A 66253-nucleotide genomic window follows, 5' to 3' on the forward strand; every position below is an offset into this window, starting at 1 on the left:
TATGCAAGTGCTTTACCCACAGCGTCTTTAATCCTTAGTCCCAGGAAGTTTTCATCATCTCTGTTTTTTGTGAAGAAAGGAATGGGCCATGGCTTGCTTAAAACCCTCAGCCAATGGTGAGTGCTGTGAAGTGTGTAAACCTGGCGATTCACAGACCTGTACCCCTGGGGCTAATAATACATTATATGTTAATTTAAAAATTTTTTAATATAAAAAAAAAAAACAAAAAACCTCAGCCAAAGTTACCCAGTGAGCAACTCGGCCGTGTCAGGATTTGAGTACAGAGGCCCCCGACTCCAAACCTTATTTTTAAGAGTGGTGTGACCTTGAGTGATGCAGGTTCCTCATCTGTGACACAGTGGGTAATAATAAAAATTCATGTGGTGGAAAGACTCACAGAACATATAAATCAAAATAAATACAATAACTCCTACCTATCAGGACTGCTGTCGGAATTAAATGAGTTGATATGGGAAAGTGCTTTGTAAACTGCAATACACCATACACATTTTACCATTATTATTATTTCAAAAAAATATGGCTGCTCCCATACAATAAAGCAGTCCACGGCATGTATTTATGACAACATGCCGAAGAAACAATTTCCATTCTGATGGGTTGCCTCCCTATCACGTTATTAAAAGGTTAAGGAAAATGAACAACGGATGATTAAGATTAGATCTTTCACACATGAAACCACAAAATCAATAGAGCCCCGGTAATCCATCCGGTGATAGGAGGAAATATGCCCGAGGCGCCAGGAACGATTACTCAGAGAAATGTCAACAGGTATTGACAAGAAATCTGGCAAGACAGCCTTGGCCTGGGCCTAGCCGCTGCCTCCCTTACTCTAGTGCCCTCCCGGCAACCCGAGCCTCAGACTCGCCTTCCGGAAGGCGGAGCCATGAAGGGTTTGGGGGAGAGGGGGTGCTTTTCCTTCTCCCAAAGTTCTGCAGAGTTGGTTTTTCTGCAACTGGGTCAGAGCCGCTTGGGAAAAATGACAGCCTGAGAAGCCCCGGGGGGACCAAGTGATTACACCTTTTCATGGTCGCTGTGAAGCCCAGTTTTTGAAACCTGCTGTGATTATCCTGACGCTTTCATGGTCATTATCACTATCATTCTTATTCAGTATTTAGAGGATAGCAGCGCTCTTCCCAGACACCTGTGGGATTCGGGTCCATGGCTGGAAACTCAAAGCAGTGAGTTCTCTCCAGAGGGTTTTTTCTTCCTGCCCAGCTGCAAAGGGATGCCTGGAGATCTCAGGAGAAGACAGAGTTCTGGTGAGTGCTGTGGTCAGGTTTTCTGTCTAGTCTGAGATTTGGCTGAGTCGCCGATGGAAGTCTGGCCCCGGGGTACCCTAGGGCAGGGTGACCTGTTGACTGACCTGCGTGGCTGTAGGATTCCGCATCTGCGTGAACCCCCTCGCACCGTCCTGGTCACGGATAGGTCATTGTAGATGGTAATTTAGTAATGATTTCAGTAGGAACAGCAGCAGCGTGTACTGAATGCCTCCTGCGTGTCAATTTCTGCCAAGGAAATTTACACCGATTGCCTCAATCCTTTCAACCCCCGTACAAGTACTGTCCTCTCTGCTTTATGATGGAGAGGGCCAGAGAGGCAAGGAAAGCTGCCCACAGTCACCTAAGCAATGAGTGACAGATCTGAGATTCCAGCTGAGACCGTTGTGCCTCCGACGGCCACCCTTTGCCCACTCTTCGGCACTGCCTCTCAAGAGTCCAGATCGTCAGAACAGAAGCAGGTGCTGTGACTGGGCTTCATACCTGGGCAGAACTGACCTCTCAGCAAAGGGACAGCAAAGCTCACGTGTTCATGGGCAGTGGAAGTAACGGGAACATACGCCAAAAGCAGCAGAGGTCCAGAGCAGATTGGAGAGGCCTGGGATGATTCTCAAGGGCTTCGTAAGGAGCCCTGCTACCGAGGACTGCATGGAAAGGACAGGGCAGACTTGGGGGCCCGCTTACTAACCCTTAGAACCCACTTGCCAGCTGTCCTCCCAGCCTCTGGGAACACAGGCTGTTGGATGTAGGTATACAAGACAACCGAGGCTCTTGCTCTGCAAACCTGTGAGCACAAGACAGCTGGTGGCCAGTCTCTTTATGGCTTTGTGTCGCCTGGGCCCCTTATCTAGTAGCTGGGCTCCAGGCTTCACCTACTTTCAAGTTTCTAAGGGAATCCAGGGGATTCTGGCTCAAATGCGCGGACAGGTTTGCCCCACCTTGGTGAGTCTGCCTAGATCTGCAAAACCCAGGTGTCCTGTCCATAGGACGTGTCATACATACTGTGCAGCTGAGAACCTGAGACTCAGAAGGGACATGCACGGGGGCATGCAGGTGGCAGGAATGAGTCCTGAGCCCTGTCCCCTAGTGCAAATCCCAGGACTTTCCCTCCCCCTCTGCTCTGCCTCATAGAAGAATCTCAAAGCTGGGGCTGGCCTCTAGGCATTGAATGGAACTCCACATCTGGAAAGGGCCCCCTTGCTGTCCCTTTCAGACATCTCCAGGGAAGTCCTTGGAGTTCAACATCAGGGTCTAGAGAGGGGAGGACTGGGGACTGGGGTAAACCCCTACGCTTGATGTAGAAGCTGAATAATAATAATAATGACTAATACATATAAAAGGTACTCATCACGTGCCACGAATTGTTCTAAATGTTCTACATGATGTTAACTCATTCACCTTCAGAAGGGCCCTATGAGGGAGACACAATTAGCCCCATTTTCCAGACAGGAAAACTGAAGGGAAGAAGCATAGCTAGTAGGTGCCGAAGCCCACTGCCATAGACTGAAGGTCCGTGCCCCCGTCCCCGCAAAAAAGTAATGTGCTGAAAGCTAATCCTCAGTGTGTTGGTACTTGGAGCTGAAGCCTTTGGGGCATGATGAGGTCATGAAGGCTGAGCCTTCTGGAATGCGATTAGTGCCCTTACAAGGGAGACCCCAGAGTGTTCCCTCATCCTTCCATCATGTGAGGACCCATGAAGCTGGAAAAGGGCAGCATGTGATGCAAGAAGGAGGCCCCCATCAGACGCTGAGCCTGCTGACACTTGATCTCAGACTTCCAGCCTCCAGAACCAGGAGAAAGAAATTTCTGTTTTTTCTTAGCCTCCCAGCCTGTGGTAGCTTGGTTTGAGCAGCCCAAGTAGACCAAGACACCCGATGCCCCATGAGCTGCCCCAGGCAGCTCTCTTGCAGAGTCTGTGCCTCCCACTGCCCCACGGGGCCCTTCTCAGGAGACGGGGAATGCCTCCACCCCGGGCCCACGTGTCGGGACTGTGACGTCAACGGCCGGGGTCCTGGGAGCGTCTGAGGAGGGACAGTCGCACACCTCAGTGAATGTAGCTATTCAAATGTGGGTCCGGAGCTAACAGACTCATGTACTCAGGATGCATAGAAACTTGCAAAGCAGTATCTGGAATTATAATCAAAGCCGTCTATCTACATTCACATAGGATTCCTAAAATATCTTGTTTGTACATCAAACCAACATTAAAAAAAAAAAATGTTGGGTTAGTGAGCCAGTATGACTTAGATACCTGGATGATTCAGCCTTGACATCGACCCTGGTGTTTATCAGCCCCGTGCAGGCAGCCGAGCTCGTGAGGCCAGGCTTTTCCTGTTCCGTAAACGCTGCAAGGTTGCATGCCAGCTGTACACTGACAGGTATTCCTGGTCCCTTCTGAAAAGGGGGCTGCTATTCTGCTTTTGCCTGTCTGGGTGCAACATCTTCACATTGATGGGCAGATACAGTGGCCCATCCAAGTCAAATATCTAGCTGGGAAGATGTATAAATTGGAAATTATGAATTTAACAATATGAATGCTAGAGTAATGATAGTAAGAGTTAACATTTATCAAAATCCTGTTCTGTGTGGCGCTGTGCTAATAAGCACCTTGGCAGAAAAGGGAGGTAACTTGACACAAGGCCACTTATCCAGTGAGGAGAAGAGGCAGACTTTCCACAGTCTCTGCTCTTAACATGGATAGAACGGGAGCCTAGGATCCCATGTCTTGTCTACTACACAGTTCAGCAAAAATATGTAGAAATGACTATGGGGATGCTATGCTGAGATTCTGGTGTTGGAACAGACATCTTCCTCAGCTAGGGGTCCAGTCTCTGTTCAGGGAGGACCAGGTCTCCTGCTTTGATTTGCTTTTAATCTGTTGATCCATTTCTGAATGTCCCTGCTCTTCTCCCCCATGCTCTGTCTCAGGATTGGCATCATTTCCATGGATTTGGGGTCCTTAAACCCTTTGAAGGGGTATCTTGGCTGTTAACACCTGCTGATTCTCAAAAGCCAACGTAAGTCCTGATCCCAAATGAGGCTTCAGACTGTGTTTTCCTGTGGAAACACAGTGCTATTACACTGGTGTATTTAGATATTGGTTCCAAAAACTCTGCCTATCTCTAGGAGCTGTATTTTTTTTTTTCAGCAGCAGTAGTTAAAGAAAGGTACTTCCAGGCTCTTGCGGGAGAAAGAGGCTCTTCCTGATTAAGACTTTTGTTTAAAAAAAAAAAAAAAACCAAAAACCTCATTTTTTAAAGATTTTGTTTATTTGATAGAGATGGGGAGAGAGAGAGAAGCAGAGGGAGAGGGAGAAGCAGACTCTGTGCTGGGCAGGGAGCCCAATGCAGGACTTGATCTTGGGACCCTGGGATCCTGACTTGAGCTGAAAGCAGGTGCTTAACTGACTGACCCATCCAGATGCCCCCCAAACCCACCTCATTAAACAATGTCATTTCCTGAATATGGTAGCTGGTCTCCAAAATGGTTCCCAATGAATCACCCCTCCCTGTATTCATACCCGTGTACAGCTCCCCACGCCGAATCTGGGCTAGCCCTGTGGCTCACGTTAACTGGTAGAATGTGATGGAAGCAGCGTCGCACAGCGCCACACCCAGCTCCAGGCTAAAGCCTCAAGAAGGTCTGGCAGCTTCTGCTTTTATGCCCTTGGGAGCCCTGAGCTGCCATGGAAGTGGCCCAGCCAGGTGGTGGAGAGGCCTTGCCGAGTAGCCGCCTGGGTAGGCAGAGGCTCTGAGGAGGACCAAGGGCACAGTCACCCTGACCCAGCCAGCCCTGAGCCGTCCAGCTTCCCAGCTGAGTCACCAAACATCTGAGTGGTCATCGCCACCACCCCTGTTGTGCCGCCTTCAACTTCTTGCCCTCGAGTCACAGTAGAGTAATTGATCCTTTCAGTCACAAGTGTTGGGGTTGTTTTGTGTGGCGATACCAGAGAGCAGAAATGCCCTGTGACCCTGGGTCACTTCAGCAACTCCAAAGTCTGACGGTGCCATCACTTCCCCCGTGGGTTTAGAGCTTCCAAGCGCAAGGGAATTTCCCAGAGTTCCTTCCCTCCACCCCCAGCCCCCACCCCCATGATGTCATCAGGAAAGTCTCCTTTACAGCTTCAAGTTACTCAAGTCATCATTACAGGTGGAGGCGTGACTCCTTGTGTGTGTTTCCTCGATGAAACCGGAAGCTGCACGAGAGCCGGGAGCCAACAGTTGTGCGTACCTCTGCGTCTCCCACTTGGGCACGGTCGGCAGTGAAAATCTAGACATCCGAGTGAATACCGGTATTGGTGTGAAGTCCAGAGTAGCCGAGGCATAGAGATTGAGAAGTCATTCATTCACCGGGCTGAGGAGTTTGTGCGTGACCCACTAGGGAGTGAATGAACAGATGAGCGGGGTGGCTGAAGTGTCCTATTTGCCACAGTTAATCCATAATATCAATGCAACTACATAATCCATCAGGTTGTCCAAAATCCCCCAGGTAATTAGTTGCTTGGCACATTGCCAGGTGGAATCCCATTTCCCCGCCTCACGTGTTTCTAGTATTCCTGGAAACATCTGATGCAGAGAATGAGCACTCAACATTTTATTTTTAAAGGCTCGCCTGCACTGGAATATCACGACATTGACCACAACGGACTGCTCTGAGTTGAACTTGAGATGTTTCCTTGCCTGTGCCAATGAGAGCAACGCGTGACGTGAGGTCAGTAAAAGATTCTAAGACGGCGGGAACCAAAAAAGGTGTTTAAGAGAAAACACGATGTGCTGTGCTCCAATAATAAACAGGTAATGATGGATAGACCCTGGGAACCACAGGTGACCTGTCATTCACCCACCCTGCCCACTGTGGCTTCATGGTCCATGCCTGAAAGCTTTCCCCGGTTTGGGAACTCTACTAAGAGCATGATTTTCACCCCTGTCATGGCTCCCCTGTCTTCTGCGGTGTCTTCTTTACTCGTCTCCTCACGCAGACTGTGGGTTCCTCTCTGATCAGCTCTCTGGGCAGTGACCGGGAGCCAAGGGACATGCCCACTCTAGGCCCTCAGTCACCAGCACCAAATCAAATGGCACCTAAAGGGCTCTCTCCCTGGTCTTCCCAGTTTTATTTGGCAACAGCATCCCAAATGACAGAGGCGAAGCCTGCAAAATCACTTCTCACAGCATGCTGGCCATCCCTCATCTAGGAGCACACAGCCGGCCTCTTCTGCCGACCTCTCTTTACAGTGCTGGCCATCGTCCTCGGTGCTGCTCAGCTCTTCTTGGTACACTTTCTTCCTTGTCATGAACTACGTGCTGCGTACTTAGTGTCCTGTATCTGTGCCTCCCGACTTACAGCCAGAGAGAAGTCTGTATCTGCACTTGAGACCGTATGCTATATGCATATGCCTGTACGACAGGAGAAACAGGGCACCTGCACGTCTCCGTGCAGAAATACATATCCATACTTGCGTAGAAAGATACACATGATAGAGGGCATAGAATTCCCGCATCTGTCAACACAAAGGACAGACAAGACCCTGGAAGAGACCGTGAGCCTCCCCTGCTAAGAGGATGCCGTCTCTCTGCTCCTACTAGTGCTGCATCATACTGTGGGCTGCTTAGACAACTGTCTGGAGCCTCGACTCCTCCAGCGAATGCTGGCCCATTCCTTGGGGTAGGGAATGAAGATGGCGGGGAGGGTGTATCCGTGTAGACCACCGTCACAGGGAGACGCTGGAATGTCCGCAGCTGGAATGCAGGAGTAGTCTAATTCTCACAGAGGTGTGTTGTACTGAGCAGCGAGTGCAAAGGACTCGGCTCCACATGGTGACGCAGGAGCCCAGGCTGCCAGCTGCTCTGCCCTCTAGACACCAGCTTCCAAGGTCACCCTGGAGTCCCCATTCAGCAGGCAGACCCCGGGAAAGAGAGGGTCAGATGGCACATGGGAAGGAGTAATGGCACACCTCGCTTCACTTCTCCCTGTATTCCACATGAATTTCTTCCCAGGGCCAACTTGAGTCACCGGGGGTGCCTTGCAGGAAGGGGTGGGGACCTCGGGACAGTTATTCCATTTACCACAAAACAAAGAGACTTTTCATTCATTTTGCTGGCTCTTTTTCCCCCCTTCTTATTCCTCCCCTTTGGAAATAGAGGTCTTGTTTTCTCCTTTGGGTTATTTTCCCCCACGTAGTCCTCCACAGACCTTGCTGCCTGTGCAAGCTGCCCACCTTCTTCCTGGCCCAGTTTTGAACTGCAGCGGTGCCCATACCCACTGGGGAAGGAGCTCCCGTGCACATAGCCTCCTCCAGCGAGGACGTCATCACAGCAATTCTGCCATGGGCTCTTTGAAATCAGGCTCCCAGGGCCTAAGGAAAAGGCTGCAAGTGAAAATCCCAGAGATCAGGGGATCTCAGAAACTGACTAGGACTCTGGAACAGTAGGAACCCCCCCCCCCCCCAGGGGTCCAGGGAAGGTGAACCTGGAAGGCACTTTAATCCACAGGACCCTGAGTGACGAAGAAGGAAATGGGTGGCATGGGGGCCGTGTCCCTGTGAGCAGCTGCCAGGCTCAGCTGGGGACTTTATAGACCTTCCTTAACACAGAACCATAATCTCAGTCATAATGACCCCACCTGTGCCGAGCAGCACTGTCCACAAAGACCTTTACAAATAGCGTGAAATTTACTTCTCTGGACAGCAGAACGCAGACATTAGATGCATGCTCTCCTCCCTGATGGCTGCTGTTGCCCGGGGTCAGCCCCCAGCTCCCTCAGCAGATGGTCGGAACCACCTTCCAGCCAGGCTGTCTGCTCTAGTTCCCTCCCTGAAATCCATCCTCTGCACCGCAGCAAGAAGCAAGAGTAATCTTCCTCCCAAAGAGAACTGTCCTTTTCCCTCCCCTCCCAGAACCCTTCAGTAGCTTCCCTGGGCACTTAGGATACAAATCCATATCATTAGCACTGCCCATGTGGCCCTCTGTGCCCCGACTCCTGCCAGCCTCCAGTCCCATCGCCTCCTGCCACTCAAGCTGAGCCCTGTGCTCCCACGACACCATGTGGTAGACGGTTCCCTGAACCCTTGTGTCTTGAATTTGCTGGCCCTTCTCCCTGGGAGAAGGTTTGCTGACTCGCCCTCACCCCGAAGGGCCAGCTCAAACATCACTTCCGAGAAGTCTTTCCCTCTTACCATGTACACGCATGCCCCCACACTCACACACACACATGTGCACACATTCTTATCCACACACACTGTCCCACGTCCATGCATGCTCACATTTGTGCCCACGTTATACACGCGGGGCTCGAGCACCACTTTCATCGCACTGTGCTGTCCTGATGTATTACTGTGTCTGTTTCTCTCGCCACGCTGTCAGCTCTTATGGGGAAGGTTTATTACATATTCATCTTTCTACCCGGGCACCTAGCATTGTGCCTGACATGTAGTAGGCTTGCAATAAATGATTATTGAAGCATTATTTCAACAAGCCTGCATTTTAAACTAGGGAAACTACTGCTCGGAGGGCTTAAGGGATTTGTCCAGGATATAAACTCATAAATGGGAGAAATGAAATGCTAATCTAGGTCTGGCTGATGCCTCCGACACTTGCAACTGCTCCACACTCCCTCCAAAGGGAGCACGTGATTCTGGGAGCTGAATAAGTTCCATCTCTTGAGGGAATTTTGCCTTTTTGTCTCATTTTTACTTCTTTAGAATCTCAGATTTGTTTGTTTGTTTTTTAATCTGAGGAGACCTGTGGACTTTTTTCCTCAGAAAATGAATATGCCCACCAAATTTGGTGAAACAGAGGAGTACTGTCAGTCAGAATAGGGTAGCTATTGCTTCAGTAACATACAAACCGCACGTTATTGACATAACACAAGAAAAGTTTAATCCTCAGTCCTAAAGTTCTCTGTGAGGCAGCAGGGGCCCCCTCCATCCAGCTCCCTCCACCATAAGACATTAACCTCAACACATGCTTCCAAATCACAAGGACAGGAGAAGAGAGAAATGAAGAAGGCACAGCTTTTGTGTGAAAGTCACCTCTCTGTGGCAGACTGCAAAATAGCCACAAATTCCCTCCAAGCTCGTCTGCACACCCCTTTGCAAAGTGACTCTGCTCTTCCTCCTATCAACAGGTATGATCTTTGTCTCTGTCTCTTGAGTGTGGATTTGGCCATCGCTTTGGTGAACGGGACATTAAGAAAAATAATTCAAGCAGAAGCTTACAAGTCACTGTGCCTTGGCATCTGTCCTTTCTTGCTACTCTTTGGAACCATGAGATCACCATGAAGAAGGCTGAATTAGTCTGTCTGGAGACCTGTGGCTCCTTGACCCTCATGTCAGTCAACAGCCAGCACCGGTAAATAGAATGGAGGACTCCTCAAGCAGGTAAGGCCATCCTGTGTCAGGCCAGCCCCCTGCCAACACACCAGCTGGCTGAGGTTGCATGAGTGAACCCAGCAAGACCAGCAGAACCAGCCAGCTTAGCCCAGACCTACTTGATGACCCAAAGAATTTTGAGCTAGTAAATGACCATCGCTTTATGGTACTAAGTTTAGGATTACTCGTCATAAAGCAAAAGCTAACTAATCCAAAAATGGGTACAATGCTGGGGGGTAGAATACTGCCCTGACAAAAACTAAAACATGTGGAATTGATGATGGAAATAGAGGATAGGAAATTAGTTATCAAAGACTGAAAAAAGTGATGCCGTGTTAGTGGAACCATAGACCTAAAACTGTGGATTATTTCTCATAATCATTTTTGAAAGCTGAGAGCTACGGCCAGAGAGTGGTGAGTTGTGGCCATTGTGCTGGGCCTGAATCCATCCTGGAACCTCCTAAGAGGAGGACAAAGCCTTGGAATTACAAACAGAAAAATTCCCAAATTCAGGGGGGGAAAAAATGTATATGCCCATAGATTTGCTACTTAGCAACCTTGGAATCAGTTATGGAACCCCATCTCAGAGACATGAAAGGTGACACTTAGTTTTTAGCTTATTGTCAAGCTCAAACAAGATGATATATAGGAAAAGCTGTTAGATTCTAAGAACTGCCCATGAAAAACACATTTTATCATTGAGACCTGAGGCCATGTCCTCCTGGCATGACGGCAGGTGAGGCACACCTGAAACCACCAGGGGGCGCCATGAGGTTGGAATGCCCAGAGACCAGCTGGAGCCTGCCGAGAACCAAAGAACCCAAGAACCCCAGGAGAGTCACTTGGGAAGGCTTTCTTGAGAAAGTGACATTAGTATGAAACATAGGTGGCACCCGTTCTGGGTGGAAGAAACAGTGTGCACAAAAAAGTCTGGCAAGAGAGCACCTGAGTCATTCGAGGAACTGCTCTCTACGATGTGCAGGTTCCTCTATGAGCCCAATATGTCGAGGAGTGGAAGGGAAGCCTTATCTTATAAGGATGTGGTTTCTCTTAAATGAAGGCAGGCACGGGAGAGGACAGGGATCTTTCTTGAAATGCAATTTTCTGCTTGTTTACCAATGATTAACTACCACAATCAATTGTGGCAAAGTTCAGGTCACTGCATCCTTTGGGACAAGAGCGAGATAGAGCCTGGTGCTTGGGGTAATGATAACTGGGATGCGCCCAGGAGGGTCTGACAGCAGGGTTTGTGTTCTGTGTTCTGGACCCAATTAACAGGAAGGCATGGCCGCCCTCCGTGGCTTTGCATCCTTCCCTTCGCTGCTCTTCCTCATCTGCTTTTCCAGCCCCAGCCGGGCTCCGAGGGCAGGTGTGGCAGGAGGGGCACAGGCTGGACCTCTTGAGTACACCAGCCTGTGTCAGGAGGGAGGCGAAAGGCGTAAGGCTTTATACATTCAAACCTCAAAACCTTATGAAGTAGATATTCATGAATTATTATCCCCGTTTTTCAGATTAGAGGACAGTCTTAGAGAAATTGCGTAGCTTGTGTAAGGAGACAAGGGCAGTCTTTCTCCCAGCCCATCCTCAAGCTGCCTGCTGCCTGGCCCGCCCCGAGTGCCCTCGTCTACACCTGCAGCATCAGCGGCAGCAGGCGGGTCACCCACCATGTTTATGCAGTCCTTCACGGGCTGCAGGTTGGTTTCGTAAATGCCAGCTCAGTCAGTGCCATTTGGACTTTAATCTGTTGATTCTGAGGAGTCAGGGATGGTTTTCAGGGGGCTGTGTTCAAGACCATGGTCATTTGCACATTGCCTCCAAGTGTGTGCTGGGCTGCTCCCCACCCCACCCCCATGCTAGTGCTCCTCACCACCCGCAAGGCAGGTGCCTAGCTAAGAGGTGCCCCTGACCTTGAATTCACACTGGAGCTGAAAACCTGAAGACACTCATCCGACATGGGGTCACGGGGCCTCTGGGAGTCATTTCTGGAGGTATTGAGATGCCCTTTTGCTTGGATTAGACCATTCGCAAGAGAGCCTTAGAAGATGTTTTCCTTTAATCCCACTTAAGGGGGAGACCACATAGAAAGGACAGGGCAATTGGCGCACTCTTGAGAATAATAAAGAGTCCGAGGTGAAATACCCGTCGCAGCTCAAGGCAAGCGTTGATTCACCATACAGGAGTGGCACCTGCCTTTGCTGTGTTCATCCTTAGTGGGAAGACAGTGAAGCCCCCTGACCTGTGATGTGAGAGAGGTGATCGGCGAAGGGGTGTGGTGTGGATGGAACTCTCTCAGGGTTGCTACTGACTGTTTGTGTAGGGCTCCTAGCAAATATGGGAGACGTGGGTAAAGTCGACCAGTACCGCACTTCCCAATGAGCTCAGGGAAGCTCTGTTTCCCCCTAATTACAGTGAAGCTCCACATAGGTTATGTAACAACAGCACCACGTATTTGGATGATTATGCTCTTCCAGTTATCATTTTTAGAATGCCTACTTGGAATTAGAGACAGTCAATAAAAATACCAGTTGGCTCATAGAGAAGGCACCAAGAATGTGCCAGGCACTGTTCAAAGTGTTGTAAAGATTAAGATTTATTTAGTCTCTGCAACAACCATGTGAGTTGGGTACTATTATTATTCTTGTTTTATAGATGAGGTTAAGTTGGGCTCAGAGAGGTTAATGATTGGCCATGCAGGGCTCACACAGCTAGCAAAACACACAGAGACCGTTGCAACTGAGGCAGACGGGTTCTAGAACTCTTACAGCCTCTTGTGGGCTTGGTTGGCCTTCTGACCCTGCCTTCCACTTTGCAGTTAGAGCTCACATCTCTGACGGGTTAACAAGGGCCCATTCTGCTCACTTCTGTTACTTTACTTAAACCTTCCCACTTTGCAAGTGAGGAAACTGAGGTGTGGTGGTAAAGTGACTTGCCCGAGGAGACAAAGCGAGCAAGTGGCAGAGAAAGGATTGAATGAACCCAGCATTCTGGACCTCAAGCCCATAGCCTTCACTAAACAGCCTGTCCTCTTGGCTGATCCCCACTTAGAATTTTCCACTGTTCTCCCTGGTGTCCAGAGTTATAGGTAAGTACCCATCTGTGCAAAGTCTAAGGCATTTCCCGGTCACTGCTGGCTTTCTGTTGACTTTGCTGAACTGTTTGCTCTATGGGGACAGAAGCTGACGGCAGTGCTCCCTGTGCAGACCTTTCGTGGACCCAGGAGTCCCGGGGGAGCTCGGTCACAGACTGAAAATGAAGACATCTGGGCTGCAGGCGTGGAGGGCCCTGGCAGAGCTGGTTCTTCTCTGTGCTGCTCTGGGTGCTGTCGGTTTGCCTGGCTCCAGGTAAGTGATGGTTACAAATGATTCCCCAATCAGTAATGTGAGAGGGAGTATCATGCTGACCGCCTCTTTGTTGTGGGCCTATGGAATGAGGAACAGCTCTCGAAGCAATTTGCGTGCATTTGATAAACGAAGATCAACAACTGTCTTCAGATTATTGTGGAACCAAGCACCTGACTTCAACAAACGTTCCCACAAGAAACTGACATGTTTAAATGTGTTTTGTCACGCTGAGAAGAATGGGACACTTGTTCTGTGTTCTGAACAAAGGCCCGGTGTGACTCTTTATGCGAAAGAAGGTTTGTTATGTATGGAAGAAAGAGCCAATTCACGTCAATGATTTTAATTTATGAGAGGGATGCACTATACCTGCTCATCAACCCAAATTCTCCGGGCTCTCGGGAGTTGTCATGTTCTCGCTCTCTCTCTCGCTCTCTCTCTCTCACACACACACACACACATAGCCACACACGCATACAAACACACACACACACACACTCGGTATGTTCCCAGCAGATAAATGCTAACGGATTTATTTCATCATTTCTTGTATTGTTAGTAGGATATAAAACAGGCCAAAGAAAATATCTGAGTGAAAGCTCAGACTTGGGCTCCAGTGAAGAAAGTGCCACTGACCTGGCCATGGGGGAGGCGGTTCCTCCCCATACAGAAGGCTCCCCTACCTTGTGGTAGGGTCCTCCCCTACCACGAATGCTGAAACACTCAGGTATCCCAGGTCACTTTGCGAGCAAGCTTCGTCTGGGAAGAAGTACTGTTAGAGCGATTCCTTTTGTTCATTCCATAAATGCTGTCTGAGCACAACCTCCTAATACCCACTGGGTACTGGGGCTCTGCTGAGCCCCCAGCTGCCATTGGGCACCGCCCCTGAGACCAGGATGGTGTGTATTCACTACACTGGGTATTCCGCAAATTGATAATATTATGATTATCAAGATTATCAAGAATCTCAACTCGGCCCCAAGAAGAACCAAGCTGCCAAGGCCTGCCTTATGTGCACACACTATGTATATGCAGAGAAGGTAAAAAGACCCACGGAACTGTGTCTGGAATGCAGGGTGTAAGGGGCTCGTAGCAACCCTTTGCACAGCAGTGACACCTTCACAAGGCTCCTTGTCAGGCTCTAAGGATAGAGATGAGTCAGACACAGAGTTCGTGTTCCCATGGAGAAAGCCAAGCTGTGAGCACACGCTGTGTATACTGTTGCAAGAGATGAAACAGGGACCGGTGGGAAGCAAGAGAGGGAGTGACCAGCTCTCCTGGGCATGCGAGGGGCCTGGAAAGGCTTCTAGAAGAGATGGTGTTTGAGCTGAATCTTTCTATAGGAATAGGTATTTGCCAAATGGCCAAGGAGGTGAAGGATGTTCCAGATGGAGGAATCACCATAGACAAAGGCACAGAAGTAAGAGAAACCTGGTGTGTTCCTGAAGCTTCGAGTCTGTTTCAGGAGGCTTTGAGCACAGGCCACAGTGGGTGCTGCCAAAGACAGGATCAAGTGGGAGTAAAGCAGGATCAGAGCAGGGAGGCGCTGAAGAGCCCTGGGGTGCCATCCCAGGAGCTTGAACTTTACCCTCTAGGCAATGGAGAGCCATTGAAGTGTTCTAGGACCAACACCATCATATTTATGTATTAAAAGTTTACTCTGATGAAGGAAGTGGAGGTAGGAGTGGGTAAGTAGAGTGCCTTGTTCGGTCCTCCAGCCTTGTCCGGAGATGCGTGTTAATCTCTATCCACGCTATGTAGAATAGCAAAATAGCCTCAAAGAGAAGAAGAGACACCCTCAGGTCTCATCAGTCTCAAACCCATGCCTGGATCCAGGTTTGGTATTCCAGCATCTCCCCATGATTTCCCCTGGGATGTCCCGAGCACAGCATGGATTCGAATTCCACACTTGGAGTGGAAGAAGAGCCTTCAGCTCTGGAGCAGGAGAAGCTGAGAGCTCCCTCCTGTTAGCCAAGGAAGGTTTTTGTCTTCAGTTCTTATAATCAAGTCAGGTGGAATCATCACGTTGTCAGAAGACCGGTTGTTGATGTATTGCCCCTCTGGGCCAGGCGCTTAGAAACATTAGTTCTAATCCCCCGCAACTATTTGAGGTAAGTGCCATTGTTTATGGTTCTACAGAGATGGAAGCCAAGACTGGGAGACAGTGTAATTCACAAGGCTACTCACTTCATCTGGAACAGAATATGGATTCACATCCAAGTTGTTGTTGTTGTTGTTGTTTTCCTGGTTCTGGGGCTCCTGGGTATCCCTGCTCCGTCCTGCCTGTCATACGCATGATCCCCTCCTGGGCTGCACTGTGTCCCTGACTTGCTGGGTCCCTGTGCCTTCAGATGTTGCTTTAAATTTCATGACTACAACCACCACCGACAGAGACAGGAGAAATTGAAAACCTGCCACCCAGAAGCTGTCCCTTAGCAAGGAGGAAGGATGCCAGTTGTGGAGGGAATGAGGCTGCCTAACAAATTGTGTGTGACAAGAAAGTTGTTGTGTCAGGGGATTTCTATGGAAAGCCAAAATATATTGACACACCCCGTCTATATAAGCTGATGGCTTGCAATTTACTGCTGACCTAATCCTGCCTTACTCGATGGATCCATCTTTATTTTGATCAGAGACTCTGGTAAGAAAGAAACAAGGAAGACAGGGACCTGTGAAATACGTCCTGATGTTGGCCATAGCCTTCTATACACCTTGAGGAAAGGTGCATCCCTGCCATGCCTTATGTAAAGGGATACGTTCCAAGGGCTTGGAGAAGGGTGTTTATTGCAGCATTGTTTGCAACTGCAAAACGCTGATCAAATGCAAATGTCCTTCAAAAAGAAAAAGAATAAATTGGATGCAATTTATGCCCTTTGATGGAAGATCTAGGTAAAAGAAATGAACTAGCTCTCTTTATGAATCCGCAGGCATTGGGCTCAGACCTAGAGTGTTGGCTGGCAAAAGCAACTTGCACAGTAATATACACGGTATGAGGAAAGCAGTGCTATGTGTTGCGCGTACGTATGCATATGTAAAAACATCTAAAGGACTCGAGGGATACATGGAAATTCCTGGCAGCAGTTCCTTCTGCAAAGGAGGAGAAGGAAATGGAACTGGGGCTGGCATCACATGCAGATGCGAAATGTATAGGGTTATTTTTTATTTTAAAAAAAGAAAAGAGGGTGCCTGGGTGGCTCAGTGAGTTGAGCCGCTGCCTTCAGCTCAGGTCATGATCTCAGGGTCCTGGGATCGAGTCCCACATCGGGCTCTCTGCTCAACGGAGAGCCTGCTTCCCTTCCTCTCTCTCTGCCTGCCTCTCTTGTGATTTCTCTCTGTCAAATAAATAAATAAAATCTTAAAAAAAAAAAAAAAAAAGAAAAGACTAGGGGCGCCTGGTTGGACTGGTCGTTTGAGCATCCGACTCTTGATTTCGACTCAGGTTGTGATCTCAGGGTCATGAGTTGGAGCCCCGGGTCGGGCTCTGTGCTCCGTGCGGAGTCTGCTTGAGATTCTCCCTCTCCTCTCCCTCTGCCCCTCCTCCACTCATGTTCTCGCTTTCTCTCAAATAAATAAATAAGACTCGAAGGTAATACACCAAAACGTTAGTAATTGGCAGTCTTGGGCCGTGAGTATGTAAAAGTTTATTATTTTATCTGTACTTCTCTGGGCATGTTTAAGTGTTCAACATTAAAAAAACACATTTTGAATGACAGAGTCCGTTCAGTGGGTCAAAAGGTCCATCTGGTTTGTTTCTGTAAAAATCCACAGGCGTGAAAGGAACGTGCTGTTTTCCTACACAGAGGCTGCGATGTACAGATGTGACTTAATGCCAGCCTTTCTTTCAGATTTGCATTCTGCAGTACTAATAACCCACGCGCATCTTAACCGATGTAACTGACAAGCATACAATTTATTCAGCTGATTACTTCATTAGGTTGCCAACTCCATAATGAAAATGGGGTGCAAAACAGAGAGATCTGGGGGCCATCACCACTTTTTAACCAAGTCCCTTCAGTAAACGATCATCTTGCCTATTAACGGGCTTTGAAATCCTAGAGAGGAAAATAATTGTGATGCTTAATAGTGTGTGTTTATGCATTGCTTATCTACTCAGTCTCAACTGTGGCCCAGAATTGGGTTGATAGTTGCTGAAAACACAATGTTAATGGCGTCTGAATTGGAACAGGAAAGGGGTACCCTGCCGAGCTGTCAAATATATACTTAGGAGAAGCTGAATCACAGACAATATTGTTTGTCAAACCTGGGCAGATTAGTAGGTAAGAGCGCATTCTGAGCCCCCCCACTGGTATGCGGCATCCTGCCTCAAGTAACCGTTTTAAAGCATCCACCTGTGGTTTCCAGGAGCGTCTTTGACCTTTCGTTAAAGATCCAACTTTACTAGGCAATTGATTTTTGCTGGTCTCTGGGGCAGTTGTGGAGATGGATTTCACTGTAGTTAATATTATCCTCTTTTTAGGACTTTTGCCAAGTGAGAATGTATTGTTAATGACCTTGTCTGGAGTGATGTACTATGTATTTGAGTCCGTGGAAACTATGTGATGCTCTCCCTAATGACTCAATCTTGGACGTGGGGATAGAAGAAGCCCTGCATAGAGAAGAAGGGCGCCAGTGGAGTGGGTGCTGGCCCGGTTCCTTTGTGGGTAGCATGGGGAAATGCATACAGAGACTCTAGAGTCAAACCATGAGCTCAGACTCCACGATCACCCACCAGCTATGTGACTCTTGGGCATTTCGCTCATCTGTACAAGTGGCAATGTCTTCTCACATTGCTGTGAGAACTCAGTGGGTCAAATACCTCTCACAGGGCTTGGCATATCCTGGGTGCTCAGCAAATCTGTTTTCTCTCTCATCTCTCATGCCTTGAAAAGGAACACAGATTACCAGGGATCTTACCTTGTTATACACTCTTTTTGGTGGAAGAAAATTAAAATCGTAATACACCCATCATGTTATGCGTGGGGGGAATGGGGCGCCTAGACAGACTCACTGATGTGTTCTTTTATTCATCCTTTTACTGAATGTCCCACCAAATGCCAGGACCTCAAGAAAAAGCGTTGCCTTACCTTCTGGACATATTTCAGGTCTTCTGTCACTTGACTGTTCTGCAGATGTGACACTGTCTGGCTCCCGCCCCCCACCCCCCGCCCACCATGGCCTCACAAACATCCCCACTCACGGCTCTGCACTACCCAGGCTCAGGACTGGAAGGGCACCCGTCTTTCTTGGTCTGCTGGTGGTGTTGATGTTCCCCAAGGACTTATCTCTGGCCTGCCTCTCTTCTCAAGAACAGTCTTGTCCTCTGCCATAGCTTTGCATGACCAGATCTGTATCTCTGGTGAAAATCTCTCTTTTGTATATGAAACCCACATGAGAACTAATTGCTGAATTCTCGACATAGGTGTTCCACGAGCACCCGGACCTCAGCGAGCCCCAACCGCATCTTCTCCAACAAGCTCTTCTGCTCCTGTGTTCCCCTCTCATGCACACACTCACACTGGAAACAAACATCAGCCCAAATCCCTTCCTCTCTAACCCCTTCCTCTCACTTTCTATTTATTTCACCCGAGCGGGGTCTCATATACCTGACCTCTCCATGTGTTCTCCCCTAGACACTGCCAGAGGGCAGGCTCACATCACTCCTCAGTGCCACTGCATGGGGCTCCAACATGCTTGCCCTACATCCAGGCTCTCCCCACCCCTGCCCAGTCTCCACACTGTAGCCCCCAGAGCAAAGCTCTGGCCATGGAGCCTGTGTACTTAAAAATGCTGCCTACCAGATAAAGTCCCAAACAGCTAAGACACAAGATGTGTCTCTCTTTTCCTGTCCTAAGACAAACTGTGAGTTCCAGAAGGGAGAACCTGTGTTCTATATTTCCCTGGGTCCCCTGTAGCACAGTACCCTGAATGTTGCTGGTTCTCAGCAAATGTTTCATGGATTCTTAAAGACCATCAAGTCCAGGGCACCCAGGTGGCTCAGTTGGTTAACCATCTAACTCTTGACTTCGGCTCAGGTCATGATCTCAGGTTGTGAGATTAAGGTGGGCATTCGGATCTGTGTTCAGCATGGAGTCTGCTTAAGATTCTCTCTCTCTCTCTCTCTCTCCCGCCCCCACTCTGTTCCTTCCCCTTCCTCTCTCTTTTAAAAAGAAAAAAAAGAAGAAGAAAAGAAAGGGAGAGAAAGCAAGAAAGGGAGGGAGGGAGGAAAGGAAAAGGAAGAGAAAGGAAGGAAGGAAAGGAAAGAAGGAGAAAGAAGGAAGGAAGGAAAAGAAAGAAGGAAGGAAGAAGGAAAGGGAAAGGAAAGAGAAGGAACAAAGAAAGGAAGGAAGGAAAAGAAAGAAGGAAGGAAAAGGAAGAGAAAAAGAAAGAGGGAAGGAAGAAAGAAAGGGAAAGGAAAGGAAAAGAAAGGAAAGGGAAGGAAGGAAGGGAAAGAAAAAGGAGAGAGAAGGAAGGAAGGAAAAGAAAGAAAGGGAGGGAGGGAAGGAAGAAAGGAAGAAAGAGGGAAGGAAAGAAAGAAGGAAGGAAAAGAAAGGAGGAAAGAAGGAAGGAAGGAAGGAAAAGGAAGAGAAAAAGAGAAGGAAAGAAAAAAAGAGAGAAGGAAGAAAGAAAGGGAAAGTAAAGGAAAAGAGGAAGGCAGGAAGGAAGGAGGAAAAGACCATCTAGTCCAACCTTTCCTTTCCCAGGGCATAATGCAAAGATGCACAGTGAGGGGGAACGCTGAAGTCCTGTATCCAGCTGTGGTTTTATTTCCTGTATATCTATAGCAGGTTAGAGTTTATAAAGTGCTTTTACATGTACTCTCTTAGATAACCCTAGAAATAGCCTTGCGATATAGGCATGACTCTCCCGTTATAAAGATGAGAGAAGTGAAAGTCACAGACCAAGATGTCCCCGCTGCTGACGGACCGCTTTCTGCTCTGAGTTCAGTTCTCTTTCAGCCAGAGGTAGCAAAAGTGCAAGGCACTTGAGTGTTCAGTAACTGTTTGCCGGATGAATTAGCCGACACTTGAATGATAAATGAATAGTCTCGCACAACTGAGCACATACGTGTTTATGGAGTGGGCGGGAGGTGGCGGTATGTGTTCCTAATTCTCTTCTGACCCTGTCCTCTCATGATGACCCCTTAGAGGTGAAAGGCCGCACTGTCTGGAGTCGAACGCAGCCAACGAGAGCCTCGCCAAGAGCCGACAGACGCGGAGTGTGGGTGTCGTGCCGATGCCTCTTGATTGTGAACTCTCCAGCTGGTCCTCCTGGACCACATGTGATCCCTGTCAGAAGAAAAGGGTAAGGACCCTGGCCTTGGGGGAGCTCAAAGCTTCCAGAACCCCTGACCCTCAGCAAGACTGGCTGAGGCAGTGCTGACAGTGCCTGGCACATAGTAGGACCTCGATAAATGCTGCATCATTTAGTTAATGCGTTAGTTTCCTCTGCGCTGCCTTTCTTCGATCCTTTCTTTGACCTTCCAGTTATTCTCCTGTCATATCTCTCCTTGCTCGTGTTAGTAGCCTCCTAGTCAGACTTCCTGCCCCAACTTTGCTCTTTCAATCCATCTTCGTGGTGCAACCAGGGGAGCTATCAAAAATGCACGTCTGGCCTGTCTTCTCGCAGCTTGCAAACCATTCGAAGTCCATGCACGGTTCCTTAGGCTCCAATCCAGACTCCTGGCATTCAAGGCCCCCTATGACACAGACCTGGCCGATGCCTCCATAAAACATGCTCCACTCCAGCACACAGAACAGTCGTCTCTCTCTGACCATTTCTCATTCTTTCTTTCCCTTTATTCATCCTGTTGTGACCCTTCCCACTTCCATCACTGGCCAACACCTACTCACGCTTTGAAAGCCACCTCTTTTGAGACCTTCCTTGACTTCTCAGCCTGCTGCATGGTTTGATAGGCAACCTTCCGTGGGCCATAATAGCTCCCTGTTCTTCCTGTCATTTACTTTTCCCTAATTATTTACCTTTCCATGAAATGGTGAGCTGTTGAAGGTTTATCCAATTCTGTATCTTTGGGGTCGTCCCATTTTAGGTGCCCCATAAATCTGTGATGTCTGATCTCATGATATTTTCTGACAACTCTAAGGAAGGGGAAGACAGCTGTGACAGTTTCCGTGAGGCAGGTGGGCAAACGGAGACTCAGAGAAGGTGGTCCATCATGTTCACCTGGTAATAAGTAACAGGCCTTGAACTCAGGTTTCTGTCTTCTTGTCTAGTGTTCTCCCACCAAAATTAATAATAATAATAATAATATAATAATAATAATAATAATCCACGAGTTCTCTGTAGTATTTGTCCTTCAGGTTCCCTTGTCCTAAGAGGGCTGATCCAGGATCCCAGCTCTGAGCATAGCAGACTTGTCAGAGAAAAGAGAATGCCATTTCCCCAACTCCTCAGGACATCGAAGCAGCCATGGACTAAGGCCCTAATGAAGCTGTAAAAGTGGGTCCAGGATATTTACACAGTTAACGGGATCTTTATGGAGAGCCATGCAGGAACCTTCAGTTCCCAAAGTGAGCTTTATTGCTGAAGTTATCAACATCGATCCAATTATCTGTAGAATTGCTTCATCTGCACCATAAACCAGGACGACTCAGCATGAGTCAGCCAGTGAACCAGCCAGAGCTCTTCACTCGGAGTTCGCGACGTACTTTCCCACAGTGGGGGACATCACTCTCTGTGGGGTCACTTGCTGGCGGCTTATCAAAACCTTTCAACCGGAATTTTGAGATGTCTCCCTTCCATCATTTCTGTACTTCTCAAACCCATTTTGTCTTTGGAGCCTGGGGCTGGTCTTCTAGCTATCTTCTTTGCAGACCTCATCTCTGTCCTGCCAGCCTCTGTCTTCCAGGAAGAAGGACCCTCTGGAAATGCAAAGGGACATGGGTGAATGGTTGTCTGTATTTTGCTGGGTGGTGGAGATTGGATTTCCAGATGCCATACAAGTAATAACTGTGATTGGTTAATGTGGCATTCTTCCAAGGGGCTGCTATCCTGGTTTGTATCCTTTTGTTGCACCAAACTCTTACCTACATCTAAGATTTGAAAGCCACTAACTCTACTAATTTTCCCCCCATAACTGTTTCTCATTACCTCATAATAAAACACTAAATCTAACCTAACTGAAGCTTGGGAGGCCCTGCATGACCTGCCCCGCTGCCTATATCTCCCCCCAGCTCTGGCCATCTGCCCTCGTATATTCGTCTCTCCAGCCATGATGAACTTCTTTTTGTTTTCTGGAATGAGGCATACTCTAGTCCCTCAGGTTTGGTATAGAAATTTTCTCTACCCAGATGACTCTTCTCACACCACCTCTTCCTGTTTGCCTGACATCTCTACTCATCTTTTGGGTCTCAGCTTAGTTGTGACTTCACTGTCTCCAGAGTTTGCATCGGGGGTGCCCCCTGTCAACTTACAGAGCACTGTGTCCCTCAATCATGGTGGCCATCACACCATGCTGTCACTGCCTGGTGCTTACCATCACTACCACCACCATCTGTGATGACCTCCTTGAGGGCAGGCTAGAGACAGGACTATGATTAAAAACAAATAAGCAGGTATGGAATGAATAAGTCATGGGGATGAAAGGTAGAGCATAGGGAATATAGTCAGTTGTTGTATGGTGACTGACTCACACTTACAGTGAGCATAACATAATGTACAGTGTTGTGGAGTCACTATGTTACACACCTATACACCAATGAGTAATGCTGTCAACTATACTTCAGTTGAAAAAAAAAGGCAAGGGTGAACACCTACCTTTTTCAACATTGGGTGGCTCAATTAATGTTCTGGAAATTCAGTATTTTTTTGGAATAAGCAAACAGGTTAGAGAAATATGGACTGCTAAGAATTATCAATAATAATAAAGAAAAATAAGTACGAGAAACCGTGTGCCAACTATGTACCAGAAAACATCATGAGATTTCATATAGAAATCATATATGTAATTGAAACTCCGTAATTGTACATTTAGGTAATTTGTTACCTCTATTTTGTAGATTAACAAATTGAGATCACAGAGATAAGGTAACTTGCCAACATCACGTCACTCCAAGGTATCAGAGTCAGGTGTACCTGCTTTTTCATTTATAAGATATGGAATAAACAAGAATACGTGAATGACCTATTGGCTTGAAACAGTCAAGCAAAGCCAGTTGCAACATGGACCCTTGAGTGTATCCCTCAGTTCCTGAGGTCCCTGAGGCTCTGCCCTTGGTTCATCTTGCTCCTCTCTGCCATAGTACAGACATGTCTACTTGCTCCGGCCATCTCAGTTCTATGGGGAACCATGTAACTTCTCTGACAAGGAAGTTGAAGACTGTGTTACCAGCAGACCATGCAGAAGTCAAGTGCGTTGTGAAGGCTTTGTGTGTGCGCAGACAGGTATAACGGGCTGCAAGAGTTGGGAGGGGGGATCTAGCAAATGAGGTGATGACACCTGATGATGGGGGGACTGGCCGTTACCTGGTGCTCAAGGTCAGGGTCATGTGTCAGGCTGAGAGGCCTCCTTGATCTCCCTTTACGGGTATTATTTCACAAAAACAGCCCTATAAAGTAGGTGTTGATATTATTTCCATTTAATGACTTAGGAACTTGAGACGTGGGGAAGTTACTTGTTCAAGATCAGACAGCAGGTAAGTAGAAGAGCTGTGATTAGAAATTGGGGAATGCAAATTACATCCACTGACATGAAGGACACCAAAAGTGTATGTGCTGAAATCAGTAATCCTGAGTCAAGTCTTCTGACTTCGTGACTTATGAGAAGTCATTTAATCTTTCAGCATGTTGGTCCTTTCAATAGAAAATTGGAAGTGATGTTAACACCTTGTAAGCATGCTCTAAGCAATAGTCAGTAAAATTTTTTGATTAAGGGAAAGAAGAAGAAGGACAGATGGATGGACAGAGGGAAGGATGGAGCATACAAATGAATAATCATCTGCTGTGAAACTAAGTAAACACTCGTCTTTCCAACTCATTTATCTCACAAATTCAAGCAAACCTATATCTCTCTATTTCTCCAAGTCTCCAGCAAAAATATGAGAATTTTGACCCAAATTATCTCAATGGGAGTTGCAACTCTCCACATTCACTGGACCCATGTGGACTGTGCTGCAGGGGTTTTTAAGAAAGAGTTGGAGATTTTTAGAGCTATTTCCAGGGTTTATTGCAAATGCAGAACTCTATGTAATAAATCTGAAAGATTTTATAGCGTGTCCATGGACTCATTATGGCCAGTGTTCCATGATTCTGACCCAAGCCATAATGGTTATTCAGGTAGGCTTTAGTTTAAGTGCCTTGTAAGAAACATTTGAAGAGCAGATTGACATCCTGCTTTTAATATTGGTTAAAAATAATCAGATGCATCTAAGAAAGGAGGGTCACCTATCTTATAGGCTTTATCTTGCAAGAATATACAAATAAGAGAAAGAGTCAGATCGGGAGGTGGGGGGTAGGGAAGCATTTGAAAGAAGAAAAATGTTAAAATGTTGAACATAGAGTCCAGATATTTTTGGAGTTTAAAAATAAATGGCTGTGGGGGCGCCTGGGTGGCTCAGTGGGTTAAGCCTCTGCCTTCAGCTCAGGTCATGATCTCAGGGTCCTGGGATCGAGTCCCACATCCGGCTCTCTGCTCTGCAGGGAGCCTGCTTCCTCCTCTCTCTCTCTGCCTGCCTCTCTGCCTACTTGTGATCTCTGTCTGTCAAATAAATAAATAAAATCTTTAAAAAAAAATAAATGGCTGTGGTGTTGAAGGTGGTGCTAAATATTTAGTGGGAAGCATTTGTGATTAGAAAGTTATAATTTCCAATCCTGCTGCAGACGTTTACCAGTCTTGTGCATTTGGCCCGCCAAAACAATAAGAAGAGTAATCACACTTACCTAGAACTTACCATGAGCCTCTACTCTTCCTCCTACTCATTTAACTCCCCAACAACCCTGGGAGGGTAGGTATGATGGCTTCCCCATTTTATAGGTAAGCAAACTGAGGCAAGGAAGTCAGGTAAACTGTGGAAGGTCACACAACTAGCACTACTTGTAGGACCCACCAAACCCACCTCACCTCACCAGCCTCAGGGAGAGAAGTCTTGACTTCCCTCCTGTCTGGCCATTTCAATCCCAGCCATGCAGACACTTTCCCTTCCTCCTCCCTTAACAAACTCCCCTTCAAGAGCATTTAGAAGTGCAGCACTGGCTTTTGGGGTGGAATACACTATTAATGCCATTACTGATCCACCGTGATACACGAGGACTAATCAAAATGGCCTTAAAGGTCCAGTAAAATGTCGGGCACATAGTAGGTGCTCACACCATGTTTGATCTCCTCTTGGCAGCCACAGGACTATGGGTAATGCCCTTTCTCCTTCCAGGGAGGTGTGTAAACCGCAGACTTCTCTGCAACGGGGACAATGACTGCGGAGACCAGTCTGATGAAGCGAACTGTAAGAAGATTTATAAAAAATGTCAGCATGAAATGGAGCAGTACTGGGCAATTGACCGTCTGGCCAGTGGGTAAGTTACTATCTTCCTGTTGTGTAGATGGGAAGGCACAGAATTAAATGTAAGTCTGGAGGGGAGGAAGGGAGCAGATATTCACAAGATTCTTTCCTTTCTGAAAAAAGATTGTAGTGGAAGTTTGTAGCTGCTCTCTGAAGAAGGCTCCAGAGAGCTCCAGGAGCAAGTCCCAGGGACACATAGAGGCCACACAGAGGGCTGGGTTAGGAACATAGATGAGAAACAGTAGCTGTGCATGCAGACCATATGGGCTTTATGCCAGGACTGGGGATGAATGTTTATTTAACACTTACTATGTGACCGTGTTCGGTGCTTTCTAAGCATTACTTCCAAATCCTACTGACAACTTGCAGGGGAGACATTTTGTGTGTGTGCTTTTTTTTTTTCCTTAAGATTTATTTATTTACTTTAGAGAGCGAGAGAGCACAGGCTGAGGAGAGGGGGGAGAGAGAAGGAGAGAGGGGGGAGAGATAGAATCTTAAGCAAGCTCTGTGTGGAACCCAATGTTAGGCTCAATCTCATGACCCTGAGTCTGTGACCTGAGGCAAAACAGGAGTCAGGCACTCCACCCACTGCACCCCCCAGGAGCCCTGACAACTTGCAGGGGAGGTTTTATCTCTTTCTGTATCTCTAGGTCCAGCAGAGGTTCTGATCCAGAGGTTAGGTTCCTAGGTAGTTAGTGAAGAAATGGATCTCTGAGATGGGTCTTCAGTCAGTCAGGGTTTCAAGCTTCTGGGGACCTCTGAGTTGATCAGTCCTCTGGAGATCAGAGAAGCAAGGTCAGAAAGGACCAAAGTAGCCTGGTGTTTGCCCCCCCCCCCCCCCTTCTGCTACATTCTACAGCTCTTAGCCTCTAGGAGGAAGAGTGAGAGCCTCCCCTCACGTGCACTAGAAATCATTGTATATGAGGCAGCATGGGGAAAACAGTAACCCTGAGTGGAATTCACCTTCTTCTTAAGCAAAAATCAAATCTCACTGCTTAAAGGTTGCCATTAGAGAGAGAGAGAGAGAGAGAGATACTTCTACAGAGAAGACCTGCTCTCAGCACCATCTTATAAGCTAGTTATTATAATCCACACCTCCTCAGTAAGGAAACTGAGGCCTGGAAAAGGTAAGAGAGTTCCTGGGGGGTCCATGACTGACAGGGTGATGGAGCAGACATTCCAAGCCAGGATTAGAGCCACAGCAGAACGTATAGGAGGGGACAGAATGACAGCTCACTGGCCATGGGACCTCAGGTGAGGTGCACCTCTATGTGGGACTTTGGTTTTGCCATCCGGAGAAGGAAATCAACAATGCCCTTCTCTCAAGTTCTATGAGGATCAAATAAGCTCATGGGATGGTAGCAGACAAGTGAGAGGCAGCTTGTGCAGGGGGAAGGATGCCAGCTGGCAGTGAGACCTCGGCAGGTTAGTGACCTCACTTTCCTCCTCTGTGAAATGGGAATCATCATCACCATCACTGTCTTGTAAGGATTAATCCTTATAAGGAGCCAATATGTGTAAGCTGACTACAATGGCTGCCTCCACAAAATAAGCACCACACTGTACTGATTAAATAAAATATGGGCATTATTACAATACACTAAACTCTGTCACAAAAAAGAGAGCCCAAGACAATTCTGTTAGGACCAGAACAGAGGCCAGTGCACAGAGCTGAGAGAAGACAGAGCTCTCAATAGTAATCAGAGCTGGTCAGGAATGGAAGCCTGCCTTCAGAGGCAGTGAGAAATAAGGCTACAGACTGGATTTTCATCTCTTCTAAATTGACATAATGACATCTGCCCCGGGCTTGGCGGGACACTCTGTAAGGTGATCCATACGTAGCATCACCCACTGCTGTGTCTGTTTCTAGTTAGCTCCTCAGTAAATGATGATTGTTTGGTGTCTTGTGATGGAGATCGTACAAAATTTAAGATGGAAACCACCACCCTCAAGGGCACTCAAGGTACCATGCTCTCTTGGCGATCACAGCTTTGTATTATAGCTTGAAATCAGGCAGCATGCCCCCCAGCTTTGTTTTTCTTTTTCAACATTTCCTTAGTGATTTGGGCTTTTTTTCTGGTTCCATACAGATTTTAGGATTGTTTGTTTCAGCATTTTGAAAAATGCCGTTGGTATTTTGGTTGGGATGGCATTGAAAGTATAGATTGCTCTGGGCAGCGGAGACATTTTAACAAGTTTATTCTTCCGATCCATGAGCATGGAATGTTTCCCATCTCTTTCTGTCTTCTTCAATTTCTTTCATGAGTTTTCTGTAGTTCCTTGAGTATAGATCCTTTACCTCTGTGGATAGGTTTATTCCAAGGTATCTTATGGTTTTTGGTGCTATTATAAATGGAATTGATTCTCTAATTTCTCTTTCTGCAGTTTCATTCTTTGTGTATAAGAAAGCAACTGCTTTCTGTGCATTGATTTTGTATCCTGCCACATTATTGAATTGCTGTATGAGTTCTAATAATTTTGGGATGGAGATTTTTGGGTTTTCCACATAGAGTATCAACTACATCATTTGCAAAGAGACAGAGTTTGGCTTCTTCTTTGCCGATTTGAATATATTTTATTTCTTTTTGTTGTCTGACTGCTGTTGCTAGGATTGCTAGGACTTCTAGTACTATATTGAACACCAGTGGCGAGAGTGGGCATCCCTGTCATGTTTCTGATCTCAGTGGGAAGGCTCTTACCTTTTTCCCATTGAGAAAGATATTCTCTTTTTTTTTTTTTTAAGATTTTATTTATTTATTTGACAGAGAGAGATCACAAGTAGATAGAGAGGCAGGCAGAGAGAGAGAGAGGGAAGCAGGCTCCCTGCTGAGCAGAGAGCCCGATGCGGGACTCGATCCCAGGACCCTGAGATCATGACCCGAGCCGAAGGCAGCGGCTTAACCCACTGAGCCACCCATTCTCTGTGGGTTTTTCATAGATGGATTTTAGAAGTTGAGGAATGTTCTCTCTGTCCCTATAATCTGAAGAGTTTTAATCAGGAAAGGATCCTGTATTTTGTCAAATGCTTTTTCTATATCAATTGAGAGGACCAGGTGGTTCTTGTCTCTTCTCCTCTTCTCTTGTTTATGTTTTTTATCACATTGATTGATTTGCAGATGTTGAGCCACCCTTGCATTCCAGGGATAAATCCCACCTGGTTGAGATGGATAATCCTTTTCATGTACTGTTGGATACTCTTGGCTAGGCTCTTGTCGAGAATTTTGGCATTCATATTCATCAGGGATATTGGTCTGAAATTCTCCTTTTTGATAAAAAGCTTCTGCACAGCAAAGGAAACAGTCAACAAAACAAAGAGGCAACCCACAGAATGGGAGAAGATATTTGCAAATGACACTACAGACAAAGGCTGATATCCAAGATCTATAAAGAACTTCTCAAACTCAACACCCAAAAAACAGATAATCAAGTCAAAAAATGGTCAGAAGACATGAACAGACACTTCTCCAAACAAGACATACAAATGGCTACCAGACACACAGGAAAATGTTCATCATCATTAGTCTTCAGGAAAATTCAAATCAAAACCACATTGAGATACCACCTTACACCAGTTAGAATGACAAAAATCAGCAAGGCAAGAAGCAACAGATGTTGGAGAAGTTGTAGAGAAAGGGGAACCCTCTTACACTGCTGGTGGGAATGCAAATTGGTGCAGCCACTTTGGAAAAACCGTGTGGAGGTTCCTTGAAAAATTAAAAATAGAGCTACCCTGTGACCCAGCAATTGCTCTACTGGGTATTTACCCCAAAGACACAGATGTAGTGAAAAAAAGGGACACATGCACCCCAGTGTTCATAGCAGCAATGTCCACAATAGAAATAATGGAGACTCCCTTCAACAGAAGAATGGATAAAGAAGATGAGGTCCATATATACAATGGAATATTACTCAGCCATCAGAAAGGATGAATACATCAACATGGGTGGGACTGGAGGAGATTGTGCTAAGTGAAATAAGTCAAGCAGAGATGGGCGCCTGGGTGGCTCAGTGGATTAAGCCACTGCCTTTGGCTCAGGTCATGATCTCAGGGTCCTGGGATCTAGCCCTGCCTTGGGCTCTCTGCTCCGCAGGGAGCTTGCTTCCTCCTCTCTCTCTGCCTGCCTCTCTGGCTACTTGTGATCTCTCTCTCTGTCAAATAAATAAATAAAATCTTTAAAAAATATTTATTAAAAAAAAGTCAAGCAGAGAAAGTCAGTTATCATATGGTTTCACCTTTGTGGAACATAAGGAATAGCATGGAAGACATTAGGAGAAGGAAGGGAGGAATGAAGGGGGAGATATCGGGTGGGAGACAAACCATGAGAGACTATGGACTCCAGGAAACTAACTGAGGGTTTTAGAAGGGAGAAGCATGAGGGTATGGGTGAACCTGGTGATGGATTTTAAGGAGGGCATGGAATGCATGGAATACTGGATGTTATATGCAAAAAATGAATCATGGAACACTATATCAAAAACTAATGATGCACTGTATGGTGACTAATATAACATAATAAAAAAAAGCACTCAATATAGTGGGGCAACAGATACACAAATAATATTTATCATAGGTTGGGCAGTGTTGAACACCTAACAAACACAGGCATATGTAATCCTCACAACAGCATGAAGTAGGAATTGTCCTTGTGTGCATTTTAAAAAAATTAACATACACAGTATTTCCCCCAGGAGTACAGGTCTGTGATTCATCAGTCTTAAACACTTCACAGCACTCACCATGGCACATACCCTCCCCAATGTCCATCACCTAGGCACCCCATCCCTCCTACCTCTCTCTCCTCCAGCAACCCTCAGTCTGTTTCCTGAGATTAAGAGTCTCTTATGGTTTGTCTCCCTCTATGGTTTTGTCTTGTTTCATTTTTCCCTCCCTTCCTCTATGATCCTCTGTCTTATTTCTCAAATTTCTCATAGCAGAAAGATCATATGATAATTTTATTTCTCTGATTGACTTATTTTGCTTAGTGGGAAATGCAAATTTCCCTCTAGTTCCACACACATCATTGCAAATGGCAATATTTCAGTTTTTTGGTGGCTGCATAGTATTCCATTATATGTATATGTGTGTGTGTGTGTGTGTGTGTGTGTGTGTGTGTGTGTACATTCCACATCTTTTTTATCCATTCATCTGTCATCTAGGCTCTTTCCATAGTTTGGCTATTGTGGACATTGTTGCTGTAAACATTTGGGTGCATGTGTCCCTTCAGATCACTACACTTGTATCTTTAGGGTAAATATCCATAGTGCAATTGCTGGGTTGCAGGGTAGCTCTATTTTCAACTTTTTGAGGAACCTCCATACTGTTTTCCAGAGTGGCTGTACCAGCTTGCATTCCCACCAACATTTCTTTCTCCGCATCCTTGTCAACATCTGTCATTTCCCAACTTGCTAAATTAGCCGTTCTGACTGATGGGAGGTGGTATCTCACTGTGGTTTTGATTTGTATTTCCCTGATGCTGAGGGATGTTGAGCACTTTTTCATATGTCTGTTGGCCATTTGGATGTCTTCTTTGCAGGAAACCAAGGTACAGAGAGGTTAGTTGGTTTGTCTGAAATCACATTGCTAGGAAATGACAGAACAGGGATTTGACCCCAGGTATCTGACCCCAGGGTCCCTGTTCTTACCTATTTTGCTTAACCATTCTCATAAGGAAAGTATACACGTACAGAGTGACCCCTGCTTGAGGGGACAGGCACAGGATCTTAGGAAGGCCTCTAGCTTTAGCACAGCCAGTGTTGGTCGAGGATTCCCATGAGGCAACAACAGAGCTCAATCTTGAAAGACAAGTAAGAGATAAAATACTGAGCAGCTGGAAGGACATTCTGGGCACAGGGAACAGGAGCTCCACAATAGAGAAGGAGCAGAGCAGACTGAAGGAACAGCAAGCTTCTCCCGATGGCTGGGACTAGGGCATATGATCATGATCTGGAAGGGCCACAGATGAAGCCAGAAAGCTGGTTTGGACCACCTACTGAGGACCTTGAATGCTATACCAAAGAGTTTGGGTTTCCTTCATTAGAGTCTGCCAGTGAAGATGACATAGTCTGATGACCCTAACCTCTCCCCACTTTCCATGCCTTCCCTGCAGGATAAATCTGTTCACCAACAGATTTGAGGGCCCGGTCCTGGATCACAGGTATTACGCCGGTGGATGCTCCCCCCATTACATACTGAACACGAGGTTTAGGAAGCCCTACAATGTGGACAGCTACAGCCCACAGGTATGTGAGAGCCAGGAAACCCCTGCAGGGCAGTGGAGAGAGCACATACAAAGGAGCCAGCCGGCAGGGAACCGAGGCCCCGCCCTGTGGCACGCTAGCTGGGGGTGTGTGGATGCGTCCCTCTTTCTCTTTGAGCTTCAATTCTTTTTTTTTTTTTTTAAATATTTTATTTATTTATTTGACAGACAGAGATCACAAGTAGGCAGAGAGGCAGGCACAGAGAGAGAAGGAGCAGCAGACTCCCTGCTGAGCAGAGAGCCCGATGCGGGACTCGATCCCAGGACCCCGAGATCATGACCTGAGCTGAAGGCAGAGGCTTTAACCCACTGAGCCACCCAGGCGCCCCTGAGCTTCAATTCTTTATGCGTACAATGGACAGTTCCCTTCTTCAGGACAGAGTGGTGAGGCTGGCGTGCCACGTGCGGTCATGGCAAGAGTTGCAGGAGCTGAACTGGGCGAGCAACAGTAGCAAAGCTGGCAGGGAAGACAGAAGTAGGGCTGCGGAGTTGGAGTCTCATAGACCTGGTGACTCCGCAGGAGGGCCGCTGAGTCAGCCTACATGCTCTAAGCCTCCGTTTCCCCTCTTTCAGTGGGGGGCTGGGAAGGTTCCGCCCCACAGGGAGAGGATTAGTGAGACTCCATGTGTCATTGCAGAACACACACAGTAAGCACGTGGCTTCCTGGGGAGGGGAAGCCTCCTCAGCACGTGTAAACTGCTTTCTTGCAGTTACTGCCGAGCCCTCACCTATTGGAACCAGGCATTCTGCTAAGGTTTTGAAGTCATAACATGCTCCGTCCATCTAAGCCTGTGTTCCTACAAACATGCCAGCTTCAAAGCAGAGCTCACAGACAGTGGGAGGTTGGGACAGTCTCTGACCACAGTGTGCGTGTGTGCATGTGTGTGCACGTGTGTGTACACACACACACACACACACACACACACTGGAGATCCAAGGGAAGGACGTGGGTTCCAGGCCTGGTTCTGCCCCACCTCCCAGTCTTACTTTAGGCCGAGCTCCTTCTCCACACTGGGGCCCAGCTTCCTTGTCTATAAGATAAGCAGGCTGGACTGCATATGAGAGAGTAGTTGAGGAGAGTTTCTACTTTAATTTTTTTTTAAAGATTTTATTTATTTATTTGGCACACAGAGAGATCACAAGTAGGGAGAGAGGCAGGCGGAAAGAGAGGGGGAAGCAGGCTCCCTGCTGAGCAGAGAGCCCGATGTGGGGCTCCATGATCCTGAGGTCATGACCTGAGCTGAAGGCAGAGGCTTAACCCACTAAGCCACCAGGCGCCTGAGATTCTACTTTTTAAAATCATGTAGTCCTGAGGGTTAGGTTACTACTTCCTCCTCCTCCCACTCCTCCTCCTCCTCTTTTTCTCCCTACACATACTTACTGGCTGAAAAAGAGACATGGACAAGCACAGCCTGCCCCACCATGCCCACTGCCACCCACATGGTCTCTCCTTTCAAGGGAGGATCTCAGAGCAGCCATTTATCATCCTGGTTAAAGTAGCCCCCGACCTGCCAGGACACGTGTCATAAGTCTCCTCCCTGCAGAGCCAGTGTTTTCTGAGGGCCATGTCAGGCAAAGTATGTGTTTTCCCCATGTAGACTCCATCTCCAGAACAAGCCCAGTGGGAGGAACAGCCATCGTCTCTGTGTTGCACATGAAGAAACTGAGGCATATGGAACTCAAGTTGGTCACCCAAGGTTGCTCAGCTAGAAAACACATTCTACCTCAGGCCACGCTGGGAATCCCTTCCTCAGCAGCTGAGTGTTTATGCAACCAGAAGCTGACATGTGGGGAGTGGAGTCCGCTGGGGACGGGTCCCTCCAAGGCCATCCAGGCAGTGTCTTTGGCAGCTCCCCTATGCACAGAACAATGAGCACTGATTTTTGAGCAAACAGCTCTTCTATGTTCTCTGGAGGGCACTTTCCCACCGTGTCACTTCATCCCCACCTTTGACCAGACTTTGTCAGCTGTCGGCTGCTCTCTCCTTACAGCCTCCTCAGTGGCCTGTCTCTCTGACCCCAGATTCATCCCTTCCGGTCCAACCCCTGTGCTCTCCCAAAGGGAACTTCTAGAGGCTCAGCTATGCCCCTGTTAGCTCATCTTTGGATCGAGTCCAAATTTCAGAGCAAGTAATGCAGACACCTCAACATTTGGATGCCAGCACACTCCCTCACAACGCCTGTCCCTTCTTCTCACAGTTGCATCTTCTGGGTCGACCACACCAGAATCCCAGCACTTTGTAGAATCCATCCTGTTCTTTTCCACTTACGTGCCTTTGCCTAAGCCATGACCCCGAGCCCCCAGGTGAACCCAAGTCAAGCCCCCACCTGAGTTTCGCCCATAGTCTGTTTCTCCTCCTGGACTGGGAGCCATGGGGCTAGAGAACACAGTCAGCCTTGAGGTTTCCGTATCCAGAGCCTCTAGTCGAGAGCCTTACCACAAGAATATATTCTTACACCATAAGAATACAAAGGATACCTGTTGACTTGTATGGAACTGATGTGAGTCAAATGAAATAAGAAGCACTTTCTTTTTTCCTCCTTTAGACCCAAGGCAAATACGAGTTCGCACTGACAGAGTATGAATCGTACTCGGATTTTGAAAAAAACGTCACAGAGACCGGAGAAAGCGCGTTTAGTTTCGGCTTTGGTTTTAAAGTACCTGGAATAGTTGAACTTGGTATGAACTTCGCAGATAATAATAACAAACAATTTATTAGAAGAATCAAACAATTCTCTCACACTGTAAGTATACTTTGTTGCCCTTTAATTTCTGTATATCCATTTGAATTTTCATGCCCAGATGTGTCTGTATTCCCCATTACTACCAGGCCTAGCAACAAGTTGTATTTTTGATATCTTGAAAATCGTCTCACAAAACAAAAAACAAAAAACAAACCAAAAAAGAAAGAAAGAAAAAAAAAACAAAACCAGCAAGGTCTTACAAGAATTTACTTTTTAGAAAAGCCAGGCAGTGGCCTATAATGATTTTCTTCTATATTTGTGTTCTCTCACTTTCTAATGAGCTTTATCCCATGGTTTTCCTTTTTTAAAAGATTTATTCATTTAAGAGAGAGAGAGAGAGCACAGCGGGGAAGAGGGAGAGGAGCAGGCAGACTCCCCCACTGAACGTGGAGTCCGACGCAGGGCTCGATCCCGGGACCCGGAGATCATGACCTGAGCTCAACGGACTGAACCACCCAGGCTCCCCTCCCCGGGTTCTCATTAAGCTTGAGATTGTAGCTTTTCCAGACCAGATGATCTCTGGAGGCGTTTCAGCCCCCAGCACATTAACCTTAACTCCTAAACGTTCTGCGGAAGCTCCCTCCAGAATATCACCCCAGACCTCTTCTTCTCTGCCTTCTCCGAGCATTTGGTGGGGTCCACCGCGCCGTCGCACACCTGCCCCTCCTGCGTGTTTGCTGCTCCTTATCGCTACCCTTTCCGGGTTCTAATCTCCCCACCTGCTCTTTATTTAATTCATGCCATCTTCTTATCCCTCCACCACGCGGGGGTATGACGTCTTCCATTCGCCTCCCCTACCCCCATTTCCCCATCCCCCCCCCCCCCCCCCAGCCACCAGGGCAAACCGCGCGTCTTCCTCACTGTTTCTGACCTTCCTGTTATGCTCTGACCTGCACCGCACACTCTTACAGGCATCATTACCTGAATTCCTCATGGACGCTCCGGAGCAAGCTCTTCCTCCCCCATTTTCTCCATTAAATAGCATTTGTTTCCTTCCAATTTCCTAGGCGAAGCATTGCAGAATCATGGTTTGCTCTCTCTCTTCTCTTCATTTCCACATTATTGGCCACCAAATCCTTCAGTGTCACTCTCCCATATTTCTTTTCTTTTTTTTTTTAAGATTATTTAATTATTTATTGGACAGAGAGACACAGTGAGAAAGGGAACACAAGCCGCCGGGGAAGTGGGAGAGGGAGAAGCAGGCTTCCCGCTGTGCAGGAAGCCCGATTCAGGGCTTGATCCCAGGGCCCCAGGATCAGGACCTGAGCCGAAGGCAGACACTTAACGACTGAGCCACCCAGGCGCTCTGACTCTCCAATATTTCTCAATCTAACTCTGATTATATCTTAACTAGCCCGGACCCTGGCACCTCTTGCTTGGTCCCCCTGAGGGGTCTCCTTCTCCCGACTTCCCCTTCAGATGTATGTGCTGCCAGAAAGACGTTTCTATGATACTAATCTAAGCCTGTCACCTACTCCCTCTTGCCTGTAAGATGAGGGTCAGAGCCCGTGAGTTGGTGGAAGAGGAGTAATTGGACCAGGAAGTAATGGGATATGATGTTGGAGAAGCAGGTGACGGGCAGCCTTAGGGAACCTCGAATTCCTCAGCAAGGAAGGTGCATTTTATTCTCTAGTCCCCAAGTGTTTTCAACATGAGCGTGATATGTTAGAAAATGGATCTGAGTGGACTGTGGAAGAGATCAAGTCACCTGTGATGCTTCATAGGAGGAAAAAGTGGTGAAGGGAGCTCAGAAAGGTCTCTGCTGCTGAAATACCGACTAACAGAAAATGAGTAGTAAATGTTAACGAGATTGTTACAGTCTTCGCATGTTTTTCCTTATCTTCTAGGCTCTGATCCACTTGGGGGCACAGGCTGTTTCTTTTATCTTTGGACTTAGGATGGCACTTAGTAGGTGGTTAAGACGGAAATAGAGTGGTGAAGGGTGGGACTGATGAGAAGGAACGTACTTCGTTGGGGAGCAAAAGAAGGGTACCATCCATTTACTCCTATTCTCCTGCTCCCCACCGCCCCTCCCGCGCCCACCTCCCTGATTCAAACGGCCAGTTACAGTGTGCTTCTGTGTTCTGGGTGTTAGAGTAGACCTGAAGCCTGGAGACAAATCCACCCTCATTCCTGCCTTCAAACTCACAGTCTAGGAGAAGAGGCAAACGTGTATGCAGGTAACTAATGATTAATATAGGTATCAGTTGTAATACAGGAGGGTATGTGCTCTGAAGGAAACAGAAACAAAATGCAGTGCTGCCCTGGAGAATGGAGTGCATGTCTGGGAAATTCAGGGGTGGTGTCTCACAGGCAGCAGCTGCTAAGCAGTTGCTTAAAAATATAAGCAGATGTGCATCTGGCAGAAAAGGGAGGGAAGAGCATTTAAGGCAGAAGGAATAGCATGTGCAAAATTGTGTTATGAAGAGAATGGCAGATTTGAGGAACAGTGAGTAGGACGGATGCTGATGTAGGGTGTGGTGGTGGGAAATAAGAAGGTATGGGGAGGCGTACTCACTACCAGGGGACAGAGTGGGAGTTCCTATGTTCACAAGAAGGGAGCAGATTTTATTCTGGATACAATAATAGAGAGCCAATGTGGGGTTTTGTTTTAAGACCAGAGGTACATCATAACCCAGGCATATGGCAGGCTTGGCTCCAAACCACTGCAATGAAGTGCATGTCACAGTAAAGTGAGTTAAGCAAAGTTTTTGGTTTCCCAGTGCACACACGAGTTATGTTCACGCAATACTGCCATCTCTTAAGTGTGCAATAGCATTATGTCTAAAATAACAATGGACATACCTTAATTAAAAATACTGCTAAAAATGTTAACCATCATCTGAGCTTTCAGCAAGTCATCGTTACTGATGACCATACCAAAAGTAATAATAAAGAAGATGTTGAATTATGGGAAAAATTACCAGCATGGGACACAGAAACACAAAGTGAGTAAACGCTGTTGGAAAACAGTGCCAATAGCTTTGCTTGATACAGGTTGCCACAAACCTTCAGTTTATAAAAAAAACATAGTATCTATGAAGGGCAATGAGACAAGGCATGTGTGGAATACTCCCAGAGTTTTAAGGCGTCAGCTCTGATTGGACCAGACCAAAGAGGGGAGATCCGCGGGAAGGCTTTTATCAACATCTGAGCAAGATAGGAAACCTACAGTATTTAGAAAAATCACAGAGCACTGCTTCACTTGGAAGGGTAAGGAAGAAGGGAGAGTCATGAGTCTCTGGGATAGGACGAGAACGAGGCGAGCGTCAGGGAGGGAGCAATGAGGAGCCTGGGCAGTTGGCACCATGGGACCTGGCATGACTTTCTTGAACTGATAGGTCAAACTGGCTGTAAGTTTGAAGCCGGGGGCAGAAGGTGCCTCGTGAACATTACCCACTCTCACATCGTCCTCCATCCACACATCAGCGTAGGAACCTCTCACCTCACATCACTCGTATCTTCTGGCTGCCTGCACTTCACCGAGCATCACCCTCTTTCAGTCTGGCCCCCACAGAGGGGGTCCCCAAATATTTCCTGTAAAGGGCCAGATGGTAAATATTTTAGGCTTTGTAGGACCCTAGGGTCTCTGTCACAACTACTCTGCTCTGCCATTGGGGGGGTGACGGCAGCCGTGGAGAGTGCATGAATGAGAGGGCATGGCTGCGTTCCAGTAAGACTCCATCCATAACCCCAGTCACGTGATTTGGGGTGCAGGCTGTAGTTTGTTGTCTCGTCGTACACCACAGTGTCTCGCCTTCCTGAAACACCTCTTTGACTCACTCTTGAGAGGCTTTTCTTCAGAATCTGAAAAGCATAAACAAAGGCTGCCTTGGTAGGCAGGTAGACCCCATTTCCCCCCAGAGTGGTCCTAGGTGCCCTTGCTGCTCCACTCCATGTCTGCCTCTGGCTGCCGACCCTTCTCATTGCCGCTTTGCCGCTCTGAGGGGGTGAGTTAAGAGCAAGCTCTCCCAAGCTGAAAGGACATCGAAATATTTATGAGAAATGAACCCTTGTCAAACAGGCCCATCTTCCCCCAAGTATCCTCAAGGAATCATAAGAGGGATGACCCCAGGCCAAGAACGTCGGATGGCATTTGCAAAGTTCATCTTCTCGTTCCAGATTCCTAATTTTAAAGGTCTGGTTTTCCCATGTCGGTCTTTCATTTAGAAAAGCTCATTTCTGCACGCGCGCTCTGACCTTGAAGTAGCACGTTACAGGCTGAAAACCAGAAGCCTCATGCTCCATTACGAGTTCCTTCCGAGAGTCAAGCTGCTGCCCCTGGAGTATAGTTACGGGGAGTACAGAGATCTCTTCCGTGATTTCGGGACCCACTACATCACAGAGGCTGTGCTGGGGGGCATTTACGAATACACACTCATCATGAAAAAGGAGGCCATGGAGAAAGCAGGTACACAGCCGCGGGGGCTGAGGTTTTCCTGTTGCGGCCCATGTGAGCTCTGCAAGGTGGTAGGGAGAGGCTTCTCTTAGTTGGTGGGAAAAGAGGTACGGACTCTGCGTCTAGTTCACTTCTCCCTCTCTGGCTCTAGTTTCACTAGCAGATCTCCCCTTTTTCATAACCTGTTCCTGTGGGTCCTCTTCTACCCAACCCTCTGTCTGGGTGGGCCTCTTTTCTATAACTACTGTCTCTAGACAGCATCACCCAAGCTCATGGCTTTAGATGTCTCCAACATGTGGAAACCTCCCCATGTCTATTTCCACCGTGGCCCTCTTCCTTGCACCCAAGACCTTGCATCCAAATGACTCCTTGACGTCACCATTGAGATGTCCAATATCCAGCCCCACCTTACCATGCCCCAAAAGTCTACTTTTGCTTTTCTTTCCCAAATTTGTGTCTTCCATAATCACCCACATCTCAGAATGGTTTCACCATCCAACCAGTGGCTCAAGCCAAAAACCTAGGAGTCAACCTTGACTGTATTTCCTTCCTTCTAGTCGATTAGCAAGTCCCATCAGTAAGTTTGAGGTGAAACCCAGGATTCTGCATTTCGAACAAGTGTGACATGATGTCAGTGCTGCGGATCCATAAACCACATTTTAAGTAGCAAGTTCATAGATTATTACACTAGGCTCCAAACTAATATTCACCTCCCATTGCCCCCCTGAAGTCTCTTCTCCCTATACGTATAATTACAGGACTTCTGAACAATGACAGGCCTAAGGCGTGACTCATGCTTCCCAATCCCATGTTCTTTCCTCCAACATGGTACTTGACAGCTGAGCTGCCCTGGGTTACACAGTTCACAAGTGCAGGCAGAGCCAGGGTTTGGTTGTAAGTCCATTGTACTTGCAGGAGGACATGTGGTATATGATATATGTAAATTTAAGCCAGCATGGCCCCAGTCCCACAAGGGTCAAAGAGAGCGTCCTCCATCCCACTGGTTTCCAATGCACTTTTCATATTTCCGCAAATATGATCCTGATACAACATTGATCACACTTACTTGACCACAGAAGCACTTTTTCTTGTAATACTTACTAGTACAAAAATTACAATAGATATTATCAAGACATTTGTATTTCAAGGAATGTGTCTGGGGGAATACTGATGTACCCTAACACCACTAGAATAGCCCAGGCATAGACTTGTCCTCCTCTTCTTGCCTGGCCTCCAAGTGCCGACAAGTCACACCCAAGTTCTCAGCAAGTCCAGGAGGGGAGGATGCCTTGTGGAGAAGTAGGAAGGAGCAAGTGGGAAATGAGCCAAAAAATGAAGAAATAGGAGAAATTGGCCCCTTCTCTTTGCCAGGTTCTAGACTGACACTTTTTTTTTTAAAGATTTTATTTATTTATTTGACAGAGAGAGATCATAAGTAGGCAGAGAGGCAGACAGAGAGAGTGAGAGGAAAGCAGGCTCCCTGCTGAGCAGAGAGCCCGATGCGGGACTCGATCCCAGGACCCCGAGATCATGACCCGAGCCGAAGGCAGCAGCTTAAACCACTGAGCCACCCAGGTGCCCCTAGACTGACACTTTAAATGCATCACCTCAATTAATAAATGAGCAAGCTCTCTCTTCTATAGCCAAGCATAAAGAAGAGAGGGTGAGCAGAAGGGGGACAGATGGTGGCAACCTCGATTCATGGAATCAGTGCCTAGAGGGTTGCTATCAGGAGCCACAATTTTAGAAAGCGATTGAGCGCTTCTGCTCTTTGGAGAGTCGCAAAGAGCCTTAGAGCCTCTGAGCACCCTGAGGGGAAGTTGCTGTTCATCTCTCATGAGGTCTCCGTGCTGATGTTAGCCTCTCCCTGCATTGAGGTCACCAAGCTAGCCGCCCTTTTATCTGAACCTGAGTCCATGGGGGCCCCATGACATCCAGGAAGGGCAAGGCCTTTGGAATGGACAGCAGGAGAAGGGACTGGGTGAATTACTCTAGGTCATGGCCTTTTTCGTGCTTCCTTCAGGTTACTCTCTTAAGGATGTCCAAGCCTGTGCCCAGATGGGTTTTAGAATCGGTGCTGCTTTCAAGGCGGTCTATGTCAAGCTCGGTGTGTCGATGGCCATATGCCAGGGTATTCTGAATGAAATAGGAGGTAAGTGGCAGGGGTATGTGACTTCCGTGATCATTGTCTTTCCCTTCCTCGCATCCCCAAACCTGAGTCACTCTCTAAGCCAAACACCGAATATTCTAAGACATTTCAATTAAAATAACAGTTCATTCAGTAAAAACTTATTCAGCTCCTACAATATGCTAGACATACAAAAATGAATAAAATCGTATTCCTATCCCCAGCGCGCTCACACAAAGCAGGAGAACACTTAAAGAAACAATGACAAGGCGGCAGTAAGCACCAAACCCGGTCTGAAGCATCAGGACAGGCTTCCTAAGGGAGGGAGCTTTGGGATTGCCGCTGGAGGAATAAAGCAGGAACGTTGTTTTTAAGGCAGGAGGAAAATGACAATGGGAATTGACTCTGGGAGGCTGAGAGTTGGCCTATCTGGAGGTTGGAGGCAGGGGTGTCGCGGCCAGGTAGAGGAGGTGAGGGAGCGGGTGAGGAGGCTAGCCCTTACCTGAGACAACGGTGGGACAGAGACTAAAAGAGCATCTGAAGACGTAAGTCTTGTTGCAGAGCCCACATGGCAGGGGAGACCAGATTGGGGGTTGGCGTAGGATCCAGGATGTAACGCCAAGTGTCCGGGAGCAGGAAACCTGGAGGTTGTTCAAGGGAACTGGGGAATCAGTGCAGCAGGTGGAGTAGGATAGAGAGGCCAATCGGCAAGGACTTAGTCCGTGACCTCTGCCGCACCCCGAGGAGCAAGCCTCCGCCGGCTCTACTTACTGAGCTTCTACCTGGGATGGAACGTGGAGAAAGAGTTCCCCAGCTGAAACAAAACAAAACAACAAAAATGTAACTGCTGGTCTCGGACAATCGCTTGCACTGGTGACTGATTTCTGGTTGATACTGTTTATTTGGTCATTCTGGTGGGCCTGGGTTGGAAGAGACGTGCGGCCAGAGGTGCATGCATAGAACACAGGTGCTCTTGAAAAAAGACTTATGGGGCGCCCTGCTGTCTCGGTCAGTGGGCCATGCCCCTCTTGTTCTTGGGCTTGTTCGAGCCCCACATTGGGTAGAGAGATGACTTGAAACTAAAATCTTGAAAAAAAAATTAAAGAATTAAGAAGGCTTGTAAAGTAACCCCCTTCCCCCCTACCACCCTGCATGGGTCCCTTGATGGAACATTGCCCAGGACCCTGGAACCCTTGCCAACACAGCTGCTCCTCCCTTTCAGTGAAAACACCATCCTCACTTCTGTGTTAAACACATCCTTCCTCTTAATAGTTTTACCACCATATGTACCCCTGACCAGTACAGCTTAGTGTTGCTTGTTTTGGTTTTATTTTGTTTTAAAGATTTTATTTATTTGACAGACAGAGAGAGAGAGAGCACGAGCAAAAGAAGCAGCAGAGGGAGAGGGAGAAGCAGACTCCCTGTGGAGCAGGGAACCTGGTGCGGGACTTGATCCCAGGATCCTGGGATCATGACCTGAGCCCAAGACAGATGCTTAACGAACTGAGCCACCCAGACACCCCTGTTGCTTGTTTTTGAACTTTATATGGATGGGATGTGATCTTTTCAGTTCTGGGTGTTGGTCGTCTTTTTTTTTTTCCCATTCATCGTCATGTTTTTGTGTATAATAGTTAATCTCCGTTGCTGCATAGTATTTTATTGTATGAATACTACACTTTGTCCATGCCACTGTTGGATTTGGGTGGCTTCCTGTTTCAAACAAGTACAGTCACTGGGGCTTTGAACTTTCTTCCGCAGCTGTCTGGTACACACATGCAAGGGTTTCCCAGGGCATGTACTGCGAGTGGGATTGTTGGGTTGTAGACTGCGTATTTTTTTCTGGACTAGTTCCAGCAAAACTGTTTTCTGCAACGCTTGTTCCACTGTGCACCCCTGTCAGCAGCATGCAAGACTCCCTGTCCATGGTCCTCAGGAGTGGCAGGCTCAGGGCTGAATGGTCTCTTGACACCACCTCTTTTGGCATTGGGTCTATGGACAGATGAGAATGCAAAGATTGAATGATATGCTTGAGGGATTTCTGGGAAACTCCATGAGAAGTCAAAATAATAACCATTTCCTAGTAGACACTCTTTAGTGAGTATCTATCACATATGAAGCCCAGCCTTTACAAATGTTCCCGCCTCTGTTATCCCATACACAGAAACACTATAGCTAGAGCTCTGCAGCATTACCTGGATAAACCTTTTCACCCTTAATGCCTAAAATTTCTTATCTGCAAGTAAGTGAGTTAATACGTGTATAATAATTAGATTACAGGCTGACACATGAATGATCACTCACTCTTCTCTCTGTCGACCTATGTACCTATCTATAACTCATCTATCCATATGAATGTATATATATTTATATACGTGTGTATATATTTATCTGTCCATCAGCTCTCTATCTTCCATAGACTCAGTGACATTCATAGATGTCCTTTCCTTGTCCTGCCCCCAACTTAGGTCCAAAAGATTGAGAGAGCTGCCTCTTGCCCCTTGCGCCATGACTTCCTCCACTGGTAGGAAGATACCTTGTCCACTGGCACCTGCGGGATGAGCTTAATAAATATTGTGGTAATTAGGTAACTGATTGGGTGGCAGTAAATTCCACGGTGCTGAAGTGGGTCCCTTGACTTGCCAGGTCTTTGTGTCTATTCCAGAGAGAAACAAGAGAAACACCATGGTAGAAGACTTGGTGGTCCTTGTGCGAGGAGGGGCCAGTGAGCACATCACCACTCTGGCCTACAAGGAGATCCCGACAGCAGAGCTGATGCAGGAGTGGGGAGACGCGGTGCAGTACAACCCAGAGGTCATCAAAATGAAGGTACAGCTGGGGACGCCTGGGTGGCTCAGTCGGTTAAGCATCTGTCTTCAGCTCAGGTCATAATCCCAGGGTCCTGGATCGAGCCCCACATTGGGTTCCCTGCTCAGCAGGGAGTCTGCTTCTCCCTCTCCCTGCTGCTCCCCCCTGCTTGTTCTCTCGTTCTCTCTCTCTCTCTCTCTTTCTCTCTGACAAATAAATAAATAAAGTCTTTAAAAAAAAAATGGCCAGGGGGGCGCCTGGGTGGCTCAGTGGTTTAAGCTGCTGCCTTCGGCTCAGGTCATGATCTCAGGGTCCTGGGATCGAGTCCCACGTCAGGCTCTCTGCTCTGAAGGGAGCCTGCTTCCCTCTCACTCTCTCTGCCTGCCTCTCTGCCTACTTGTGATCTCTCTCTGATAAATAAATAAAATCTTAAAAAAAAAAATGGCCAGGGCTTGGGATACAGAGCTCAATAAGACCCGTGCCCTAATCTCGAGGCACACACATTAGAGTGGATAATCCATCTGGATTGAACCGGTAACAATATACTGTTCAGCACCATCTTGAGACCCTTGAGTCCCTCCCACTCAGGCCACCCAAGTTGCTAACGGAAACTCACCATCGGCTTCTAATTCTAGCCCTCTGAAATTGATAGGGTTTCCATTTCAGCAGAGAACTGCCCTTTCCATTATTTCTTTATTTTAGCTTTCATTCATTCAACCAACAAATAGTTGTTAAGTTCCTATGATGTGACAGGAATTAAGACACTGGAGGAGAACACCGGAAGCTGTGAGGACGAAGCCTGTGGCACGTGCCAAGCTGTAGGGCACATCCAGGCACGGCCGTCTTACAGGACGGGGTGGCACCTCACGGTGATCGCTGACGTTTCAAGCACCAAATACATCCATGACACTCTGCCAGGGGCTTTAGGAGCATTATCTCATCAAATCCTCATGCCTCTGCGGATTGCATACGCTGATTTCCATTTTGTGGTGGATGAAATTCAAGGTCACAGAGGTTGCGTCTCTCTGTGGCTGTTGGAAAGCCTCCGTGAGGTCTGGACCCGACACTTTGACTTCTTCCCTCCCCTCCAGACTTTCCTGTGGGTCTGGGGAATAACAACGAATGATCCCAACCACCTGTCACCCACACAGGAGAAGTTTTGCAGCCTTAAACTAAGAAGACATTTGCTCCAACAAGACTGTCGTACACATCAGCAGTTGTGGGTCCTTGCCTATAGGGACTTCTGCACAAGGTCCACGTTCTGTCCTTGGCCAAGCTCTTCTTGCTGTTGTCTGTACAGTCATTGGCTGTCTGGCATCCATCACCCTCCTGCCCCGCGTTGCTCCTAGAGGTTTAGTCTTGCCACCAAGGAGGGGTGATGAGGGACTGGAGTTCCTGACAGGAAGGTCTGTAGTTCCCAACCCTGGCAGCTTCCCACAGTGTCTTTACTTGTATGTCGAGTGTATAGTTTCTGCAGAACAAGAAGTCTGCCATTCAGATCCTCTCCTCTGCTATGTGCTCAGTAGTGACACTTAGGGTATAGCCGCTAACAAGCACCAAGGAGGATAAAGCCAGCCATAGGTTGTAGGCAGCTCGAGAGAAATCTGGGATTGGCTGAGGGTGTGGTGACATTGCTTGGTATCACAGATGGACATGGGAGTGAACAGAGTTCAAGGAAAAAGTAGATCCCGGGGCTTTACATGTCACTTATATTTGACCTGCATCTTTTTCCTGAAACTGAGAATTAATGGAGTTTTCTTTGGTTATCCACCTAAATAGGTTGGGTGTGCCAGACTGGGCATTGGGAACGTCAGGTGTCAAGCATGTGATGTGATTATGGGGTTGGGGGCAGAGGGGAGAGAGAGAGGGAGAGAGGAAGAGAGGTAGGTCGGGTCAGCATGCTAAACACCTCAGTCAGACCTACACATTACCCTCAGAGGTGCCGCGCTCTATGGAAGGCTGGTGGCGTCCCAGCCTGTGTGTGATACAATGGAAAGTATCACAGCCACTATCAGTGCAGTGCTGGGCAGGGCTGTGTGGGCGGCCGGAGAGGTAGATGAAAGACTCACATGTGTTCAGGAGCTAGAGAGGAGAGATGACTGGAGGCTCTTAAAACCTTCCTTTGTAAGTCCTGGACCTGAGTTGGAAACGTACATTCTGGGCATCCCGCTCTTGAACACACTCTTTCTGGCAAGAGAAAACTGCAGACGTCTTCACATTATCCCCACCATAATTCTCTGCGGAGTTCGGCTCACCAGGTGGAGCAGCGATTACTTTCCAGGACAGCAGAGGCCACTGGGTCAGCAATTCCTAGACACAAGAGTGTTGGCCGGAGCTTACAGCCATAAACCATGCTTGAAAGATCAAGACCCGAAACACGATTCCTGTAGGAGCCGGGTGGACGGGGAAGAAAAACACGGAGGAGCCCATTCCCACTGTTTACTGGTAAAATCCATCTTCAGAGAAATGGCTCTTTGCTCAAAGAGCTAAAAAAAAAAAAAAAAAAAAAAAGCAGTGACACATAAAGAGATTCCCGAACACCAAAGGTTGAAATTATGTTCAAGACGTAGAGGAAGAGCCTCCATCAAAAAATGGGAAAACAGAAGTCAATTTTAGAATATTTTAGAATGCCTTTGCTTTGTGGTTATAAGAAGATTTAAGAAAATGAAGAACTAAGGAAGTCAAAAATGGAAGCTGAGCTGTTGAGCCCTCATGAGATGAGAAAGGAAGCGGCTGACTGTAGGAAGCCCCAGGCACAGTGGCAGATGAAAGTCTACATTAGAAACTGTAAAGAAGAGGGGTGCCTGGGTGGCTCAGTGGATTAAGCCGCTGCCTTCGGCTCAGGTCATGATCTCAGGGTCCTGGGATCGAGCCCTGCATCAAGCCCCGCATCGAGCCCCGCATCGGGCTCTCTGCTCCGCGGGGAGCCTGCTTCCTCCTCTCTCTCTGCCTGCCTCTCTGCCTCCTTGTGATCTCTCTCTCTGTCAAATAAATAAATAAAATCTTTAAAAAATATTAAAAAAAAAGAAACTGTAAAGAACAGAATGGACACGGCAGAAAATGGAGGCAGTGATGTAGAACACGGTAAAAACGTTCTTACGTGGAAGCAAAGACCAAGAGATGAAAGCAATGACGTAAAAGAAATATGATGGAAAGAGAGTACAGAAGGAGACATCAAAAACCCAAGGGCTTCTTCCTGAGAAAGCGGCATGATAAGAAAGTGAAGAGTTGACAGATTTGGCAAGTGAAGAGGCAGGATGTCCAGTTAAATTTGAGTTTCAGACAAATAATGGGTAACTTTTTACTAAAAACATCCTCCAAATATTTCGTGGGACATCCTTGTATTATACAAATATTTGTTGTTTATCTAAAATTCAAATTTAGCTGGACATTTTTTATTTGACCGGCAGCCCTAGTCACCCACTCTACCATCCATGTACATTTCTATCAGTAGTCAGGGCGGCTGAGTTGTTGTCTAAGATCCAGGCTGATGGAGAAGCCATTGTACAGAACTCGGGCATTGCCCAGGGTAGAAGGAAATGATATAGTTGTGAGTGATGCTCATGTAGAGGTTAGGAAGGACTTGGTTATGCTGCAGTGAAAACAAGAAGTTCCAAATCTTAGTGGCTTAGTACATCAATACTTTATTTCTCAATCACACAACATGCCCAAAGCATATTAAGGAGGGGGTTATAGGCAGTGCTCCTTGGGGACCCAGGTGATGGAGGCTTTATGTGGTCATGTGCTCCCAAGATCACCGCAGCAGTGGTAAGGAAGGGAAAATGCCATCTCACTCTGTCTTAAAACCTTCACCCTGGAAAAGACCCTCCCTCTTTTCACTCGCCACTGCTCAAAACAGGTCATGTTGCAAACCTGCCCTTCAGGAGGTCAGGGGATCATAGTCCTGCTAGGTACCCAGAAAGAAAACCAGCTGATCAGCTGGTAAACAGTGATAATCACACCTTTCTAATGATATGATTATCTAAAGCACCATACTTAAAGATTCTCGAAAGGCAAATGATTCTGACCGAGAAAAGGTTTAAAATACAGATGTTGTGGTCACCTTGCCTGATAAGAAAATGTCACACTTGGGCTGCTGGATCTCACCCCCAAAATAAATTGTGAATTTCAAATAAGGAAACCATGAGTATAAGTAAATGACAGATAACACACCAACAAAATAATTTTACCACAAGTGAAATCCTCAATGTACAAGGAGTGATACAATTTGTAAGAAAGACATCTCAAAGGGGGCGCCTGGGTGGCTCAGTGGGTTAAAGCCTCTGCCTTCGGCTCAGGTCATGATCCCAGGGTCCTGGGATTGAGCCCTGCATCAGGTTGTCTGCTCAGCAGGGAGCCTGCTTCCTCCTCTCTCTCTGCCTGCTTCTCTGCCTACTTGTGAGCTCTGTCTGTCAAATAAATAAATAAAATCTTTAAAAAAAAAAGACATCTCAAAGGAAATAGACAACTTTCAGAACTATGATGGTGAATATATAGGCAAAATGTTTCACTTTTCTAGGAATAAAAAAATGAAAATCAAACTAACAACATGTTTTACCCATCAAACTGACAATGATTAAAAATCTATAATACTCGATGTCAATGAGAGTGATGAGATGGACACTTTTATAAAATGAGATGAGAATAGAAGTTGATACTTCTTTAGGTTTAGGCAAAGAATGTAACCATACATATCCAAAATATTAGAAATGTTTATAGCTTTTGATCCAATAACCTCAAATGCAATGATCAACTAAAGGCATCATTTTAAAAGTTGGCAAAAATGTATATATAAAAAGATACCTTCTTTTATGTTATTCATAGTAGCAAAAGAAAAGGAAAAAAAATGGAACAAAAACCTAGTAACAAGAGAAGGGATGGATACCTTGTAATTCATCTGTACAACAGGGTTCTAAGAGGCCCTAAAAAAAATCATTTTATCAAAGAATATTGCACGGCATGGGAAAATGCTCATAATAGGATAATAAGTGAGGTAAGTGGAAAACACAACTGCACTTTTCTTATGCCACCAACCTGTTGTAAATACCTGCCCATTTATCCAAAAATATACACTGAAAGGATACAAACCACAATGCTAACAGTTCGAATCCTTTTCTGCCACTTACTGACTATGTGACTCTGGTCTATCTGTTTAACTTTGTTGTGCCTCAGCCTTTTCCTCTGTAAAATGGGGCTACAGAAGACCACCTTCCTCATGGGATTGTTGTAAAGATTAAGTTAGATCATGTATGTATTTAGTTAAGCACCTAATAACTGCTGCCAATACAATAATTAAGTGTTATCATTAAGAATGGTGATCACCTGGGGCCCCTGGGTGGCTCAGTCAGTTAAGCGTCTGACTCTTGATTTTGACTCAGGTCATGATCTCAGAACCATGAGATCCAGCCCTACATCGGGCTCCTTGCTGGGCGTGGAGTCTACTTGAAGATTCTTTCTCTCTCTCCCTCTCCCTCTGCCCCTTGCCCCCTGGCTCTCCCTCTCTTGCTCTCTATCAATCAATAAATAAAATAAAGAAAGAGAAGAATGGTGATTACCAGGGTCTATTATAGGGAACCGTGTGAAATTTAATAAATAGGGAGCACCATCCCTTTGCTACAATATGATAAATAAAATTTTCACAAGGGCAAGTGTGCTTAGGACCCGATGGTCAATGTGAAGAGGTAAGACTGTGTATTTGGGGGAGAAAGAAGGAGAGAGAGAGGAAGAAGAGAAAAGAGAGAGAAAGAAAGATGGGAAGGGTAGGGCTAGAGAATGAAAGAAGGGACAAGTACGCCTTACTATGGTAGAACAAAAGGGAGGTGTGGAATCCAGGAGTCGCTGCTGCAGTCTGCAAACTTTGGAGGACACTGGCCCAGAAACCAGAAATAGGAATAATCAAGCCATTTATGTCAATAATTATCATGAACTAGTAAGAAAAACAAAAGCTTTTGTTCAGATTCCTGTCAATGACATTGTTCAAGTCACGTAGCCTCATCTGAAAGCAGCGCTAACCATTGCTACCTCATGAGGACGAAATCAGATCACGTCAACCCCCAGCCCCAGCTGCTGGCGCGCAGTACATGTCGGAGGTTTATTCAGGTTCTGCCTCTGACTTGCTCTCTCTCCTGGAGCCAATCTCAGTGCTCGTAGGAGAATGCCTGGGGGGTTAAAGGCAGCCTTTCACGGTGCTCAGGCAGTGAATGCAGATTGTCGCAGGAGCTCACACTGGTGAACAGCAAACTCCCCACTTCCTCCCATCCCTCCCCCACGTGTGGCCAGCAGGCTGGACTGTTCCGCAAATCGCCTCTGGATCAATTCATTGACCACAAAACGGTGAGACAATGGGACCACCAAGGGGCCTTGCTTTGCCCACTGGAGCGAAGGTCAGCATCAGATGCATTAAGAAATGGAAGCAATTTTCTTCCCACTGGAGGCTTCTATTAGGCATGATTGCCTGCATTTAGACAGACCCTAAACTCTCCAGTGCTGGATTAGGGCAGGATCACAAACGAAATCTGGAGAGGAACCTGGCCCTGGAGCTTAAACTAGGGGCAAGAGGCTCCGTAACATTTTTAACTACTTCTTTGCACTTTGCCTCAGACTTTTCCTAGCTCGTCGGCACCACCACCCTTATCTGTGGCTTCCACTTGTGAAAACACTGCCATGCCCACGGGAGACCAGCGGTGCTCTCTCTGCGTCTAGGTCACTGCTGTCCACCCCCTCTCCTCCTGGCCAGCTGCTGTTGCCCTGGTGAGGCCTCCCATCCCCCATTCGTTGGCCCATCCACTTTTTTTTTTTTTTTAAGATTTTATTTATTGATTTGGGAGAGAGAGAACACACATGAGCAGGCAGGAGTCCAATGCAGGACTCAATCCCAGGACCCTGGGTTCATGACCTGAGCCAAAGGCAGACACTTAACCAACTGAGCCACCCAGGTGCCTCGCCCACCCACTTTTATTAGCTGTTCTCACAACCCTTGGGGCTGGACCCCAGAGATACAGAGCTGAGAGTATAGAGCCCTGATCTCCAGCAGCTTATCTTCTAAGGAAGGAACAAGGAAGATTTCCTTCAAGAAGGAAAAAGGGAAATTTCAACTCATTAAAAAAATGAATGACTGCAAAGGAGCAAAGAAATAGAATTTGTATCAGTTGAACACTGGGTTGTATGCTGAGCACTTCATGATGGGAAGGTGTTCCGTGAACTCTGGAGCTCAGGGAAAGGCTTCATGATGGTGGCTCTTGCACAACGTGAATGGTTTTGCCAGTTTTGGTGGGGGAGGCGATGTTGGGACAAAGCTATAATAGTTTCAAAGAGTGTCTTGAAAATCACCTCCTCTTCCCCACCGAAGACAGATGAACTGCCTGCTCCTCCCCCCACATTCCAAGTTTGCACTCAGCCCTGTAACTGCTGTGCTGTAAGCACTTGTTACTATCTCTCTCTCTCTGGGGATTCCTGTGGATTTCATCTTACTCACTACTTACGCTTAATGCTTGGCACTTGGGAGGTATTCGGTAAGAGTTGACCTGAACTTGAAGGAGTTTATTGGTGGCTATGTGGCGGGACGGGACATCCGTCTACACACTGGGGCATCCATCTAGTGCCAGATGAATCCACTTGTCTCCAGGCACCAACTCCTTGCTCATTCCTGGGGAACCTTGCTTCTGCCTTCTATCTGATGAAATGCCTGCCTTTCTGCTCCCCAGACAGAGCCTCTGTATGAACTGGTGACGGCCACAGACTTTGCCTTCTCCAGCACAATAAAGCAGAACATGAAGCAGGCGCTGGAGGAGTTCCAGAAGGAAGTCAGCCCTTGCCGCTGTGCTCCCTGCCAAGGGAACGGAGTCCCTGTCCTGAAAGGTACCATTTCCCCACACCTGGCGTCCCTGTGGATTATATCATCTGGAAGGGTCTGTGCCGAGACCAGAACACATCAAATCCGCATACCCTCCAGGGTATCTCAAGAAGAGTTCTAGGTCAATCCCTAGCCCTCTTTAGAGGCCCCAAGGACTGTCATAAAGCCCTCTTCATTTTCTCAGAGGGGAAAAAAATAGCCCCCCAGGCATTTGGAGCCTCTTTTACTGAGCTTCTCCACCCTGATCAGGCACTAGAACTCCCCGAGACCTGCAGAGCTACTGACGTTCAGGCCCCCACGTGGATCATATGAGTCTCGAGAAGGCCCCTGGTCAGGATGGGTAAGGCTTCTCCAGGTAGTTCTAATCTGCAGCCCGGCTAGGACTCACACCTGCCCATGTCCCCACCTCCCTGGAGCACAATGAGGTGGGATGGGACCAAGGGGCCCCCTGGGCTCAGGTGCAGTTCCTGGGTGGAGAGCACAATGTCCCTCTAAGGCAGTCTCAGCCCCAGCTGCAGCAGAGAATCCTGGGCCTCAACCTGAACACTTAAAGTGAATCACTGGGATTGGCCTTTGAAAAAGCCTGCCAGGTGTTTGCCCTGTGGAGTCGGGGCCGAGAAGCCGATCTACAGCTGAATTCACTAGCCCACAGGATCCATGACTTCACGAGCTTACAAACTAGTGGGAGGGCTAGACCTGAGCAAAGAGTTACACTGAAGTATACCGAGCATTAGAACAAGGGTCAGTCTATCTCCCAAGAAGTCAAAATAGGCAACTAGGTCATGCTCCTCCAGCCACCTGAATTTTTAAGTTCCAGCAGCATAAAATGGAAGGGCCAGGCTGAGAAGGTGCCATCTACAACGAAGGGGTGGGGATGGGCTTGGGGCAGTTTTCTTGGCCAAAGAAAAGGCCCTGGGCTCTGCACGTCCTGACCTACACATGGTGAGGAGATTGGGGGGTGGGGGGGTAGGGAGAGTGACAGCAAGAATGGGCCACTTGAACTTGATTCCTAACTTTAAGGGTCATATCTGGGGCCATTGCAATGGGCAGAGCAAATTTGCAGTTGGCTGAGGCGAGGGATTTTATGCTCCTGCGGTGATGGCTGAGGAAAGGTCCAGTCCAGCAGGAAGCCAAAATAAGGTATCCAGAGCAACTGGGTACAGCAGATCCCCACCCAGCGGGGGAGCCGCCTGGAGTTAGGACAGAGTCAGCTCAACAAAGGGGACACAGGAGAAGACTCACTTCTAACAGACTGAGGAGTCAGTGTCTAGCTTCTCAGACAGGGTGGATGGGAGCAAAGCAGAGATAAGTAAGAGCCTAAGATTGGGAAGTTCTGCCATCAGAATGGGGACCCCCAAGTGGGGGAGTGGGGTCAGCCCATCAGCTTAAGGTCTTGATCTAGAGTTGCTGAAATCCCCGTGCCTTTGTGTGAAATTTGGACCTAGAAATTGGAACCCACCTGAGGATGTACACTGGTGTGAGGGAGACTATGAAGCCAGAGACTGGGGTGCTCCTGGGCCTGACTTAGGATGATCCTGTGAAGGGATTCTGTGTGATCCAGATGAGAGTAACACCCAGGCGACAAGTTACAGGTTAGCATACGGAATAACTTCCAAAGGGTCAGAATTGGCCAAAGGTAGGATGAGATTTCTTTTTTTTTTTTTTTAAGATTTTATTCATTTATTTGACAGACAGAGATCACAAGTAGGCAGAGAGGCAGGCAGAGAGAGGGGAGCAAGCAGGCTCCCTGCTGAGCAGAGAGTCAGATGTGGGGCTCAATCCCAGGACCCTGGGATCATGACCTGAGCCGAAGGCAGGGGCTCCACCCACTGAGCGACCCAGGCGCCCCTAGGATGAGATTTCTAAGGAGGATGAGTTCCCTATCACTAGGAGTGTTGAAGCAGAGGCTGGACAATTAAATGCCTGGGGTGAAATTGAGCACCAATGACCAGTGACCTGTAATGTAGCTTCTAGCACTGGAAACTTACAAGGCTGAGTCAAAGGTCTGCTCAGAGTAATTTTCCTCAGGAACGCTGTGTGATTCCTCATGATGGTAATGAACACCCTTCTTGAGCAAAAGGCCCTTTGAAGGAAGGAGGAGGTATTCTTGGCCCTGAACCTTCTCTGAAACCATTCGACCGAATGTTTCTGTTTTAGTCTAGTCTCAGTGTCAGCACTGACACGAGCAGGGTTGAACGCAGGAGTTCTGTTTCACGCGGTGGGAGCCACGTCCTCTCTGCATTGTCTTTCCAGAATCACGCTGTGAGTGCATCTGTCCTATCGGAGTCCATGGCACAGCCTGCGAGGTCACCCATGAGAAAGGTAAGCAATCTTTGAGAACTGGTCAAAAAAGGGAAATCTAGGGGATTCCAGGGGATAATTCAAAAGGGCATAAAGAGCACTGGGGATGTCAGGTTGGGAGCTGGGTACTATGAAATTTGAGGTCCATCCTGGCTCCTGATTTTATAATTCATCGTTTTCATACCTAAAAGTGCTTTGTGTCATAGGGCTATCAATGCATGGCATTTCCAAGTTATTTCTTTGAATCGTTCTGGAATGCTTACCTTCTTTTTTTTTTTTTTTTTAACTGAACTCCTATTCAGCCCTCAAAATCCAGCCCAGTGCTCCTTTTTTGTAGAAGTTCTAACCCTCCAACCCTGAGTAAAATTTAGTTAATTCCTCCCATGCACTCCAATAGCACTTTAAACATATGCCTATTATAGCTCTTAGCATATTATATTTTGGACTGTGTCTGTCTGCCTCCCCTCTGTGTATAAGCAGAGATCATGTTCCATTTATCTCTGTGTCCCTGTGGCCCAGCATAGTTGCTGCTTAGTGATAGGGGCTGAATTATCAAACAAAAGACTAGGATATCATCAAGATCCTTTCCAGCTCTCAAATTCTTCGGCCAATGTATTATCTGAGTTCTCTACATGCTCCCAGCCCTGACTCCTCCTTCCCTTCCCTTCCTTTTCTTTTTGATGATACCATTAAAAAAGGAAATGATACATCTAGTAAAAACAATGTACTACTATGTATCGGGCACCTTGCTGAGTGCTCAGACTCAGTGTGGGTTCAAGTTTCACGTCTGTCATTCAGTAACTGTGACCTTGAGCAACTTATGTGACTGCTTGGTGCCTCAGTTTCCACATGTGTAAAATGGGGGTGATGGAATTAACTACCTAATAGAGCTGTCTTGAGTTTCACCTGAAACCTATATAAAACCCTTGGGATGATGCCTAATACATTGTAAGGGCAAAATAATTTTTGGTTAGTTTGTTTTAGAGCAAAACGAACCGTGTCACTTCAGATTTGACATACATTAGATCCTTTGGTCCTCACCATAACATCACAAAGTAGGTACTATTGATATCCCCATTTTATGGATGAAGAAACTGAGGTGCTTTGTGGGTCACTAATGAACTTGCCCAGTGGTCACACTGTAAGAGCAAGACCACAGGTTCAGGTCCAGTGTGCCTGCCACAGCCTTTGCTCTTGACGCCTGCCTGCACTATTCTCCCCAGTGAAATGCTAGGATTGTTCTTACCCACCCCATCCCCCGTCAGCACATTGCAACCGGGCCCCGCACAGTGCTATGCCCCCAGCAGGTAGTGCACAACCACAGGGATTTCTCCTGTTTGGAGCAGACCCTGGACCTGTCCTACTGGAACCTTCTCATTTCATGAGTGGGCAGGCCCAGAAATACTAAGCAATGCATGGGGAATGATAACTGCCCATCAGAGACTCCGCCAGACACCTGATATATTGTGGTGGAGAGAATCAGTTACTTGTCAGTATCATCAACAACTGAAAAAGTCCTCAAGGGGAAGGCAAATATCGGGAAGGGGAGAGTGCCGTGTCTGTTATTACTTCATATAACACACGATGCTCACCAATCACAGAGCTCCTAGTTTATACATTGACAAGAAGCAAACATCCCAGCATCCTGTCACTAAAAAGTGACTAAGCTGAGAGCCAGTCATGCAACAGACATTTACCAAGGCCTCCTATGTGCCAGCATAGGTGTGAGGGTTCAGTGGTGAGCAAATCAGGTAGAGATCCCATCTTTCAAGACTACTGTTCAGCAAAAAAAAAAAAAAAAAAAACCAAAAAAAAAACCTACCTCATTTGAATTGTCCCAGAAACACATTTAAAGTTTTAGTTTTAACTGCTATAAAATGGCCGGCAAGAGCTTAAAATACGAAGAACTGGTGGGGAGTTATAGGTCAGGGCAGTTTCCCTGCAGAAACAACACTCTACCTGAGATCTGAAGGCTGAATGCGATTGACCAGATGAATAGAGGAGGAAAGAGTATTCTGGACCAGGGAAACAACATCTGTAAAGGCCCCGTGGCAGAAGGGAGTGTGGCAAGTACCATGGTGTGCAAGAAAGACAGCTCACTGGAGGGACGATTTGAGAGCAGACTCCCAAAGCCTTTTGGCTTATAATACCCCCCCACCCCATACGGCACCAGGTGTAACAAGGGCTAATCAGTGTTCACCGACCTTCTTTCTTCTAGATGTCCCCATTGACGGGAGGTGGAATTGCTGGTCAGACTGGTCTCCATGTTCTGGAGGACATAAAACAAGACAAAGGCAGTGCAACAATCCACCTCCTCAAAATGGAGGCAACCCCTGCGTGGGCCATGCTTCAGAAACACTTAAATGTTAAGGAAGAAGTGCTTCTTCCTACCATGGGCTGCCCCCTGCAAGAGCTCTGAGCCCTTAGGAACTCAGACCCAGTTACCTCCTACCAGCTCCCACCAGGGCCAGCCCAAGGATAGAGGGTGATGCCATTCAGGGGTGTTGAAATAAAGATGTTATTTGCAAGATGTACATGGATTGAACCAAGAGTGAGTTAACCATGAACTACAGGTTCCTTAAGGGCGTAAGAATCTCGGTCATGCTCCCTTTGCTCATCTGTCTACTTTTGTTCCACTCACATGCACTACCAGCCAGGAACTGTGTTAGGAGCTGTTTGCATGGAAGTCCTTCCATCTAGCAGCAATTGGCGTAAAGTAGGTGCCCAGTAATGAATCAGTGACTAGATATGAAATTGTTCCTCCCTTAAGGACTCCATGGACTCATTCAGTGACAATGGAGGTGAATGTGTATTGAATGAGGACGACGTCCGCAATGGGGCTCAGCATGTTCATTCATTCCAGCCTCATGACAGCCGTACAAGGCCAATGCATATCAGGCCCATCCAACAGCCTCAGGACCTGGGGTTTAGAGCAGTTACATGGCTAGTCTGGGGCTACGTGGTTAGGAAGTGGCGAGCTGGGCTGTGGACTGGGCGCTTGGGCTCCAGAGGGTTAGACTTTTACTGTCGTGTTGTCTTCCCCTTGGTAGCTGGGCATTTACTGACGAAGAATTTTTTAGGAACTAAAATGTAGAAGAACATGGTGTGTGTGTGTGTGTGTGTGTGTGGTATTGACAGCCTCTACCCACTGTGTCCTGAGGACAGTGGATCCTGGTTCCTCCGCTCCCTTTGATGCTGAGCAAAGGAAAGGCAAGGTTATGCATGTCAGGAGCAGGAGTTCTGGAGCAGAGCTGAATTACTGTGACATGAGTAGGTGCCCAGGGAAGGTCCTGAGCTGGAGAAAAGAGCAAGGGAAATTAATCACTGAATGAGAGACAGAAGGAGGGAAGGTGGAAGGGAGGGGAGAGTGAAGGAGGAAAGAGGAAAGGAAGATGTAGTGGCTGGAAGAGGAAACATACCAAGGTGAAGTTCAACTTGATGGCTCCAGGCCAATGTGCAATGCGGACCCTCCCCTACCTCTGTACGTTCCACTTTGCCCACTCCTGCTTTTGTCCAAATCCCACCTGGGTGAGGGGGCTGCTTGAGGAGGGAGAAAAAGAGGGCAGTTAGTTGATCTTTGGTTACTAAAATCCAAAATATTTTGAGTGATAGTTGAGTGACCCTTTAGGCTTTAGGGCTCTCATTCATACCATCACCTCGAAACAGCCCATCGGATTTGTTTGCTCTTGGATGCTCCCCATCTGGTTGCAGAACTTTGTGTGAATTTGTTGAAATCAAACTGATTTCAGTTTGGGGGAGGGGGGAGTGGTTGAGGTGAACTGGTTAATTTTGTTCATTTTCAACCAATTTGTTCTCCGCCGCATCATCAGCTTCCGTTTGCCTCTGGGCTAGGTGCTGGGGCCTGAGACCTTCACAGTCCACCACGCCATGGCACGGGTCACCGCCACCTGCCAGTGTGGCCCGCCCAGCCATCTGGGATGGAGACAACAGAACCACCCGGGGAAGGAGCCGATTGGGACGGTGGGGGGTTGGGGCAGCAAGCGAGCTTGTTCTCAGGCTGCCCTCATGCGTCCCTTGGCCCTCCCACTGAGCCGCGGGGCCAAGGGGCCCTTGTTTGCCCTGATATTATTGCTTTGCCGTCTGCTGTTATTTCAACAGGCTAATCCAATAATGTTTTATCTCTTTCATTATACCGAAGCCGTATAATTTTCTTGAGTTATCATCTATCTTCTTTTAAGGTTCCCCAGAGACGGGGAAGAGTGGTTCTGTCTTGGGTTGATGCGAGGCTCCCAGGAAGCCTGCACGGGCACGTCGAAGCCAGCTCCGCCAAATTAAATTCCGAATCTCAATCACAGCCACCGCTTCTAATGGGAAATTTAAGTTGATTATGGAGATGACAGCCCAGGTTCACGTTTATTGCATTTAGCAGAAATTGTTTATCCTATTAAATACGGTCTTGAAGGAGAAACAATTGAGTTTCAGAGCCCCGGTGAATACCCAGGTGAGGCCCAGGTACTGCTAAACTGTGTAATAATTATATTCTTATTTGTGGGCTGAACTTCCCCTCGTGGCTCTTTTTGCAAACAAACCCATTTAGGAGGAGGCTGAAACACGGCGTTAAGAATTAAGCAGGATAGGGGCGCCTGGGTGGCTCAGTGGTTTAAGCTGCTGCCTTCGGCTCAGGTCATGATCTCAGGGTCCTGGGATCGAGTCCCGCATCGGGCTCTCTGCTCGGCAGGGAGCCTGCTTCCCTCTCACTCTCTCTGCCTGCCTCTCTGCCTACTTGTGATCTCTCTCTGTCAAATAAATAAATAAAAATCTTTAAAAAAAAAAAAGAATTAAGCAGGATAAACGCAGGCTGGGGTTTTGGCACATCTCGGCGACCGTAGCTCGCACTGGCGTGCCTGGGAGGGGACTGCGGGGTCCGTGGGGTGCAGTCCAGGCAGGGTACTTTGGCAACGGTCCTGCAGGCTCGAATGCGCTATGAGATACCTGGACGAGGGAAGGTTTTGCACCTAAGAGCGTAAATCTCTGAAATGCCATGGGCTCCACCATGTGCTTGATGGGAGGGGAGGGGGTATTTCCCTCTCTGCTTCCTCCCTGTGTGACCTTGGGCTAATCACATAACCTCCGCAGGAATAATAATTATTATAATGATTTTAACAGTAGTAATAATACTAACAGCTGCCGAGTAGCGAGCTCGGTCTATGGAGTCTTTTAACCGAAATGAGCTCAGTTCTTTATCTGAATAGGACGGGGGAGAGATGTTCATACAGTCATGGGGTGACTCGTGGAGAAAGCTCCATGGGGAAACACGGTCCTTACTGCGAATGGGCTCACTGTGCACATCAAGGTGGGTTGCCAAGGCGGGAGGAAACGGCCCCTGCTGGCACAGAATCCAGAGGAAAATGCCATCTTTGTTTTAAAGAAGAGAACTTTGGCCTGTTCCCAGGCGCTGATTTGAAAAGCTCTCAGGAAAAGTGTGGGCCTGCAGCAGAAAGCCCTTGGGACGCCAGCCAGGTCTCCCTGGGGACCTTCTGATTAGTGTTTTAATGGAGAAATATTTTGTTTTACAGATTGAAGATGTCCTTAATGACATTATGTCTACTTGCCAGCGTCTCTGGTCTCTGAGGACATTGTGTTATAATTTACTCATTTACCATCTCCTCTTCCTTCTCACGTATCATGTCCTGGAGGAGGGCTCGTGTCTACTGCACTTTTATGTCTCGAGAACCCAGCGTCCTGTTTGGCACAGTGAGCAACAGCAAATAATTTTTGCATGAATTCGTGACCTAACAAAAAGGAGCGTGAGAGGGCTAAGGGCAGAACCTTTGCAGGCTAGTGAGAAACTCGAGTGAATTAGTGGCACATGATGGTAGCGCCATGAAATCTGGGGTACAGCAACCCTGAGTAAGAGGGGCAACGCCCATAGCAGGGGCTGGGGGAGGCACCTTCAGCCAGCTTTGTGGGCAGCATAACGAACAAGAGTGAAAGGAAAGAGAGAGAAAAACAACCAGTGTCAGGTGGGGGTGGATGGTACTTGGGGAGGAGTGTTGGGGAACCCCCTAGGGACCACCAGAATTCCTCAGGGAAATATTACAGAGGAAGAGAGCAGGAAACTCTGCAACCATTGGTGGGGGAAACTGAGAAGCAGGTTTACAAATGGATGCCCACAGCAAGGCTCCAGAGGATTAAGGGCCAGCCCAGTCTGTGGCAGAGGTAGGAAAGGAACAAAGAAGAACCCCGTCCCCCCTCAAATGTTGTCTTCTGGCATTCTGCTTCCACCTTCTTTTTTCATCTGCTGGTTCACTCAAAACCTGGAATGCCCACCTCAGAACGCAGCCCCTGGAATAGTACACCGTAAGCCTTGGAGATTCCCTCTTTACTGAATGCCGCCGCCAGGAAATCAGAATTTTTTGTACAGCGTTTTCCTCTTGGAGTTCTCTTTCTTGAATGGCAGGCCAGATTCCTTGCTGAGGTAATCAGAAATGTAGGGTTTACTGAGCCATCCAAGGAACATCGCAGCCTCCTGGGCTGACCTGGAAACCTGGATGAAGAGAAGCCAAGTGGCGGGTTCTTAGGAGCAGGTGCTTTGGGACCACGTGGCCTGTGTTTGCGACGTTGTCTGGCTTTGTGGCTTGTTAGCTTTGTGGCTTTATGCAAGCATCGTACCCATCTGTGCCTTTATTTCTCCATCTGTAAGAGGGGGATGGTTACAGTAGCTACCTCCTGGGTTTGGGGAGCACACCAAAGCTGATTCACCGACGTTGTTTCTGGGGACTCTCAAAACATCAACAAGAACAGTGGTTTGTTGGTTTGTTTGCCGGTTTGTTTTGAAAAGTCATTTAAGACTACTTTAAAAACATTTCAGTGCTAAACCCGCTATAACCATGAGAACAAAAAAGACATAAAATAGCTTAGCTCCTAGGAGATGTCTTCATAAAGGACATGGAAGGCTTTTAGCCCAAGCTCTGGGTTATTAAGGGAAAATGTAACAGCATAATAACTAATATTTGCAGAGGGCATTACCAGCTACAAAGAACTTTCACACACCTAATCCAGCTTAATCCTCTCAATGGCTACAATAGGAAGGATTTATTATCTGCCTTTGACAGGTGATGAGAAGGCGCCTGGGAGAGACTGAGCCATTTGCCCAAGACCACACAACAGGAAAGGGGCAGCCCTGCCTCAGTCCCAGGGCTGCACCCTAGTCTCCTGCTACAGCAGAAGCAGATCCAGCAGGATCATACAGCCGGTGCCTGCCCACCTGCCCCCTTGCATAGAAGAGGCAGAGAGAGGGCCACAGTCTTACATCTCTGCAGCAGGGAGGCCGAGCTGTTTCACAGGGCTTGCAGGTGGACGGATAGAGGTTTAGGACCCAAAGCCACCACTTCCTAGCAGAGTGGTCTTGATCAAGCCATAGATCCCCTTTGTGCCTCGGTATCCCCATTAGAATTTGGGGCACAGTGATCCTCACAGCACAGTGTGAGGATTGAATGACATGACATACGCAGATGGACGGCTGTCACTCCAAGTGCCTGGCACGTGGCGGCTGCTCGACTGCTTTTCCACTCTTGGGTGCTAAACGATCCAACCCTCTCTACCATCTGCCTCTTCTCACCCGGCCTCGCATCTGTCTCTTTCGGGGCATGTAGATTGCATTGTACAGAAAGGAAGAGGAGAAGAAACGGGGATTGTATTTACAGTGGGAAATCCTTGGAGGGTTGTCAAAGGGAGGCAAGTGGCCGGCATGACATTCACCTCTGTGCAGGAGACCGCCCCAGAGCCCGGGCGCTGCCATTATCAGCGGCGGCACCCACCAGTTATCTCGCGTCTCCACCTTGCAACTCCAGGTGTTCCTTCATCCATCACCTGCCCCCGTCCAGTGTCCACTCCCCCTTCCCCCTGCCACCTCCTGCCTGACGGGCCTCCTTCTTAATAAGCCAGTTTGTTCATATCCTGAAAACTATCTGATTCTGGCCCCTTTTACCCCAAACACCATCCATCCATCAAATGCTCGCTCTACATGCTTGGTTAGGAAAATGGGAATGGGGGAGGGAAGCAAATAATAAAACTTCTTAGCTGCTATCTCTAAGGAAATAGAATGGATAGATAGATCCATCAGACATGTATCCCGGCACTGGACAGCCAAGTCCATTTGTTACAAACTGGTTAGGTGGGAGGATTTATCTTACATTTTAAGCTACTAATATAGAAGGGAAACAGTTTCCTTTATCTCTCCAAGGGGAGTTGGGGGGGGGTCCCCGAGGCCACTGATACAGAATTTTTAACTTGATTTGATGGGCTTTCCTTCACAAATGTAGAAAAGGTGGTCTCTCTCTCTGCTAAGTCTACACAGCTTCTTGGAAGGGGGTGGGCTGTTCTCTGATGCACCAGGAAGACTGCAGGATTGGGAAGTCCTGAGAAAATATCTTCCGTGGGGTTCTCTTTCACAAATCCCCGATCCCACATGCTAAGGCTGCTTCAGACCCTTTGTTTCTAGCACGGAGGGACCCAGAGAGAGAACAGCAGCCCACAAACTTTTACCAGGAAGCTCCTATGTGCTGGGTGCTCTGCTAGGTACTGGGACTCCAAACGTGAGGACAAGTTCCTGTCTGCTCTGCAAAAGTCACTAGGTGTGGGAGACAGACAAGTAAGCTACAGTGATAGACTGGAAAGTGCTGGAATACAGAGCCATATGAAGAAGTGGCACCTGACAAATTATGGGCTAACCAGAGGGGTCAAGGTTGATACCTAACCTCTCGTTTAAAGATTACTGGCAAAGAGCTAAGAGAAGAGGGAACCGGCAGGCAGGGCCCTTCTGGGTACCATGTGCAAAGGCCTGGTGGGGACAAAAAGCTTGACCTATTTGAGGAACTAAACTGGAAATCCCTCATTCAACAAATATTTTTTGACCCTCCGTATGGCACTGGGGATATAGCCATGACAAAGTTTGCATATTAACAGGGGAAGGCACACCTAGAAAAACAGAGGAATAAATGAATCTAGAATCTCAGTGCTAAGTGCCGTACAAGAAAACTAAGTGGGAGTAAGGCCCTTGGAGGGGTCATATTTGAGCAGAGACTTGAATGAACCCAGAGGGTGAGTCTCGGATGAGCTCCTTTAGAAGATGAGCATTTCAGGCAGAGGGGTCCATAGATGCAAAGGTCCTGAGGCTTGACATGTGTGAGGAACCACAGACAGCCTTTCATGGCTAGAGCAACACGATTGAGCGAAAGAATGAACAGAAGGAAATGGAAGTCGGAGAGCCAAAGGTAGACACACAGGACTTTGTACATCCTGCCAGGGCCATAGATTTTTAGTACAGGTGGCTCATAGAACCTAAAAAAGAAGCTGAAATTGGAGTGGCACATTGGCATTCAATTCTAGAGAATCTTGTGAATCCAATTAAAAACGTTGGGTTTTCTAACAATGGCTGTGGGGTGTTGAACCACCAGGAGCACCTGAGTTGAGCAGGAAAGTGGCATCTATAGAAGTTTTCCCAGTTCTAAGCACCAGCTACCCTTAGGAACGTCTTGGGGACCAGACCAAAGGTCTGAATTCAGCAGCCTGAGTTCTTCCAGCCTGAGAAGGACCAGCACTCAAACCCAGGAGCCAAGCAGTGAATCGCCACCCACACCACCCGACCCCATACTGCTTCTTCTGTGGCATCCTGCCCCTTCTCTGCCTTTCCTTCTTTGTCTAACTCCCACTCATTTCCTAGACGCCAGTCCATCCTCTCCTCCTCTGGGCTGTTCTTCCTGCTCCCCGAGCTGGGCTAGCCACCCTCCGGGGCTCCTGCTGGCATGGGACCTCTTGTCATCCCTGGCCCCCACAGTCTCAGAGGGTCAGAACCATGTCTGACTCATCTCTGTGTCTCTGGCACCTGGCACAGGAGCTCCCCAAGGGGCTCTGCCCATTTCCCAAGTGAAGGGGAAGCAGTCCCCATTGCCTCTGTGGAAGAAAGTGTCCTTCCGCTAATCCGCACCATAGCCCCTTCCTGTCACGACCCCCAAGAGCTTCATTCTGCCATCTCTCATTTCTGCAGCGCGGTTTTTGAAGCCTGCCCTTTCTCTATGTCCATTCTCTTCACCCTAAAGGCAAATAGAGTTCAGAAGAGATTCATTGAGTGAACTCTTTAGATCTTCCTCTATCTCAAAGAAGAAAAAAAGCAAAAAAGCCTCTCCTTATTGCTTTCCCTTCTGTCATTAATTTACTTTCCGAAAGACACCTTGTCAAGCTGAAGATTATTTCTTTAAGCCGTGTGTTTACACCCACTACCTACAAAGCCTTAGATTATAGGTCTCCTGAAAGGACCTGAGGGAGAATATGTTTGACGAGCTTCATGCCTTTGCTTAGCGAGAGAGCCAGGCATTCTCGAAGAAGGAAGGGCACTGATCTGGAGAAGAGTTGCTGCTTCCGAAACCATCCCTACCACTGTACTATGATTTCTGAAACTTCCAGGGAGGCAGCATCGTTGGAGAAGTCGGGCAGATGCTCACCCTGGTTCCCTGGCTCTGGCGACAGGAAGACAACGGCATGGCTTGGGTAGTGGTTGGGGCTTACAGGTGATCCAAGCAGTTGCTTAACCCCAAAATTCTCATCTTCCACCTAGATGACCAGCTTTATCCCTGAAAGACCTTCCTCGCCCCTGCCCTTTTGTTTTGTTACACGCTTGTTCCGATGAGCACGTGATGACTCCCCGTGCTCAAGGGTTCTCTGCCTTGGCTTCTTTCTTCTTGTTTATTTTTTTTTTTAAGATTTTATTTATTTATTTATCAGCCATAGAGAGAAAGAGCACAAGCAGGCAGAGTGGCAGGTAGAGGGAGAAGCAGACTTCCCACTGAGAAAGGAGCCTGCCTGATGTGGGACTCCCTCCCAGGACCCTGGGATCACAACCCAAGCCAAAGGCAGCAGCTTAACCAACTGAGCCACCCAGGCAGCCCTTCTTCTTGTTTTATTGAAGTATAGTTGATAACAGCTTTAAAACTCCCAATATCTGGCTTGTACCTCCAGACATTTGGACTTCATGGGTCTGGGGTACAGCCTCTGGACATCAAGGTTTTTTAAAACTCCCCATCCAGAGGCCCCTGGGTGGCTCAGTGGGTTAAGCCTCTGCCTTCAGCTCAGGTCATGATCTCAGGGTCCTGGGATTGGGCCCTGCATCGGACTCTCTGCTCAGCAGGGAGTCTGCTCCCCCCTACCTGCCTGCCTCTCTGCCTACTTATGATCTGTCAAATAAATAAAATCTTAAAAAAATAAAATAAAATAAAATAAATAGATAAAACTCCCCGCCCAATTCTACTGTGCAGGTGAGTTTGAGAACTACCGCTTTCTTGAAGACGGAGCTTGAATGTCCTCTGTAAATTGCGCACTCAACCTCCCCCGGTTACTAGCATGTAACTACCACTCCCTAGTGAATAATGAATGGAAATTAATTACATATGTGAATTAACTTTAAAAGAAAAAGCAAATTAATGACAGAATGAGAAGGAGTAAAGGAGTCTTCTTCTTTCAGATGGAAGATCTAATGAGTTTTAATTAATAATAGTTGCAGTAGTAATAATAAGGGTGATGCTAGTAATTCCACGTGCCACAGGCACTGTGCTGTTTTATATGACATGTTTACTTTCACCTTCTTCACCACTCTCCGTTCCTAACATGTGCACCTGCATGTCTCCCCTCCAAGGTTCTTTCTCACCTTCAAATTTTGTTACGTGCTGAATTTCTGTCTTAAAGGCCTCCTCCTTCTTTGCCTAGTTTAAAAACCTTCAAGGTCCGGATCAAGCCCCATTCTGTATATAAAACGTACACACACAAGGAAAGGTAAATCTCTCTCCCACCTGGCCTCCTTTGACACTTACTTTGACATTAACTCAGCAATTAATTCCCTGTGTCCCTAAAACCCCTTCTCATGGTTTCATATCTTTATGTCTTATGATTACCATAAAAAGACTGAGGATTCTGGGAAGACAGGGAACACCAATATATATCAATCAACAGATTTTTTTTTTTTTTTTGGTCTCTATTGGAAATGCAGAGTCCACCACCAAGGAGTTCCCAACCTGTAGGAGAAACTTAGAGGTAAACAGAAATGTCAGTGAAACACAACACGTTCTCTATTTGAGGCACGACTGGAGTGCTGTGGGGATACCAAGGCAGGCTGGTGCTACTGGCTTTCCCACAGGTGACAGGGAAAGTACTCTGATCAGCATTGGTTGGCCCTTCTGGATCCATGCTCCAGTCTTGGGAGTTGACCCGTTTGGACCACATGTTTGAACTTACTCTTGAGT

The 66253-nt window shown here is 47.4% G+C and overlaps 1 protein-coding gene across 1 annotated transcript; it reads left to right on the forward strand.

Annotated features, from left to right (window-relative positions):
* Positions 1-12431: 12431 nt before the first annotated feature.
* On the forward strand, positions 12432-56533 carry C8B (complement C8 beta chain). The gene is made up of 13 exons (XM_046027598.1): positions 12432-12745; positions 12837-13004; positions 20147-20303; positions 23261-23402; positions 25385-25526; positions 31621-31753; positions 34317-34514; positions 38685-38925; positions 40937-41065; positions 43704-43867; positions 51550-51703; positions 53952-54020; positions 56218-56533. The coding sequence occupies exons 2-13, from the start codon at positions 12913-12915 to the stop codon at positions 56367-56369; spliced, it is 1773 nt and encodes a 590-aa protein (XP_045883554.1). The 5' UTR covers positions 12432-12745; positions 12837-12912; the 3' UTR covers positions 56370-56533.
* Positions 56534-66253: the final 9720 nt, after the last annotated feature.

This window comes from Meles meles, chromosome 1 (assembly GCF_922984935.1).
Source record: "Meles meles chromosome 1, mMelMel3.1 paternal haplotype, whole genome shotgun sequence".
NCBI lineage: Eukaryota > Metazoa > Chordata > Mammalia > Carnivora > Mustelidae > Meles > Meles meles.

Excerpts from the sequence above, each read along its gene's own strand:
- C8B (XM_046027598.1), top strand. The coding sequence starts at position 12,913 with ATGAAGACATCTGGGCTGCAGGCGTGGAGGGCCCTGGCAGAGCTGGTT. Across the intron at positions 23,403-25,384 it reads CTTTGTGTGTGCGCAGACAG|GGAGGTGTGTAAACCGCAGA; the intron begins GTATAACGGGCT and ends TTCTCCTTCCAG. Across the intron at positions 54,021-56,217 it reads CGAGGTCACCCATGAGAAAG|ATGTCCCCATTGACGGGAGG; the intron begins GTAAGCAATCTT and ends TCTTTCTTCTAG.